General features: G+C 37.5%; 4 protein-coding genes across 6 annotated transcripts; 2 read left to right on the top strand and 2 right to left on the bottom strand.

The window, feature by feature from the left end:
* Positions 1 to 12,928: 12,928 nt before the first annotated feature.
* Positions 12,929 to 14,806, bottom strand: LOC132303689 (acyl-lipid (9-3)-desaturase-like). The gene has a single exon (XM_059801054.1). It carries the CDS (start codon positions 14,646 to 14,648, stop codon positions 13,305 to 13,307), a length of 1,344 nt encoding a protein of 447 aa, XP_059657037.1. The 5' UTR covers positions 14,649 to 14,806; the 3' UTR covers positions 12,929 to 13,304.
* Positions 14,807 to 22,010: 7,204 nt separating this feature from the next.
* LOC132303688 (translation machinery-associated protein 22-like) lies at positions 22,011 to 27,186 on the top strand. Its single transcript, XM_059801053.1, has 7 exons — positions 22,011 to 22,305; positions 22,621 to 22,710; positions 23,190 to 23,251; positions 25,302 to 25,383; positions 25,492 to 25,559; positions 25,645 to 25,728; positions 26,690 to 27,186. The coding sequence occupies exons 1-7, from the start codon at positions 22,158 to 22,160 to the stop codon at positions 26,744 to 26,746; spliced, it is 591 nt and encodes a 196-aa protein (XP_059657036.1). The 5' UTR covers positions 22,011 to 22,157; the 3' UTR covers positions 26,747 to 27,186.
* A 1,906-nt stretch (positions 27,187 to 29,092) lies between these two features.
* LOC132303687 (UDP-sulfoquinovose synthase, chloroplastic) lies at positions 29,093 to 33,434 on the top strand. The gene is made up of 3 exons (XM_059801052.1): positions 29,093 to 29,247; positions 30,776 to 31,862; positions 32,664 to 33,434. Exons 2-3 carry the CDS (start codon positions 30,816 to 30,818, stop codon positions 33,063 to 33,065), a joined length of 1,449 nt encoding a protein of 482 aa, XP_059657035.1. The 5' UTR covers positions 29,093 to 29,247; positions 30,776 to 30,815; the 3' UTR covers positions 33,066 to 33,434.
* Positions 33,435 to 34,738: 1,304 nt separating this feature from the next.
* On the bottom strand, positions 34,739 to 50,470 carry LOC132303686 (ATP-dependent zinc metalloprotease FTSH 4, mitochondrial-like). Of its 3 annotated transcripts, none has more exons than XM_059801050.1 (7): positions 50,072 to 50,470; positions 49,029 to 49,119; positions 39,969 to 40,232; positions 38,721 to 38,957; positions 38,493 to 38,617; positions 37,523 to 37,999; positions 34,739 to 35,978 (listed from the first exon to the last, which is right to left on the bottom strand). In XM_059801050.1, the coding sequence occupies exons 1-7, from the start codon at positions 50,096 to 50,098 to the stop codon at positions 35,049 to 35,051; spliced, it is 2,151 nt and encodes a 716-aa protein (XP_059657033.1). In that variant the 5' UTR covers positions 50,099 to 50,470; the 3' UTR covers positions 34,739 to 35,048. The 3 variants fall into 3 exon arrangements, with proteins under 3 accessions (XP_059657033.1, XP_059657031.1, XP_059657032.1); XM_059801048.1 differs by having other exon boundaries at positions 38,721 to 38,966; positions 50,072 to 50,469; XM_059801049.1 differs by having other exon boundaries at positions 38,721 to 38,966; positions 49,029 to 49,116; positions 50,072 to 50,469.
* Between the last annotated feature and the right edge of the window lie 21,619 nt (positions 50,471 to 72,089).

Genomic DNA, 72,089 nt, shown 5'->3' with positions numbered 1-72,089 from the left:
ATGTGGAAACCACTCAGGGGGGAGATCATTAGCACACAAGGCAATGACTCAAGGGTACTTCTGGCCAAACATGTCGCGAGATTCGGAAGAATTGTCCAGAAGGTGCGATAAGTGCCAAAGGTTCGGACCACTGATTCACCAACCGCCTGAAGACTTGCATGTAATGGCCACACCATGGCCTTTCGCACAATGGGGGATGGATGTAGTTGGTCCTCTACCAACTGCTAGAGCTCAGAACAAGTATATGTTACTGGCTACAGACTACTTTACTAAGTGGGTGGAAGCAGAGCCATATCCAAGCGTTACTCAAACTCATGTGAGACGATTCATTTAGAGTAATATTATTTGCCGGTTTGGTGTTCCGAGGTCAATCGTCATGGATAATGGTACCAACCTTGACAGTAAGCAAGTAAGAGAGCTGTCGGAGGAGTATGGAATTAATCAAAAGCTGGCAGCAGTAAGTCACCCACAGGCCAATGGACAAGCGAAAATTACAAACAGAACAATCTTTACTTGTATCAAGAAAAAACTAGAGGAAAGGAAAGGAGGGTGGTTAGATGAACTGCTGAACGTCTTATGGGCCTACAGAACGACCCCTAGACGACCGACCGGAGAAAGCCCATTCACCATGGAGTATGGAACCGAGGCAGTTATACCAGTCGAGTACTTAGTTCCGACTATTCGAAGCTTGGCATGGAACCGTGAGCATAATGACAGTATGCTAAGGTTTAACCTCGATTTGCTGGAAGAAAAAAGGGACGCAGCAGCAGTAAAGCTCGCATCTTACCAGCAGACGCTTGCGAAAAGCCATAACAGGGAAGTAAAGCACGGAGACTTTAGGCCAGGTGACCTGGTTTTGAAAAAGAAGGTAGAGATAGTCAAAAAGATGATGCCACCATGGGAAGGCCCGTACAGAATTGCAGAGGCCATAGGAAAAGGCGCATATACCTTAGAAACCATGGCCGGAAGGCTGGTTAACAAGCCTTGGAATGCTACTTCTCTAAAGAGGTATTATCAATAAAAAGTTGAGATTCAGTACTGAATTTTGTTTATTTTAAATTGAAAACAGTTGAATGTATAAGTTTCTGAGATTTATAAGGATTGCACTCCTCTTTAAAATCTTAAGCAAATAAGTGGCAGCTGGCACTATGAGCCGAACGCCAAACACTTGCTAAGAAAAATAAAAGGCCAAGTGGCAAGTGGCATTCTAGCCAAGCGCCAGGCACCTAAGCAAATAAGTGGCAGCTGGCACTATGAGCTGAACGCCAAACACTTGCTAAGAAAAATAAAAGGCCAAGTGGCAAGTGGAATTCTAGCCAAGCACCAAGCACCTAAGCAAATAAGTGGCAGCTGGCACTATGAGCCGAACGCCAAACACTTGCTAAGAAAAATAAAAGGCCAAGTGGCATTCTAGCCAAGCGCCAGGCACCTAAGCAAATAAGTGGCAGCTGGTACTATGAGCCGAACGCCAAACACTTGCTAAGAAAAATAGAGGGCCAAGTAGCAAGAGGCATTCCAGCCGAGCGTCAGGCACCTATGCAAAGTAAGTGGCAGCTGGCACTACGAGCCGAACGCCAAACACTTGCTAAAGAAAATTAGAGGGCCAAGTGGCAAGTGGCATTCTAGCCGAACGCCAAGCGCCTGAGCAAAGTAAGTGGCAGTTGGCACAATGAGCCGAACGCCAAACACTTGCCCAAAAAAAAAAAAAAAAAAAAAAAAAAGAAGAAGAAGGAAGTTGGCACAAAAAGTTTAATCAGAAGTCGGCCATCTCATTAATAAGGATCAGAGGGTTACAAAAAATGAGGTGTAAAGATGGCAAATATACCAAAGTCAGTACATTAAAAAAAAAAAAAAAAAAAAAAAAGTTCTAACTAAGAGGTGTTTGCTTCGTCGGCCTCTTGATGATGTTGGGCTACCTCCTCATTGTTGGTGGTGTCGCCATCCTCACGAGGTGGAGAGTCGAGGTGAATGACAGAATCGTTCTGTTAAGTCCTACCCTCAACAGCGTTGGAAGAATCATTCTGCTGAGGGTTATCTTCAGCAGTTACGGCAGATGGAGTCAGAGTGGACAGAGGAAGAATGTCCAAAGTCAGAGCGACAGGAGGAGTAGGAGTGATCCGAGAAGACGCAATCTCCTGACATTCATCAAATATGCCCTCGGCAGCGGTGGAGTCTGGATCGGTATAAACACCAGGAGGAGGTCCTTATCAATATCATCAGGCGTAGAGCCAGTCTGACCCTCATCCGGGACGCGATCGGCGTAACCCTCTCGGAACCCCTGAGCATATCTGAGGGCTCCAACTCTAGAGAACCGAGCATGCAGAGCCAGCATACCACCATTTACCCTGTTGATGGTATCAAGTAAAGCGTTGCGCTCGTCCAGGGCCTTTTTCTCAAAGGCCATCCGAGCGGATTGCTCATCATTCAGAAGGCGTAGCAGTTCTTCCTTCTCGGCCCTAAGGGATTCCCGCTCAGTCTGCCAGACGCTCTTTTCAAGCTGCAGAGCATTCCTCTCATCCTGAAGAGAGTCAGTCTCCTTCCTCAGCGAATCCCTCTCTTTTTCAGTTTTACCAAGTTGAACCATCAACCCGGTCTTCTGAGCAGCTAAATTATCGTTCTCCTTATTCGCTGCGCTAAGGCTGTCAGAAAGCACACAGACCTTGGCATTCACTTGCTCAACTTGCTTCTGCATAGCCATCATCCCGTACAAGGTCTGTAGAGATATACAGGACAACTGGTTAAGCTTAGCAGATGGTTAGAAGAAAATAAGTGTCAAGAGTATGTAAAGATTTATTGACTAAGGGGTAGAAGTTACCTCCATGGCGGACAAGGGGAATCGACTGAACACCTCCCTCTGAGACAGACCTTTGGCTACCTCGATGTCCTTGGGAGTCCACATACTTCTGTAGTAAGCCATTGCGGTCTGACCATCTTTGAACATGGTCTCAGTCGGTTTGACAGATGATCCGTCTGTTTAAATGAAGCGAGGGCTCCATGGCGCCGTTCCTGAAGCGGAGGCATGCCCAGAAGGGGTGGGGGGCCTAGCTTGAGGAGGTCTCGCCAGGGATATCACGTTCGGCCCAGAGGGCCTAACCCTCTGAGACAATGGAACGTCATCTATGCTGAGGGCACTGTCAGGTTGATGCCTCTTTCCTCTGGCCTTTTCCCGTGCGGAAGCAGCAGTAGAACCAGGAGGATTGTTGACTGAGGATGTAACGTTCGGACTGGCAGTCGCCATGTTAGCGACCGGGTCAGTAGCCGTCACGGATGGATCGGTGGAAGGAGTGGTATCAGAAAGGGTAGCGGAGGAAGATGCTGAAGCCAGTGAAGAATTTTATGCAGGGGTAATAGCAGGCCTGGGGGCAGTTTTCTTCCTACCGAAGGAAGAGATCTGAAGTTGACTCATTGTCTTGCCGAGGACTGAGATATCGAGGAGATTATCTGAGGTGAGAAGGTCCGAGCAAGAGGGAACGTTGGTCAGAACGTACCGCTTCAAGTAGTTATCCATATCCCTGCACACACTGTAGCTCAAGTCATCACAAGGAATGCCTAAGGAATGGCACAAGAAAGTACAAAAAGGAGGAATGCAAATCTCGCAAGGATAGTCGCTCTTATGGTTTTTATATTTCTTGTAAAAAGAGACAGAGTACTCTCCGAAAGCGCTCGGGATAGGGAAATCCTCCGCAGCTGGAGAGAACCAGGCTCCCCTAACCCCAATAATGTTTTTCCTCCAACCCTTCTCGGATTTGATCTTATCCGTGCAGATGGACCTCTTCTCAATGGGGAAAAAGTGATAAAATGGTTCGTCAGTTCTGATCTTGCTAACCTTATAGCAGAGGAGAAGATCTACGAGGTCCAGATCTAAACCTCTGTCACGAATCAGGAGTAGCATAACAGATAAAATCCTAAGGAAATTGGGGTTTACTTGTAAAGGGGAAAGATTTAGCTTGTTAAAAACATAGCAAAAGAAAGGATGTAAAGGAAATCTAAGGAGATTGAGGTAGAGGAGTGAAAACAGGGCCTCGCCGGGAAGAAGGCCAGCACCGGTTCTAATATTCACTTCTCGGGGGCAGTTTCTAATTTCTACATCGTCAGGAAGGTGAAGTTTCATGCGAAGGACATCTAGATCTACTGTCATGGTGAAAGTGGATGAGGATTCCGGGGAGGAGAAAGAAATCTTCCAAAAGAAAATTGCAAATGGAACTAACCTTAGAGAGTGCAAACGGTAGGAAGTATTACAAAGCCACTGGAAGGAAGATCTTTCGCAAGAGATCGCCGGAGAGGATTCAAACAGCAAAAGGTGAGATGGAGACAGTAAAGAGGATTGAGGGAGAATCAATGGAGCTTATAAAGACGAGAAGAGCCCAAGGGCCAAGGAGTCAGGAAAGCGATGGGTTATCTTTTTGAATCTCGAAGCGCTGACCCCTGGATCTAACCGTCCATTCTCCCACACGATCTCCTCGAGCCGTCAGGTCATCATTAGCAGCCACTAATAATTACCCCCTAATCAATAAGGGATAATTATGGGGGCAGTTGAGGATGCGGCAAATGGCATGGGCCGGATATGGTTCGCGGGAGTGAGATCGGGTCGAATGATTGAAGTAGGATCCATGACAAAGCGCCCTGGAATGGGCCGAACCTGAGGGATCCACCGAGGAAAGTCAAGCCCATTGGAAGACCAAGCCCAGAAGGAAGAGAGCTTTCGAATATAGGCCCAATGTAATTGGTTAGCAACAATAAGGGTGATGGCCTATAAATAGACTATGACAGGTAGAATGTTATGGAAAAATGCTAGAGAGAGAGAGGGAAAATGAGAAGAACTGAAATCTTGTATCTTCAGGTATGTTTAGGGGGTTTTAATGCACTTTATCCTAAAATAAATAAATAAAACAAAATTGTGACCTAATTACTGGCGTTGTATATGTATGTGTGTGTATGTGTGTGTGTATATATATATATATATATATATATATATATATATATATATATATATATATATATTCTTAAAATTGGATAAGAAGAGACATAGTTACTAGAAGAAAACAGTTACAAGAGATTTGAAACAAATTTATTTACGTATTTGCTGTAATGGTGATCCAGAATTTGGAAGTGTGCCATAAAGATATTGAAATTGGCCATGGTGTTTGCGGCCGTTTCATTGAGGCAGTTGCTGCAGTACTCATCCATCAGAGTTTGTCAACGCATATGAACTAGTTGAGTGGAAAGAAGAGGTGGGATTGTGAGAAATATACTGCAGCGCAAAACCGTAACCAGATGAGAGGATGGCTATGTGGTGCTAACGCGATTACGGTTTCCTTGCATATAAAGGCATGCTGTAATATATATATATATATGAGGGTGATATTGTCATTATAAAAGTTGTACATGTTCAAAAATCCAAAAGCAGCATTTGAAAACCAATTCAAAGAAGTTCTTATCCCTTAGGCTGGAACCAAGAACCAATACGTTCGGTTCTAATAGGTCAGCGCTAGTTAATTTCTAAATGGGCAGAGTTGGACCTATTAGCATGAATTTTTCGGATTAATTTTGATTACAACATTTAGTCTATTGCATTACAACATTTAGTATATTGCATATTAAAATTTAAAGGAGGATTACCTCGCGTACGCATCGAAATTGAATCGCTTTAAGAGTAGAATGATAGATTATATTCCACGTAATATAACTCATTGTTTGATAGGCTTTGATATCGTTTTGTTTGTTCACACAAAAGATGGAATACCCTTTTAGCAAGAATTCTCTTTTTCTCTGTTTTTTCTTCCTCTCTTTATTTCCTTATATAGATCTATATAGTCGCATGTGTAGCATTCTACAAACTACTTAGAACACACATTAACACAAGACATTAACTTCTCTTTAGACATCTAGAATAACAAACATGAATACAAGACTTTAGACTTCCCCAATACATGAATATAGAACATTTTGGAACATAAGACTTTTTGAGAATAAATTAATATAGCAAAATTAAACTTATAAATTTATTGATTTTTTAGAAAAATCTTAAACAAATATATTACAAAGAAACCTGGATTGGATTGTATCTAATGGTATTGTTTGTCCTTCGCCAAGAGAAGGTGAAATTGGCTTGATATCTTCTGAATCATTTCCAAAAGATTGTTTGTCACGCTCCATGTATTAATAATGAGTCATGTATCAAGGAATATTTTTTTGTGTATTGTGTGGTTATATGATGAGATTTAATTGTTTGGCCATATCAAGTTTGCTTGATAAGGTAATATATGTATTGTTGTTTTTGAATATTGTATTGTTGTTTGTTTAATAATTGATGTTATATAGATCATAAAGGTCAAAATAAATAAATAATAAATAAGGTCACTACACATTTTATTTGTAAATTGATTGTTCTTAAACCTTAAATTGATCTTGCGTTTTCTTCCTTTACTAACATAATTGGAGAAGCAACAATGTAAGTGTCTGTTCAATAAACACTAGTGTTTTATTTTGTCAAATGGAAATAAGATTTTTGACCCATCCCTTCTAAATGCCTACTTTTGTTAAAATTACTTATCAAGGTTATAAAAAAGTTAACATATAAAAAGTCCATTTTTGTTCTTTAGGATGCTCTCCCTTTTGAGCACTCTTTAATGACAGACAATTAAAACCATATTGAGAACCAAGAATAACAGTATAGATATCTTTGGCATTGAAAATCACAGAGAAAATAAGAAGGTTAAAAGAAATCATCAAATGCCCTTATTTTAAACACGTATAAAAAAAACATATAGACATTAAAATTCTATGAAGAACATGATACCGCAATCTCCAAATCATATAGGAGCAACACCACGAACGATCCTATTTCCTTGGGGAGAACTTATGCCCCATATCATTGTATGACTCACTTAAGAGTCCAACAAATTTTTTCCCATCAAAAAATCCTTGACCTAAACCAAGCTGGCTTGCATACTGAGAAGATACACCGAAGTTGAGAGAGTGAAGAAGAGTGTGTGTATATATATATACAATGAAAAATATTAATAGAGAAAAATAAATTATAGATAGAGAAAGAAATCGGTGTAATTGTTGGTTCTTATCTTTTCTTTCAATTTTTAATTTGTTTAGTTTGTTAAAATATGAAACACAAATGTATAAAAAAAATAAAGTGTAATTTGTATTAAAACATAGACCGTTTATACCTTTCCAGTTATTCCACGTCATTCAATATACAATTTCAAATTTTAATTCCACATGTACAGCACTCTTTAAGATTTTGTCTCAAAAAGGTGATGGTTTTAGAATCCCATAAAACAATAGACCAAGAGAGAGAGAAAAAGTTCAAAAGATAATTTAAAAGAATAATTTTGTCTCAAAAGGTGATTTTTTTGAATCTCATAAAAATAAAAAAACAATTAATTAATACATTTGAAATTAACTAATACTAACCGCCAATGTGGAGGACAGCTCTTAGTGAATTAAGCTGGGTCACATATCATTTACAAAGAAGCTGATCAATATCAATTTCTACCACCCAATAAAGCGTTTTGAAATTCAAACAATTCACAAAGATGGTGATCAATATCAGTTTTCACCACCCAAGAAAGCGTTTTGCAGTTACGCTATATAGCCAAGAACTTGGAAGTTATGTGTTACAAGTGAAACTTGTCCCACATCGAATTTAGATGGGGATTGAAATGTGTATAAATGGGTGGGTATGCAGCACTACCCAATCATTCGAGTTTTTGAATAAATGGGCAAGCGCCCACCCATTACAGTTGGTATCAGAGCCAAACTCAATCCTTAATCCAGTGTCACGCCAAGTGTCCGGGTCTCCCTTCCGGTAGGCAGGGTGGTCCTTGCATGGGTTCGGGTGGGGGAGAATGTTACAAGTTTGGTACAAGTTTGGATATGCAGCACTACCCAGGGTAAATGGGCGCTTTCAAGAGTATTCCTTTAAAAATCCAGGTTAGCAGGATTATCTCCACTAACTTGTATACACTTTTGAAGCTGAATCGCTTGAAGAGTCAAATGATGCATTAGACTCCACTCGTAATTTGTGGGGTTTTGATCTCATTTTGTTCAAACAAAATGAAGACCATTTTTATACCCACATAAGTAGAATTCTACGAACTCCTTAGAACACACATGTATACAAGACTTCAGACTTCTAAAAAATACATGAACATAGAACACACGAGTAGAAGACTTTGACTTCTAAAAATTACATGAATATAGAACATTTTAGAACATAAAGAGTTTTAGAGAATAGATGAATATAGAAAAAATTAAAATTGTAGATTTATAAATTTTTTAAAGAAATCTTATACTAATATTACAAACAAACCTGGATTGGGTAGAATCTAATGGAATTGTTTCATCAAGAGGAGGTGAAAGTGGCTTGATATCTTCTGATTCATTTACAAAAGGTTGCGCTTACCACGCACCGTGCATTAATATGAAGTCATCAATGAAGATTTTTGTGTGGATCAAGTTTGATTTCGCTTGTGTTGATAATTGGCATCCATCTAATACATGTATACATACATTCAAATTGACATGTAACCACTACTTGTATTGTGTGGTAATATGATGAGATTTAATTGTTTGCCCATGTTAATTTTGCTTGATAAGGTGGTATATGTCACTATCGTCACGTAGTTGGAGGTTCTAATACTAATGATTTCATGTCAAGCATGAGCAAAAAGGTTTGATATGGAGAAGAGTTACAAAGAGATACACTTCATTAGACCCAAATTCCTATTGTATGATAGTAGATATTGGGTGCGTCGTGTTCGCCATGTCGTTACTATATTCACTCAATCAAATATAACATATTATCACATTATTAACATTATTATAAATAAGTGAGCCAACTTTTTTTGAAATGGTGCATTGTGAATGGGTAGGCATCATCATGGCCGACCTTGGGCATAGATGGCACCGTCGGTGACGGCGCATCAGGCTCGTTGGAGCTTCTCGCTAGTGACGTTGGCGCGCACAACATGACCTTCAAGAGTTTTTTTTTGTCAACCATCAATTGTTGTGATGTCCATCGCCGGTGACTCATTTTTTGGGCTCGAAATTACGAATCCATTTTGGCGACTTCCCTTGCCTACATTGTTCCATCGACCGGAGGTTGTTCACTTTGGAGACCTGATGCGGCATTATCAATGGGTAGGTATCATCAGGGCTGGCCTTGGGCATAGACGGCCCAGACGGTCGCCTAGGGCATCCTCTAATTTGAAAGGAGTCAGGTTTCTCATTTGAAAGTTCGCCTAGGATCTCTAAAAATTTTGAAAATATCAAGAGCGGCCCTAGTAGGTATACCAATGACATACATGAATTTTGGGAGTCTCAGGGTCAACCCCGGTAAGTAAACCAATAACGTGACATGTACGAAGCAATTAATATCCACTCCTTGTGTGAAGGGGATTCTGTGGTGTATTCAGTGTATCAAACAGAACAATTTTTTATGAGCCGGTGCAGAGCCCAACTCGAGCTCTATGTTGGCGCATTGGGTTCCGCACCATCTCAAGATATAATCTCTCTTTTCTTGCTTTATTAAATTAGGTTTGCATATTTTTTATTTTTTTAGTTGTAGGAATTGCATATAACATCTGGTAAAACATAGATTAATCATCAAGCAATAATATACTCTCAAATGGTGGGTGATTTCGTTTTATGCCAAAATTCTCACTAAACAACTCAAGAAGTTCTATCATTCAAAACCTTATTAGGAATAACCTTCTCTTTGAATTTATAGACTTCTGTTTCAAGAAATCATGATTTTTATGCAATAGTACTCTAATATCCAAAGCAAACTCAATCATAAATGAAGGATTTGATCACACCGTTTAAGATTTCAAGTTTATCACTTCAACTAATTTCTGAGTTCTAAACTGGTCTGTTGTGCATGTAAAAGCACAGATGATGTCCTGACCCTTCTTTTTGGTGATAAGTAGGAGGATTGTTCTGTTCCAAAAGGCCATAAAGGTCAATGTCCATATCTTAATCTAATTCTAGCCAAATATTCATTTTTTTCCAAAAATGAACTATTTTTGGTCAAGCAATAAAATAGTCCCCAATTATGAATTCCCTCCCTCGTTCACAAGTTTTTCCCACCAACATGTAATTTCTAAACTTTGAAATATTTTTGTCACTGGTCAAAATGTCCATTGGTTTAGTCCATCTTCTATAAATCTGGAGGAGGAGAAAAAGAAATAACCAAACACTACTGAAATATAATTTTCATTGCACTTCTGAATCATAATCTTTTGAAATGTAAAGTTAGTTTATGCATTATCATTTCAACTTGCCACCATTTTTTTCCCCTGAGTAAGGTTGAGATTTTATTGATAAAACGTAAGGTACAAGAATACAACAGTAAGGGCATACCCTCACAGAAGTGAAAGCCAGAGGCTAAAACAAAGCATGATAGGACTCATCCCATCTCTCTTTGTTTAACTGATCTAAGATTTGCTCAGTTTTGTTAACATCAACAAGATAGTTTCGTATGGTTTCAAACACGCTCCTCTATGTAACTCCTTTGTCCTAGTGAATTCTCCAAGCGTCCCGAGCTGAAAAGAAAGTTTCTAAACTGATTAACAGCTACGGTTGAAGGAGGAACAGCATCGTTTGAGCCGAGTTCTACTGGACCTGGGTGTGGAAAGGATTTCTCCAGCAAGCCGGAGAGAATGTTTTAGGGGAAATGGGGTTGCGCGGCTTTCATGGACGGTCATGATACTCGAACCTTGTTCAGAGATGTTTTTTATTGGATCCCATCTCCCATTATCAGTAAGCATAGAAATGGTGGAGTTCTTGGGCAAATTCAGTGAAAAGTTTGAACAGTTGTCCATTGCCCACACTGAAATTAAAGTTTGATCAGGCCACCATTCACTACATTTCGACTGATTTCGTTAATATCAGCGTCCAGAGAGACATAAGAGAGATAACCCTTAGTCACCTACCCATTGAAATCTAATACCCATAAAAAAATTCCTTAACCGAAACCAACATAGAGAGAAAACTGAAATTCCGAGCTGTGTAACCAGAAATGAAGTTGTAGTACAAGGATTGCAGGGTATATACTACGATTTAGGCAACTATTGAGTTTTAAGCTGTAACATAATAACAGCAACACATCCAGGAAGTGACTACTTAACTGTAATAATGTTTACCTCCAAACAACAGAAGTTGGAAAATGCAAACAGAGTTTGAGGAACAATTTTGCAGGACATATACCATAAGTTTACAGAAATAACTCAATTTGTCATGTTCAGACTTCATTACTTTACAAGATAGTTTCGATTCAAGTGATTTCTGTCACCATGGCATGTTTCTATCGAAAGAACTAATGGGTGTGTAGTATACTAATCAAATAACTCAGAAACTAAAACTATATCTGTCAAAGTTGTGAGCTTACGAGTATCACCGCTTCCTAGCACCTACACAATCTGAAAAAAGCGAATTTGCAGTAGCCAACAGAAAGCTGTCGGGTAACAGCTGTATCAAGAATCTAAGGGCTTTGAGATCTACACACAGCTGTGATCATAAAATTGTGGCATGGTCCCAGAATACCTATTCTGAGAGCAGCCAATGTAGAATACCCCCTTTCAACATCTCTCTTCTGGTTTTCTACGTACTCTATGGCTCTGCTGCACCAGAATACTTCCATGATCGAGCCATGAGAGGCACATGTTTAGGTCCATCAAAAAAGCAAACAACTAAGCTATCAGAACACACAGTTGTTTGGTTGAAGTGAGAGGTATACCTGTGAATATTCTCATGCCTGAAAAATAAAATAGAACGATCCATTTCATACTAAGAAGCGGAACCAACACAATCCCGTACTTCAAAATTGTAAATCTTCATGTTCCTAGATATCTGCAAGTTCCTAGATATCTTCCAACCATAGCATTTACACAACCTAGTATTGTGAGGAATATTATGGGCATTATAGTGCCTAGTTATCTTGCCATTCCTAATTATAATAAGTCCAGGCAAAACCTTTTTCTCCAAGAGTGAACAAACAAAGATTTGACCTCTCAGTCTCACAGCCGGGGAGAGAACAATGCCATTACTCAAGACAGACAGCAGCATCTATTAGAATTTACAGTTACATCATATGACTGAATTCTCTGGCAACTCAAAGCAGTTCAACATCAAGATGGTGACAAGTAAAAGTACTCCATTAAATGCCAAAGTGCATGAGAAACACAAGTTCTAACATCAATCAGATTTTCCCTATCCATATGCTTGAAAGATTATACCTACAAATCGGCTCACAGCAAATGAAATTTTATATTTTGATGATTTGGGCTTTGAATATATGAAAATCACGGTGAAACTCCAACAACATTAAATTGAAATCGATTTGTGAGAATGAACAACTTCAATTTCAAACTGTTTCCACCACTAATTGGAGCCATAAATCATCAGAAATCAATATGGCTGCTACGAAAAACCTATAATACTTGGGTTAGCCAAAGATATCCATTCCTGACATGTCACTAAACATCTAGTCCAACCCATTCCTAATCAAAAGATAGCAAACTCTTACGATTGAGGTTTTTATTCATGGATTTTACATATTGAAATCTCCTTATTCTTGAATCGTAAATGAATATCTTAAGAAACAAAACTCCAATCAAGAAACTTGAAGTTTGAAAAACCTACAAACTGGAAATGATGAACCTGCATCCACCAAATAGTTCCATTATTATTATTAGAGTAATTGCCCACAAAGAAAGAATATTCTGTGTTATCCATATGAGCTGCTAGTTAAACAAAAATTAAAGAGTTAATAACCAATCATATAATGAAGCAAGAAAGAGAGATTATATCAAGAAATGAATTATAAAAGCCATAGCTATCTTTGGAGGAATTTTTGAATTTAAAAAAAAAAAAAAAGCATCAAATGTCACAAATGTTTAGCTAACACAAAAAATGGCACTTCAACCCAACTCAAACCTTTTTATATAGGGACCACAGACCTAGAGTTCAGAAATACATAGTGAACTACCAAGCTAACTTGGAATAAAGTCGACCACAATATGTACCTGAACAAGATAACAAATAACTAAAACATACTGGATCAACTAAATAGTTGCCTAATCTGAAAAGGGCAAGGGCCAACCCTGCAAACATGCAAATCAGAAACCAAATCATTGAAGCCTCCAATAATTAACAGACAATATATCTCTCATTGAAGTACCAAGGATGATAACCCTTAAAAAATGAGAGTAAATTTTAATAGCCATAAGTTCGATAACCTTAAATAAGTGCAATAGAATACGAAATACTTCTTCATAAAATTCCCAATCTCATCCGTGAGTGTTAACAGCCTCCCACACTAAATTCTTTGGAACCGGGTTAGTGAGATCCCGAGCTTGCAAAGCCGCAATCCTCAGCGTTCCAACTGTCATAGCATTGGCCTTCAAGAATGACACAGTGTTGTAAGGCAACTTATGCTTCTTGCAAAGCTCCTTCACAAAAGGTGAGACTTTCCTGAGATTGCATCGAGGCAAACGTGGGAACAAATGATGCTCAATCTGAAACTGCAATCCACCATGAAACCAATCCAACCAAGGCGAGCACGTAATGTTAAGTGTTCCATTAGTTTGGCTCCCATACCAATCATTCCCATTAGGCGGTCCAATATAAACAGACGAAGAGAAATGATTCAAGCAAAACTGAACATGTTGAATTCCAGTGACTGAAAAGCTTGTAATGATAAACATTATTCTCTCACCCCAATTGGGCAAGCACGAAACAAGGAGGGGATACCAAATCCAGAACACAGCAATCCCCAACATTTCCGAAACCCTATTTCGTACCCTTCTCTTGGATAACAACAAGAAGAATGATTGTGCAAACAAATTGATACGAGCAACACACATAACAGGATAAAAAGTCCAATGCTGATAACTCACTAAGAACCTAGTAAAGGAATCAAAATTCAACTTTCTGCCATAAAAGCAAGAAGTAATAGAGTTGAAGAATTTGGAAGATACCACAAAGAATGGCATGTGTTGAAGATCAGGATCGTGATCGAGACTATTGCAGGCAATGTGATGGGCATTGTGATTCCACTTCCACCAAGCAATGCTGATCCCTGAAATGCAATTCCCAGCAAGAACCTGTGTGATTCGATTGATCCTCCGAGTCATCATGATCTGATAATGCCCAGAGTCATGACCAATCCACCCACTCTGAATCCACAAACAACCCATCAAAGCACCAGACAAGAGATGAACCCAGAACCCATCACAGCACAGCACACCATAGACACTGGCCCAAAACAGCAATGCCATAGAAACAAATGTGAAGAAAGCCACATGCCCTTTCTTCTCGAAAAAACCCATTTTCGTGAACTCGAAGACGAGCTTTCTGTAATCTTTGGAGACCTCTGAAACAGTGTAGTCTTGGATGTAATACCCATTGAAGAATTTGTCGAGATATTGCCAAGCAGTGCTTGGATGGTAAGCAACGAACGCATCTGTGACGTCTTGGCCGGCGAGATTCAACAGAGGGGTTTCACCACCTGGGTGGTCTTTGGCCCAATCGGAGACATCGTAGACCTTGCCCTGTATGGTGATCCACAGATCTCCTGGTTTGTTGTGACTCTTGAGGTCTTCAGATGTAATGTACTTCTTGGATTCCGCCATGGATTCAAGAATGGATGTGGATCGAGAGATCAGAGAAGGATGGATGCCTTCTCTTTCTCTCTCTAAACTCTCTTTCTATCTAAACTTTCTCAGGTGGGTTGCGAAGAGATTTGGTTCCTACTAGGGAAGATATTTTGTGTGGGTGTTATTTGAAGAAGCGCCACGGAATGATTTCAAAATACAGTAATAATTTTTTAGACCTAGCAATTTAAATGAGCATCTCCAATGCTTAAAAAAACTAAATGGGAATGCCAAATTTATATTTTGACAGTGCTACGTTATCAAAATATTATATTTTAATAATTTTGTTCTAATAATGTATTTTATGTAAAATATTATTTTTTGACACAACTATTTTTACTATTCATATTTGCATATAATATTAATATTAGGCATATTTCAACTCAAGTTGTGGACATCAGAAAGAAATTAAAATTAAAATTAAAAAGAATCAAAATTCTAAAATATCCGGTTAGAAAAGGAAGAAAAAAAAAAGCAAAAGAAAAAAAAAAAAAAAAAAATCAAAAAATCAAAACCCATATCTTTTTATATTATATTATATATATATATATATATATATATATATATATATATATATAGGCAAATCATTTCAGCCTCCCCAATCGCCTCAAATCATTTCAGCCTCCAAATCAACTAATCTATGGCAGGGGCGCCTCTGCTCTCTTCCTTCTTGACATCAAAGGCTGAGAAACTCTTCACCAAACTCATTGGGAAGAGGTTTGATTTTTGTCTAATTTTTTATGATCTTTTATATATATGTATATGTATGCCAAATCTACACCCCCCCCCCCCCCGGCGGGCCTCTCTCTCTCTCTCTTTCCGAAATAGTAGCTATTTCTTGTGCTATAATTAGTAAAATTTTTGGTTAAAAATTGGCAGCCCTTTTAGCGTTGCATTGGAGAGTCCCTTTTGAAGTCCCCTTGCTATATTTTAGAACTAACAGTCCTTTTAGTATTGGATTGGAGATGCTTTTAGATGCTTTAAAATGAGATCTAGGTAAATTATCAACATTTTTCAAAATGTAATTTGGTTTAAAGAGCGTGACTTATGCGCAACAATCCCTTTGAAAATCTATTTGCTAGATTATGATTTAGGCAGGACTTAATCATATGATTCAAATCTAGTTACGTGTACGTGTTTTGTGGTAAATATTTGAATCACCTACATGATCTTACACATTAAAACGGTATCATTTTGATACATAAGTGTAAAGTTCGTTCAATCAAGTAGCACGAAGATTAATATGAAATCCATTTACACAAGCACGATAAGTTTAATACGGCAAGAATCCTCTTCGAGTTCAATAATTTCAAAGTACTTTATCACCGTCTAAATTTAAAATAGGTATAAAATGAATCGGACAAATCATGTCATTGTTATCATTCCACTAATAAAAATTTAACAAATCAAATTGTTAAAATCAATTTTTATTAAATGGTGGGTCTCCTAAATTTGAAGGTTGAAGCAAGATGACATTGTACTATTGTTTTTTTTTTTCCTTTCTAAATTACATTCTGTTTTAAAATAAAAATTCTTAACTCTTAAATAAGAGAACTTTTGTTTTATTTTCTTATTTTGGGAAAATAATAATTAACAATATATATATATATATATATATATATATATATATATAATAAATATTTTAAGCGGCACGCGGTGAGATTGTGTGTGCCAGGGAGACACCGCAACAATTTCCAGTGGTATAGATGGCGACAAAATGTAAGTTGCCAACACCATGTGCGTTGGCGTAAGCTTCCAAAGGACAGCAAGACCATGTCAAGAATGGCACCAGCAGTTATCAATGAGCTCAAAATTTGTCCTTCACGTACAAATTCTGGCATATACTGTATAAATTTAAGGATCCATAACAAACTGATTTAGATTTCCTTGTATACTTTTTAGTGCAAACGCATTAAATCAAATTATATTTTTTCCACATTTTAATATATATATATATATATAGTATATTAGAAAATTACTAACAATCCATCTCACCAGAAAGTCCTTGTTTCAGCTTTTGAATGGTGGTTTACAGAGTTAGTGACAATTGGGATCATTAGATAAGTAAAAAAAATTTAAATATTGATAAATTATTAAATAAACTTGGATCATATATACTATTGCAATCTAATAAAATAAAAATATATATATATATAAGATCCAGAACCATTTTGTGACTAACAAAAGCTTAGTTACACAATTCGTCTAAAGTGGTCTCGCTCTCAAGTTTTACAGGCGAATTTGCAATTTGGGAGCAAATTCGCACAAAATTCGCGAATTCAATTTTCACAATTTGCGAATTATTCACGATCTCCATACTAATTTACTTTATATAGCTAAATTTGTTACACTCCCTGTGATATGGAATACTATATTACCATATATGCATTATTACTTATACTATTACTTAATATATAAATTATGGTAAAGTACATAGACACCCTTGAGGTTTGGGATAAGGACACACAGATGAAACTTAGCCTGTTTTGGAACAAGGATATTCTCTCAAGTTTGATACAGTAACCAAAGACACCCTAATGGTAATGAATTGACATTTTTCCCCTTTGACTTTTATATTGACCCATGTGAATATTGAAATTACCTTTCTAACCTCTATATTTTTAGATATATATATATATATTTATTTATTTATCTCTCAATAATTTGTATATACACATATATACAATCAACGGAGAAGACGGCGCGTCTTTTACCTCGGTGCCGACGGTGGCCTGCTCCTCGCCGGCTCATGATTCTTATACAAAGCTTCGACGAGTCCATGGCAGAGAGTTCCGCCGACAGCCGTGGCCCACTCCTCACCGACACATGATCTTCTACAGAGCTCCGACTATTCCATTGCAGAGAGATTTGTCGACTCTACATCCTTCAAATCCGACGAGGCCGACTCTAAATCCACGGCCCGCCTTCAATTCCATTGACCCATAGAGCCCCATAGTTGCCGATGAGATAAGTGCGGCGATGGTGAATGGATATTGTCGCCGTTGTCACTGCATATTGCCGACCACCATAACGTCGCTGCCGCAAATCGCTGTTAAGCTGCGCTCTCTCTCCCTCGTGGAGGTGACTGCAACAACTAAGTGGTGATTTCGAACTCCAACAAGTCACAAAGCCAACAGAATCCTCATCTCCGTTCCAAAATCAAGCTCTTATCTTCAACGGTGTGCCCTCTGTTTTATTTTGTTATTATTATATATATATATATATATATATATATATATATATATATATATATTGTAATTTTTGTTCTTAGACTGTTCTTAATTTGTATTTTGTCCAATTATTTATTTTGTTAGGTATTAATTTTCAATGATATTGAACTGTGCAGAACGATTCGCCGCCGGTGAGGACAATCTGCAGATCACTACCGGAAAGGACGCGCCGTCTTCTCCGTTGATTATATATATATGTATATACAAATTATTGAGAGATAAATAAATAAATCTAAAAATATAGAGGTTAGAAAGGTAATTTCAATATCCACATAAGTCAATATAAAAGTCAAAAGGAAAAAATGTCAATTAATTACCATTGGGGTATCTTTGGTTACTGTATCAAACTTGAGGGGATATCTTTGTCCCAAAATAGGTTAAGTTTCATCTATCTGTCCTTACCCCAAACCTTAAGGGGTGTCTAATGTCTATGTACTTTAACCTATAAATTAATTACTTAAATTGCACGTATGCCGAGCCTATATATATATATATATATATATTTAAATTGCACGTATGCCGAGCCTATATATATATATATATATATATTATATGTTTGAAAATATACCATTAAAAAAATTTTCAATTGAAGAATATTACAAATAAATCACGCATGCATCTATTAGTGAGAAAAGTTAACTTATTTATTACATATATCAATAATGGAATAAATAATAATGAATATATTTGCATATGGATTTAAATAAATAAATAAATACAAATTATATATGTTATGACCTTATATAATTTTATTTAAACCTAATATACAGACGAATATTACAAATAAATCATGCATCTATTAATGAGAAAAGTTAACTTATTTATTACATATATCATTAATGGAATAAATAATAATTAATATATTTGCATATGGATTTAAATAAATAAAAAAATACAAATTATATATGTTATAACCTTATATAATTTTATTTAAACCTAATATACAGACGAATATTACAAATAAACCATGCATCTATTAGTTAGAAAAATTAGCTTATTTATTACATATATCATTAATGGAATAAATAATAATGATTATATTTGCATATGGATTTAAATAAATAAAAAAATACAAATTATATATGTTATGACCTTATATAATTTTATTTAAACCTAATATACAGACGCTCCTGCTTTCAAAAAATTTAGAATTTGACACTTTCGTGCTCTTACTTTCGCTTCCGCTCTATGTGACTTAGAACATAAATTAAACGGTGATCTTTTAATTTTGAGAATTAGTTACATTACTATCAAGTCTTTGACTTTCATAGTACAATTGTAGGACTCATTTCATCCAACCACATAGGTGTGTTACAAGGGTCTCACATCGAATTTGGATGAATAAATTAATGAACATATATATATATATATATATATGGGTTAAATGTTAGTTCCGTTTAATAACTTAAATTAGAACAAGAATGTTAAGGGTTAGTAATTTCTTATTAGAAGGAAGGGGAGGTTGCTAGGATTGAACAAATAATCTGCAGAGGTAATTCATGAATCGGATCACAGATTGGATTGTTAAAATCAGATCTAATCCGTGAGATATATATATATATATATATATATATATATATATATATATATATTCAAATAATGTAATAGTTAATTTAATTAGTTAATGATCATTTGACGAATTAATGACTCGATCCATTATCCTACGAATTAGTGACGGTGTTAAAAGCGAATCTTAAATTAGAATTGATAACCAATTCCATCCGTAATCCCTCTTAAAAATTACTCGGGGTAAGTCTCAAATAGGGAGTTACCAAACATGAGAGCAAGCCAACGACTTCTACTCCTTCAAATGGGATTTACATGATTGGTAATGCTATTTGACTAGCATAAATCTTTAATTTTACATAAAAATAATCAAGAAGTAGACAGTGCCTCGGACACACCCCGAGTTCAAAACTAATATGCTCCCTTACCTTAGATTGGACCCACTAATTGAGTATCTCTATGTATGTCTATTTATATAGACACACAATATAAGGATTGCAATAATAGGATATACCCCTGGGATATACTTAAATGAGGCCCAAAATATCTTCTAACTTAGATCTAGATAAGGATTAATAGTTAATGCCCATAAGGTATCTCTTTGGCTTTTTCTTTGTTGGTTTCAGCAGCAGCAGAGGACATTGACAAAAGGGGCCTACGCACACGTTACTTCGGTTCTCATTTGAAATCAGTAATTTCCTCCTCGCCTCTTCCTCCTTTTTTTATTTATTATTATTATTATTTAAAAAAAAAAAAAAAAAAAATCACACACTCATGTACTGACTTAAACACTAGACATTTTATTTAGGGGTGGTCGTTAGCTTTTTCTTTGTTGTCTAAAAAAAAAAATACCACTTACCTACCTTCTTTGATAGTAACATCATAGATTTATTGTTAACTAGCCAAAATAATTATTTATTTAAATAAAAAAAAGTGAAAAAAACACTCTTAATATTTTTAAACAAATAACATTTTATTTTATTTATTTATTTATTTTTGTCATTAGCAAGAAACACACACCGCACTCACTTATACACCCACTTTACTACTTTAGAGATTCAAACTCTCATCATCTATTTTAAGAGGTAGAAGAGATACCATTAGACCACAAGACTCTTAGTGAGCAAATAACATTTAACATCCCTATTTTTTATTTTGAATGTATAAGTCCATTAAATTTAAAAAAATGTGACAAAAATGATTAATTTCTACATTCAGTCAAATAAATGACATACAAGAAGTCATTTGTGGGGGAGTGGCAGCCACTTTGCTATTTTAAGTTATAAAGTTTATAAAACACCCTTTTGCCCTCTCCAAAATGCCCCTTATATCATATTATATATAAATCACATTTATCTCTCGTTTTGCAAACCCACCTCCCTCTTTCTTTGGCCTCTCTCTTTCTGCCTCTACTCCCAAATTCTCTCTTACTCTACGGTCTCTCTTACTCAACTCCACTATAAGTTTCTCCCTCCTTCTCTCTCTCTCTCTCTCTCTCTCTATATATATATATAACACCCTTAAGAGAAACACAAAAACACCCTTCAAATGGACACAAAACACCCTTAATGTTTACATTTTGAACAAAAAAACACCCTTATCCTTTATATTTAGGATTAGATATTTTATTCATTTTACATTTATTTAGTTTTTCAACTTATTCTTTTATTCATTTACATAAAGGTACTTTAGTCTTTTAATTGCTACATGGACAATAGCTCATGTTCACATCAAAAATAAAGATTAAGGACTTTTAAAAACCTATAAGGGGGTTATATACTCTATATGCATAGGTATTTATTATTCGCGACCCTTTAAATAATATCAAAGATTAACATGCATCAATGTTTGAAGATATATTTTTGGTTAATTCATAAATTTAAACTACTAGTACATTTTTTTTTTTTCGGAATTTTCATTTTATTTTTACTAAGTTAAAAATAAAGTTGACAGAACTTTTGTTGAAATTAAGACACCATTTATTTGGATGTAAAATATTTTTTAAAAATTATTTTTTATTTTTGGTGTTTGGTTGTCGTAAAATATTTACGAAAACAAATATATTACAATCTAACAAAAAAAAACTTACCCATCAATTTTAGACAAGTTATTTTACACGCTCCGCTCGATTGATTCAACTTCATTCTCGACCTACATCTTTATCAAATGTTGAAAAATTAAAAATAAAAAAATATTTTACCTAAAAAAATAAAAATATTTTAGATGAAAACAAAAGTAGTTTGAATTTAAAGGGAATACATGTTCGAATTTTAATGATGTCCTAGACAAGTTGGGCCCACGTGACGCGTGACATACTCAAAATAGAGTTGTAATGATGTCCTAGGGCCCATTGCTCATTCAATATTTTCTCTTGTTTTGTTTTCGATAAATGAATATTTTTTCTCTTATTAGTCGTAATTTAAGTGACCTCCTAGGCAAGTTTGGGCCTAAGTGGCCCATGCCAGTCAATAAGGCTAGAAACTCAGCATTGGGCCATGTACCAATGTACTACTACTTCTTAACTGGACTCAAACGATCTGAAAATATCAAATAATGGCCCACAAATCACAATTCCATACTTCTTACGACGAATCGAATCCTATTTCAGATTCTCACGCGTACAGAGAAAACCAGAACAGGGGAATTCAATTACCTCCTGCGAATGCTTTTTATTTCCTTCGCTGCTTCAATTCTTTCTACCCAGGACTATAAAACCTAGAGAGAGAAAGTAGAGGAGAGAGAGAGCTTCCACATGGCGGAAAAACCCCAACCAGTTCAAGTCCTGTACTGCCCTGTGTGTTCTCTACCCGCCGAGTACTGTGAATTCGGACCCGATTTCGAAAAATGCAAGCCCTGGTTGATCAACAACGCCCCCGAACTCTACCCCGATCTCCTCAAAGGTATAAACCCTATTCCATTTATATATTTACACACACATATTTAATGGATGTGTTTATGTACATTTTTTTGATTGTATTGTTATTAAACACATACACAAATATATATATATATATATATAATGCATTTGTTAATGTACTTTTTTATTTTATTTAATGGATGCCACATTTTTTTTATTGTATTTAATGGATGTGAGTTTGTGTACTTTTTTATTGTATTGTTATTAAACACACACATACACACAAATGTATATATAAATGGATTTGTTTATGTACATTTTTTTTATTGTATTGTTGTTGTTAATGTTTTGGGCTCAGGGGCAATTGGCAAAGAAGCTGACAAGGTTTCAGAACGGCTAAAATCAGTTGGAATCTCTTCTGTTGGTCGTGATAGAGCAGCTCCTTCTGGTAAACTTTAAATGGTCTGTTTGTTTACTGAGTAAATATTGAAATAATCATAGAAATAAAAAATTTTGTTCTTTTGTGTAAAATACGATAATATCAAATTTGACTGATCCTAATACAATTTTAGTGACATTGTGGAGTAGATTTTGTTTTCTTTTTACCAGCAATGAAATGGCAGGTATATGAAAATTGTTGTGAATATAGAGTATTAAGGATGAAGTCAGTTACTTTTTTAGCTTTGTAAGTCGTTATGATTATAGGTCACCTTATGGTAGATTCAATCCGGAAATCTATTAGATGAATGAAAGTAATCGAAATTGATTTATGGTAAATTAAGAGAATAATGCATGGATACATTGCACTACCCTAAATTGCCTGTCATGCTTTAGAATCTACGAAGCAGGTTGTTGTCGAAGTCTCTCTCCTTGTGGTTTAGGGAAGTGACTTTTGGACTGTATATATATTTTTTTTTTGTTTTTCAGGGGAATCTTCATCTAAGCAAGAAGAAGTGAAACGTCTCCCTGGTGGAAAGGTAAAGAAGAAGGTAAGATATATGTCACTGTCTTTTTTAGGTTTATAAAGTTACGCAAAGAACCTCTTTTGCATGTATGAAATTTTATAGCATCTAGAGATTTGTTGTGTGCAGTATCAGGCTTAATTTATTCATGAAATTATTTTTGGAAATCATATACATTATGGCTAAGGTCCTCATGTTTTCCTCCTCTTCATTTTTATTTATTGTTTTAATTTTCTTTATAAGATCTTGCATGTTCAAATTTGACAGCTCTCTTTCATCAAGTGGGAAAAAGAAACACATGAAGTTCATAACAATGTACTTCTCACCTGAACAAGGGAATGGAGCTGATGGGCATTTGGAAATTTGAAACTTAAATACTTAAGTGTAACTATTCATTTCTCTTATTTAAGAAAAATGTTTGGATATGCTTCTTGATAGAACTAATAAACTCCACCATAGTCAATTACTTTGATGAGTCTAAAATAGTTCACTAAAATTCACTATCTTTGTAGTGATCCATCAGTTGCTTGGCCTTTTGCTGATGTTTATTTGACTTGTGAGAAGTTTTTTATGTTTTGAAACTATGTCTTAGTAGAAGACATGTGCAACAAACTCTTCTATATTTAAAAGTGCAAATTAATTGCCTTTTTTATAATTTAAAAAAATTTGGTATGTCAGTTGGGTATAGAGTAAGGAAAATTACAATATGAACATATATTGACGAGTATAGTTTGTGGAATTTTCCAAACATATAGTGTTATATAGCTCATAAAACTTTTGTACAAAGTTACAAACTTGTAGACTGCCATAAATCCTCTTATATTTCTTTTACACCATGCAGTAATGATATTTTGTAGAAGGTTCCATTATTGAACTTGGGGTGGCTATCTTTAAATGATAGATTTTTCTTCTTTTAAATATGGTTCACTGACCGTGATTGTGTAGAACAATTTTAAGGAAGTTTTCAAGGCTGATTATGGCTGTTGTTGTTGTGTTGGGAGGGTGATGGGGATATGAGGATTTAGGGTATGTAAATTGTGTAAGGAGGAGTTAGCAGTTCATGTCTCCAAGTCCAAGGATCAATAACCTATAAGAAAACTTCGAGGCTGATCAGAAGCTGTGAACAGTAACCATGAACAGTAACTAGGGTGGGTAGTTCTTTTAAGTGTTAGGGTTGGTAAATTAATGGAGTAAGGGGTTTGGGTTTGGGTTTGGGTTTGGGTTTGGGTTTGTGAATGGGGTACAACATATTGTGCTGTGGGGGCTTTAAAGAGTTAAAGAAGTGTAGAAAATGAAGGATAAGAATTAGAAAAGTAGAAAATTTAGGTGAGATTTACCTTATATGGCCTTAAATGATATATTTGCTTAAAAATGTTGTTTAGAATTTGTTGAATCTAAGAGATATCAGTTAATGAAATTGATCAAACATGACCTTCACTCAATAACGTGATAGCCTTTCTCCATGATTTTCCTTTGTTTTCTCAGTTATTGACATAAAGGTAGCCTTTTTGCACGTCAATTGGGGTCATTTGTGAGGCCTGTTTCTTCTCAAGACTTCTTGGCCATTTTGCCACTGCTTCGCTAACAAAATAGCTTTTTTTTCACCTTGATTTCTGATTGAATTACCTTCCATCCCCCGGATTGGCATTATCATCCATTTGAGTTCGGCACACCAAAAAGCTGTGGCACCGTCGATTTCCATGCATGTTTCTTTTCAAGTCAGAAGGGGTCTGGTTTTAAAGAAAACAGTGCCTGTATAGGCTGTATTTGAGAAATTTCTATACCTGATAAATCTACCTTTAATGGAGCATATTTTGATATCATGTGGCAGCTTTTTTTATTCTTCAGTACTCTTGTATCAAACTTGATTTACAGTAATGATAGGAGTGCTGAGAGCTATCTACTTCAGGGGTGGTATAATTTACATTTTTTAGTTCAAAATTGCTTCTTGGTGGCATGTGATCTATGGGATTTTCATCTTATGACTCTAGTTAAAGATAGCTAGATATAAATATTGGAGAATGATATCAGATATAAGAATAGGAAAATAATGTTTGCCCCTTCATATTGTTTGTAGGACAAGCAAGAAGTTGTTATTGAAAAGCTGGTACGTAACAAGCGCAAATGTATCACCACTGTGAAAGGACTAGACCTCTTTGGTGAGCTGAATGCTATTATGACTATGTTGCACTTATAAATTCAGAACGTAGGATAACGTGCAAGTTGTTTAATTACTGCATATCTAAACTTCAGGAATATTGTTTCAGGGATCAAACTTAGTGATGCTTCTAAAAAGCTTGGGAAGAAGTTTGCTTCTGGAGCATCTATTGTTAAGGTGTAGAGGAGTTATATGTTTTATTAAAGAAGACATGGCCTACATATTTTTGTTTCGTAATAATTTAGAAATGGCTTGTTTGCAGGGGCCAACTGAGAAGGAGCAAATCGACGTTCAAGGAGACATTGCCTATGATATCGTGGAGTTCATTACAGAAACCTGGCCCGATGTAATTTACTTAAACCATCTTTTCTTCAATAACGTGTAACAAAAAAATATGTGTTTTAAGAGCAGCTTTAACGAAGAATGGCTTATAAGTCGTTTCATGGCAGTTCCGTCTATCACTTTATTGTGATAGACCAGATTGGCCCGTTCTGCCAAGTACCTCCATATTCTGCTGAGTAGGATTCGACAATGGGTTTGAGTCAGTGATTGGACAACTTCTTTTTCTTTATCTTGAGCCGCGCAGAAATTCCGGAACTATGATACTAGTTAACCAGAGAGACCTGAATTCCCACTGGTAGCATAGAATTACTTAGCTTAGGTACCATATGAACAATATATGTGATGGTTTTTTCTGCACATTTTCTTTAAGAAAAAATTTATGATGGCATATCACAGGTCTCCTTGTGGACAAGTCATACTTTTTTTTTCCCTCTCTCTCATGGAAACAAAGTACCACCAAGGGTTGTAGCCTAGTGGTACTTCCTCACCTTCTAAAGTAAAAGTTCAAGGGTTCAAGTTCCCAGAGGGGTAAAGTTGGGGTGAGTGAGTTTCTTGCCAAGGTAATAACAATAATACCCCTAGCTTTTACATGCTCCTTTCCTTGATCAACCGTGCTCAAGTTTTATTACTGTAATGAGGAAAACAAAATGCTATAGTTATATTATTTGTGGATCCTTTCCTTGTGTTGTCCATAGCATCAAATTATTAAAAGTAGTAGAAGTTTTAAAAGTGGAATGCCGGATTAAAAAAAGTTGCTTAACATTTTAATGATTTGTTGTGGGGTGAATTTTCAATTGCTGCTTTTACCAATCTTCAATTAGTTTGCAAAGGACTAATAAGTAATTGTAGTATTACATCAATTAATCACTTTTTTTTTAGATCAAAATCAAATGCAGTGTCACAGTATTATGTAAGCTAGCTAGAAATCTCTCTCTGCTAAACGTTTCCTCGATTTTCAATTGCAGGTCCCAGAAACTGCTATATACTTTATCGAGGGTGGAAAAAAGGTTCCCGCTGTTTAACGGCTTGCAATATTTTGGTGATGATTTTGAATATATGTCACTCAGTATCAGCACCCAGATGAAGCTATTGCCATGTTGAAAATCATAGAGAGCCTCCTGCTAGCTCCGATGATTCTCGTACCCTAATTACAACTGTTAAAATTTAAAGAAGCCATTATAGTTATTAGGTTTTCAAAGAGTAATCTATAATCAAGTGAGATATCTCTTGCTCTACTGGGCTTATGTTTGGATACAGTATCCTTTTGCAGAGAAAGCTTTATACAGGTTTTTGCTTTCGAACTATTTATTTTAATGCTTTTTGGATGAATTTGTGATTTCACATGAAGACACAGCTTAATCAAGCACCTCAGCTTGCAGATTTTATTTTTCATACAGAAACTGTGATTGATGTACTCTTTTGTGAATCAATTGCTGCTTTGGTTTAGGCCTTTTCAGTGTAATTTTGTGGTTGCCAATTTTCGAAGTGGAAGCGATTGGTGAAAATTGGCAGAAAATTATTCTGGTTTGGTGTAGCATTGATTCCATATATTTTGTTAGTGTTGTGTTTACATTTACAGGGAGGTGTTTGGTGCTGTGGAAAACTCAAACTAAGGAGATGACAGTTTCTCTATTTATTTAGCTATCGTATGGGTTTTAATATTACCAGTTTCCTGGTTGAATTGGACATGTTTTCTATGACAATGAGCAGAAGATTTACCAAATGGGCAATAGCTCAGCGGGTACAAACTCACTTTTCCAAAGGGTTGCTCGGGGTTCGAGGCTACCAATGTATAATTGAAATGTTGTGGAGTAGAAATGTTGAAATGCTTAAAATTAAAAGTTTTAACTTTAAGTTGACCTTGGTTTAGAAAAAATGGACTAATAAGAAAGAAAGATTGATCTTAGATTAGTTTTGCGATATAAAAATTCAAAAAACTTAATATAAATAATATTTAAACAAAAAAAGGTGTAAACATATTCATGTGGAATTCATTTTGCAATTGAGCTTGACTTGAACATTGCTCAACGAAGTCGAAACTACTTTGAAGATTTTGAGTTCAAACTCAAACTAAGTTTTGACACCAAGATCGAAAAAATTATTGAATTTCTAAGCATCCAATCATATTTACAGGCCTTTAACAAGCTAAAGCTTGTTCATAAACACTACTTTATTGTTCCAAAAAAAAGAAAAAAAAACTAATTTATTAATAATTCACGAACATAATAAGTGGTAAACTACAAACTCGGACTCGATTCATTTATATCAAATATTGTCAGAGCAAAACAAAAAGAGCACTATTAATCAACAACTTTCAATACACTCAAAGGTAATAATAAGCTTTATTCATCAAGTAATGAAAATTTCTATTACCAGTTTTGAACACTCATCAAGTTGATTTTAAAGAGTAACCAATCCAAACGAATTAATTCGCTACTATCAAGTAAAATTCAAAGAATATCATTTTTTTCTGCTCATCCTATCAAGTCATTAAAATATTTTTTGCATTTAAAGCTCAATAAAATACTATATCCATTTTTTTTTAAATGTAAGAGCAACTCCAATGCTCTCTCATTTGGGCCTCTCAAACTTAAAATATGAGAGTTAGGTAAAAAAAGTCTTCTTTAATGGGCTCTTATTTAAACTCTCAAAATTTGAGATTCTCAAATTTCTTCTCATATATGGCAGCTGCCAAATTTTTTTGGCAAATCTCTCATTTCCTAAAACGGTGTCGTTTTTCACCAGTCATCACCCACTTACATCTCTATATGTATATTATATTATATATATAATATACATATATATTATATATAATATATATAAATTTCCGAAAAAAAAAATTATATAAAAAAATTAATTCACAAATAGTGGTAAAAAAATTATAGAAAATTAATTTATTTTTGTCCTTTTTTTACCAGATATTTTAGATTTGTATCTTTTTTTTAATTAAGTTTAATTTTAATTTCCTTCTAATGTGTACAACTTGACTTGGAATGTGCCTAATATTAATATTACTGATGCAAATATGAATGATGAGAATGGTAGTTGAAAAAGAATAGTAATTGTGTTAAAAAATAGCATTTTGCGTGAGATGTATCATTGGAGTAGAATTGTTAAAATGTAATATTTTAGTATTATAGCACCTATCAAAATATAAATTTGACATGCGAAAATAGGTTTTAGCATTAGTGATGGTATAAGAGAATTAGTTCCGATAATCATGACTCTGAGAAGTCTTAGTTATAATAAATAAATAAATAAAAGATTATAAGAAGTCAGAGAGCTGTCTCCATATTTTCAATAAGAGTGAGGATAAAATTGTAATTCCATCTCCAAAAATCTAGAGATATAAAGGAATATCCTAACTTGTCACTCTTGATACCTCCAAAGAAAAAGAAAACAGAAGCTCATAGCTTCCCCCAAACCCTCCCAGCACTCTCTCTTTTCTGTATACAATAATAATATCACACATACATACTCTCATCCATCTGGATTGCCTCTCTGATATCATCGCCTTCACAAGGTAATCCTTTGTAGTCAATTGTGCCACCATTTTCGTTGACTAATTTTATGTCTGTTTTATCTTTATTTTCTCTTCACAGTCGGAGCTTATACTTGTATTATTTTCTTTGTAAAAGAAAGAAAAATTCTTGTTATCTTTAGAGATGAAATGGGTATTTGGAAAATCAATGATTCATAAATCTTATGATGTTGTTCTGTGATGCATTTCATTCGACTGTAAAAATGTCCCTGAAAGAAATTTCTGTGAAAACCCAACTTTCTCCTGAGCTAATTGTTAGTATTTAAGTTTTGGGTGTGTGTTTTTTAAAAATTGTCCAGTTAGACTGGAAACTTTTTGTTTGCTTGCTTGCTTCAATTTTAGTGTGTGGAAAGTTAGATTTTTTGTAGTGGTTTGTTCAAACCCGAATGTTAAGAATATATGGGTCACTGATATAATTGTAAAAAAGTATATCAGATAGTGAATTAGGCCCATTTTCGCAATTGGCATGCGGAATTTGTTTCAGTTGTTGAAATCGACACTCAGACTGCTCTCGAGGCAAGTCAACTGGAAAGGATGTGGTGAGGGTGCATTGGTATGAGATTGGAGATTTCCTCTGATCCACACTTGTGGAGAACTATAGTTACATGCCTAAATTGATTTTGTAAAGACACATTAGGTCGCACAAATAAAATTGCAGAGCCAATTCCAGTGAGATTTTAGCTTGTGTGTGGTGCAAAGTTCCAATTTCATTCTCTTCTAACATATCTGCCTGAAAAATACAACTTTTTGGAACTCTGATTGAGGTGTGCAACTGAGCACTACTGTGTTAGTAGTGAACCTATTGGACCATGGATGCTGTCTCTGACGTATTGGACTGGTGTGTGGATATAAACCTTGCTTGAGAGTTGAGATATGTAATTGGTCTGATCAGTAGGAAAGATCGTACTAAGCATATCGAGGGCACTACTGTAGCCTTACTTTTTGAGTAGCATGATCCTTGTGTAATTATCTTTTTTTGGGCATATCATTCCACTAGTTTATGTCTACTACAAATAACTCAATGAGCATGGAATAGAAAAGAATAACCAAAAAAACACACCAGATCATTTTTGAAAACAAGTAATATAAAATAGCAAAATAGAAAGGTGACGAAGAAAATATGACTTGTTCTTGTCACACATGGCAAGCGAAAAAACTGACACACCATCACATCGGTTTTTTTTTTTCCCCCGAAAGTTCAAGCAAATGCATGCACACTGACAAATATTGTGCCTAGCAAGGCTCGAACACTCAACCTCCCCTTTGGGGAGGAGAGCTCATACCATTTGGGTAATGCCTATTGGTCATCACATCGGATCTTGTTTTGCAAAAAATTCATTGAGTCTATGGCCGCGTCTCTCCTTTTTATTGTATGATTTCCCTTTTCTTTTAGTACCCTTATTTAGCCTGGCCAATTTTTAAGGATTTTGTTTTGCAATCTAATTTGTAGAAAGTATAGTTGCAAGGACCTTGAAACTCAAATCTGACCATTTGGATTTTCTTTTTGCAGATATATATACTAAATTTCATAAGAAAAACCAAACAAAAATATGGCACATTTGCTTTCAACCTCTTGTGCTTTAAATAACTCCTCCAGCAGCAAGCTTTCATCCAAACAACCATACCAAGGCTCAGCAGTATTTCCATCATCTGTTACTTTAAGAACTTCTAAGTCCCAAACTAAAAAGCTTGTCTTGCAAGGAAAGAGGTCCCAGAGACTTTGTACTGTCCATGCAACAACACTTTCTGCAAGTCAAGAAGCCAAGACCAAATCGACCTCTGGTTCCCATCAAACCTCTGATGAACCATCAAAGCCAAAGCGGGTCATGGTCATTGGTGGGGATGGTTACTGTGGTTGGGCTACTGCCCTCCACCTATCCAACAAAAATTATGAAGTTGCCATTGTTGACAGCCTTGTCCGTCGTCTTTTTGACCATCAGCTAGGTCTGGACTCTCTGACTCCCATCTCCTCTATCCATAATCGCATCCGTCGTTGGAAATCTGTCACAGGAAAATCCATTCAACTCCACATTGGTGACATCTGTGATTTCGAGTTTTTGTCAGAAACTTTCAAGTCATTTGAACCTGATGCGGTCATCCACTTTGGAGAACAGCGATCTGCTCCCTACTCAATGATCGATAGGTCAAGAGCCGTGTTCACACAGAATAACAACGTGATTGGAACGCTCAATGTTCTGTTTGCCATTAAGGAGTTCAGAGAGGAGTGTCATCTGGTGAAACTTGGTACCATGGGAGAATATGGAACCCCCAACATAGATATCGAGGAGGGTTACATTACAATTACTCACAATGGTAGAACAGATACTTTGCCTTATCCCAAGCAAGCAAGCTCTTTCTACCATCTGAGTAAGGTACATGATTCAAATAATATAGCGTTTACTTGCAAGGCTTGGGGGATCAGAGCCACCGATCTGAATCAAGGTGTTGTCTATGGGCTGAGGACGGATGAGACGGAGATGCATGAAGAGCTCTTCAATAGATTTGATTATGATGGAGTATTTGGAACTGCATTGAATAGGTTTTGTGTTCAAGCCGCTGTGGGTCATCCACTTACTGTTTACGGCAAAGGGGGTCAGGTAAAATTCCTGTACTCAAGTATACCATAATATTTCTATGCCAGATCACACCATTCATTATCTGCTTTTATTGTCCGGTTTGAAACTAGGATGTCCTTGACAATATTTGTAAGTCAGAATGGTTTTGTCTCAAGAACAAGTTCCAGCCATCTATTTTATATACTTGGAATGAATAGTCTTTGAGCCCCTAAATAGAGAAGCTAGCATGTTTTTTTGACCTTAGGCTCCTCTTGCAAGTTGTCTAGTGTCTCTTGAAGATTCTTCTAGGAACAGGTAGTGCCTCTGCTTGATTAAGGAAGTATATAATTTGATGTTTAATTAAAATTAAGAATGAGATGTCTTTTCCTTTATGGTTTAGTAAGGTTGTAATAAGATGTCATTATTCCTTTATACCTGCCATGAGGAACTGGGGAAGAATCTATGTTCCTTACTTTTATTATCCTGCAGAATGTATTGCAAGAGTCAGAACCCCTGCAATTTAATTGGTGGCAATTTTTTTCTGGCCTCCCCAAACTTGGGTGGCCAGCACATTGTCTGAGACTCGCCCAATATTTAACACAGTGCTTCTCTGAATTGGATTTCCATTCCTATGGAAACCGAATATCCAGGTTCAGGGTGTCTGAAATCTAGATACTTCCCTTTATCCCATTCAGCCCCTAACTACCCAATTAAGTGATACAATTTCTACATTTATCTGTTCCTTATGCATAATGTCACATCACATTTTCATTTGATTTTTTTTTTTTTTTAACTCATTTTTTCTTCTCCTCCCTCCTAATGTGTGCCATTTATACGACACAGACCAGAGGATACCTAGACATACGAGACACGGTTCAGTGCGTTGAGCTAGCCATTGCAAACCCAGCACAGCGTGGAGAGTTTCGGGTCTTCAATCAATTCACGGAGCAGTTTTCTGTCAATGAACTAGCAGCACTTGTCACAAAAGCCGGAGAGAAGCTTGGGCTTGATGTGCAAACCATATCCGTGCCAAACCCAAGAGTAGAGGCAGAGGAACATTACTACAATGCCAAGCACACTAAACTCATTGAACTGGGACTCAAACCACACCTTCTTTCGGACTCTCTTCTTGACTCGGTGCTCAACTTTGCCATCAAGTTTAAGGACCGTGTTGATACAAAACAGATAATGCCCAGTGTTTCTTGGAGAAAAATTGGCGCGAAGCCAAAGACTGTTGCAGCTTAGGCGAATAGAAAATATCAAAGTGAGGGCTGTTGTCTTTTTGGTTTTATATTTCTGATATGCAGCGTTGTATCTATGGAAACTTAATAATCGTTGAGGACCAAGTTGTGTCTTGATAAGGTGCTCCATTATAGAAGTAGAAATTCTATCTTGGGGGTCCTCAATTTTAGATGTAGTAGTTGAAATGTGTACTCCTTACAACCCTTGCTTTGGCAATGTAATATATAGCCCGTTAAGATGAATTTGATGGACAGTGAACTCTCTCAATCTTTCATCTTCCAAATCATTTTATTGACTCCATTGTGCTTTGTTGGATTCAATTCGGTCGTTACTCCAAGGGATAAATGAAGATGAGCTAGGTGTTATATTGGACTTTGGAGTTGGTTGATCATGTCTCGTGTTATTAATTGTTTTTTGGTGTATGTATTCGTCTACTTTGTATATATCATACTATGTATGTGAATTCTGATCATACAAACTCTATTTTCAGCATTTTGTTTAAAAATTTATATGCACATATAACAATTCATTCGATCCATAACATGCTAACCACATGAATTATGAAAACAAATAGATGAGAATGTTTCTGCTTTAGTTAAAAAGGGGTAGAATGGTTAGCATGAATTATGAAAACAAATAGATGAGAATGTTTCTGCTTTAGTTAAAAAGGGGGTAGAATGTAAAATTTTGTAACAGTTTTAAGAATGAAAAATTGTTTTTGTTACACCGTCGAGATGTTGGAGGAAATTAATCACAATAAGTTAGGTTGGCATTGGCCCCGTACCACATTACTGTTCGATCAAAATTGAGCTGAACTTCAAAAAAATTAGAAAAGTAAACCCTAGTCATTTTAAAAATTTGTACAAGCCTACTCTTTCAACACCGCAATGCGTAAATTGTTATTCCGTTATTGTTTCAATCTTGGACATTCAGATCAAGTCAAAGTTACATCCATGTAATGATTTACACATCATTCAATACTGATAAGCTTAGAACTTGCAGAAAAAAATTAAGTAAAGAAGATGAAATGAAATTCAATCGAGATGATTTAAACAAAACTACAGCTGCTATGGTCATATCAAATATATCCAAATGTAAAGCAGTTTCAGAGAATCCACATAACAGTGGCCAGCACAAAAAACCTTGAGAGCTTAAGAAATTTCACAAAGTGGATTCCTCCAAAATTCTACAAACACTGGTAAATGAAATAATTCTAAACAATAAGGTTAGATGTAATTGAACAAACGACTCAAAGGGAAACAAATCTTTGTACATCAGAGCACCAAAAAAGACCAATGAAAATATCTACTGATACTATCTAGGGTTTACGTTGTAGCCTCAAGTCCTAAGAGTGCCTGATTAGTACATTTCCTTGTCACCAATATATATATATATATATATATAGACACTAAATTACAGGTCTGGATTCCATTGTAACATTCAAGCCAAGCCAAGGGTTAACCCCCCAAAACACCTAATTGAGGGTACAAATTATAAGTTATAATTCATCCAAGACAAACCGCTTGCATAGAAAATTAATTTCCTTAAAAGTCTGCAAGACTTTAGCACCTGCAAAGCAAATTGTAAACAAAACTAGGACCTCTTGAATTACAAACTTTACAATTCATCTCATAGTGAGCATACAGACTCAGCTCAATAAAAAGAAGAACACGACAAAAGGAAAAAGGAAGGAAAAATTCATAATGAAATTTGTGTCAACCGTATAGCCAAAGAAAACTAAAAGGTACATAAATAATGCCCAATGACTGAAATACAACTGCAACACTTGACATAGTGGCATTACTGCCATTAGCTTCTAAAGCTTTCATTCACTTCCAAATGATGGTAAACAATTAGAACCTCATCTGCCGCAATGGAAGTACAGCAACTCTTAAAGCCAACAGGCTTGCATGTAAATAACTATATGCACAATGGATTCGATAAATAAAAAGACAATTGCCATGGATCAAATCCGCATCTTTCATGCTAAGATCCCACCGGAGCAACACCTTTTGTCTTGGCTGCAGCAGTTGCAGCTGCTGCCGCAGCTGCTGCAACGGCAGCGGCAGATGCTGCTGCATTGGGTGTTGAAGGAGGCACCTGACTGGACTGTGAAGTGCTCTGTGGCGCAACTATCTGTTGCTGCTGTTGCTGTTGTTGCTGAGAATTGACCTGAGCAAGCAGGGCATTGATTTGACTTCCGGTAAGTGTCTCATTCTCAAGCAAAGCATTAGCGAGTGCATGAAGCTCCTTGCTATGGGTGATGAGAATGGTTTTTGCATTGTTGTAAGCCCTTTCCAAGAATTCCTTCACTTCCTCCTCAATGAGCAGCCTAGTCTCAGTGCTCATGCTCTTTCCATTGTCATCATAATTGTGAGTAACCAGCCCAACTTGTTTGCTCATACCATACTTAGTAACCATAGCTCTGGCAATTTTAGTTGCGTTCTGGATATCAGAAGATGCACCTGAAGTAACTTCATTTTCTCCAAAGATGAGCTCTTCTGCAACTCGGCCCCCCATGCAAACATCAAGTCTAGCAAGCATCTGTTTACGAGATACGCTCGTCTCATCCTTGTCAGGCAATTGGGCAACCATGCCAAGAGACATCCCTCGTGGAACAATTGTTGCCTTGTGCACTGGATAAGCCCCATCTGTATGGATAGCCACAATGGCATGGCCACCTTCATGAAAAGCTGTCAGCCTTCTTGACTCTTCAGATATAACAGCTGATTTGCGCTCACTTCCCATCATGATCTTGTCCTTTGCATACTCTAGATCAGCCATGCTCACTGCCTTGGCACCGTCCATTGCAGCCTTGAGAGCAGCAATGTTGACTAAGTTTGCAAGATCAGCACCTGAGAACCCAGGAGTTCCTCGGGCAATGATCATCAGATCAACATCGTTTTCCTTCAGAACCTGTCAAACGGTATTTGTATTGCAATTTGGAAGTTACGCTTCAAAAAACTTAGAGAAAACAAAAACAATCAAACAAAAGGTAATTGCATAACGGTATATGAGGTATTTTATTAAATAAATGCAAACAAGGGTCTACAACGAATTTCATGGTTGTAAGATAAAGAGGATTGGGCCGCCTTTCAACTGGTGTTGCCATATTGGCCAGTATAACTTGCATTACTTCGAAATTTGACAAAACAAATTCAACTACTGGAACTATTACATGCATATACACATACATTCATACACATTAAGAGAAAAATTCTACAAATACTTGAACCTATTCCTCTTGCAGTGAAAGAAATAGAAAATAGAAATATAGAACGAATTAAAATACCAGTAAGTATATTCACTTCATATCATAGGAGGGCCCAGCAATGTGCCAAGATCTAGTCAGGGTGACCCAGGCCCAACACCATAAGCATGCACGCTGGAACATATTGCACATGCCATAAAAACCCAGTTACTTCTTCTATTTTGGACATGAAGGCAACCCCTTCAGAGACTGGGTTTGTCTTCTTTTTAAGGGCAATTTAATACCGCAGTTGATGGTAAAAAAGTTTTCCAATGGGTAGCGTTGACTTTAAACAATAATAAATGTAAAAAAAATTCAACTAAAATAATATCATATTAAAAATTATAGATTGATAATATTTTTAGTAAAATACATTCACAATTGTCCTTAACTAGTTTCATGTTTAAAAAATATTGCAACACTACTAAATATACCACCAAGGATAGTAACTCAATGGTATCTCCCCTACCTCTCAAAGTGAAAGGTTCTAAGTTCAAGTTCCCATAAGGGTAAAATGTGTACATATGTTATTTTTAGAAGGAGAAAAACCAACATTGCCAAATTTTTATTTCTCAATCTCCGTGTGACAGTCATAACTAGTATTATCAATGGCAAGGTCACACGCAAATATATTAATACATATATTCTATCTTTTTTCATCTCAACCATAAATTAATTAGGACTTTTCTCACTATCTTAGGACCTACACTTAATGAAGAGATCGATTGCCAACGAAAAGAATAGAAAGAAAATTATTTATTTAGTTATTCAAAGAGAGGGCCGCGGATGATGAAAGGAAAGATAGTTGAGATGGAGACCAGAGATAATAGAGTTCTTGGCTACTGTTTATGTGTATGGGCACGAGTGTGAGAAGAAAAAAAGCAATGGGGTAAAAGATTAAAGTTATGGGGGCATTTATGAAATTAATAAATAAAAAAAATTATAGATAAAAATATGATTTTTTAGACATCCAACGGGGGCAAGTGCCCCCACTAGGCCTCACATAGGTCCATCCCTTCACATACTGGTAGCAATTACATCATCAAGCCAGCACTAAGAAAGAGGATATAAGGTCTACCATGAACATAGGCCAGGCCAAAGCCCTTTCAAGTATCATGACTGGAATTCTGCCAAGGGACATTAACACATTGCAAAACCTAGCCTAGTCTTCTACACGAATCATAAATTTCTTCTCAAAAAGTAACAATACCTTCGACATGTGGGATTCCATAATCTGCCTCCGCCCTTCCACGTCTGGATTTGGAACAACAATGTGACGGTCAAACCGTCCAGGTCTCACCAGTGCCTTATCCAACGATTCTGGGAAATTAGTAGCGGCAATAACAATAATTCCTTCATTTTGTTTGAATCCATCCAATTCAACAAGCAACTGATTCAATGTCATTTTCATGTACTGCTGGTCCTTCGGATTACGGCTTCCTCCTATGGCATCTATCTCGTCAATGAATATGATACATGGTGACCGCTTTTTTCCAGCAGAAAAGAGATCTCTCACCCTCCGAGCTCCAACACCAACAAACATTTCTTCAAACTCACTGCCACTACATGAAAAGAAAGGCACCCCAGCTTCTCCTGCTATAGCCCTTGCTAACATAGTCTTGCCAGTGCCAGGTGGACCAACAAGTAAAACACCTTTTGGGAGCTTGCCACCAAGGCGAGTGAAGCGCTATAACAATTGAAAACAAGGGAATTTAAACATCTTTATACAATTAAGAAACAGATTATCTATGTTAACTGAAGATTAGATCAACTGCTTTCAGTTCAATGCAATGTTTGGCATCCCAAGAAAGAATTTCCACAACAAAATTACTTGGTAGATTTGGGAGAAAAATGGTAACATATAAATGAATATGTTGTGCATATTGTTAGATTCGCTATGCATGGATAAGCATGCCCAGGAAGTAGCTTTAAAATTTTAAAAAATAAAAAAAGGCAAAGTAGTGGTTACATGATTAAAAAGTGATTATATTTTCATTTACCCCCACCCCAACACACACACACACACACACACAAAAAAAAAATAAAAAAATAAAAAAAAATAAGGGCAAAGTACACGTTGTTACATGATTAAAAAGTGATTATATTTTCATTTAACCCCCCCCCCAAAAAAAAAAAAAAAATCACCAAACATACAGACCACAAGGTCCAGGGGCATATACCTTGGGGTCTCGAAGATAGTGAACAATTTCTTCTAGCTCAGCTTTTGCCTCATCAACACCCTTTACATCATTAAATTTCGTGTTAGATTCCAAGGTGGGTTGCACCTCTTCATTTAGACCAAGTCCTGAAAAGCCAACAGCAATAGAAAAAAAAAAAACACTTACTCAATTATAAATGAATATGAATCAAATAATAGAGGTACCTGCAATATCATGAGATATTAATACCTTTACTGATTCCTCTGTCCTCAATGAGTGCTCCTACACCTGAAATTAAGAGAAAGGCCATACCCAAAGCACGGAATGTACGCCACAACTGTTCTTTGAAATGCCCTCCTTCTGTAGCCACCATATGTATAGGTGCACTGGAAGTTCCAAGGACACCATCTTTTGTAGGTTTTCCCACATTCCTAAAAGCTGAAAGACCAGCTAAGCTTTCTTCCTCAAATGATGATTTAGCAGCACCTGCAATTCCTATAAAGAACTCACATTTACTCCAATTGAAATTTAAAATGCAGGGGAGGGGGTAGGTCTATGTTCTTAAAAATCAAATACATGTAAATTTGAGTGGTCCACAGTATATCAAGTTGAATATTTTAGTCATTCCATTTGTCTTCTATTTTCATGACCACAACCTATGAGTTAAGCATGTCATGTTCACTCCTGCTTTGTTGCCTTGCAAAACTTAATTATAAACTGATAATATAATTTTTGCTTCCATATTGCTACAGCATCACCATTGCAACCAAGATTATTGATTAAGACTAGTGCAGAAATTTCACCATTATGAAACACGAAAGTAATTTTAAAACACGAAAGTGTTTCAATGTTCGGCACAAAACAGAAACATTTTAAACAAGCAATGTCATCATACTTCTTATAACTACAAAAAAGGTTCACCAGAAAAATACTAAAGGAAAGAATATAAAATCATAAACATCAAATTGGAAAGAGCAGAACATATGAAATCCGCACACAGGTTCTCAATAAAAGAGATTTTTGACATTTAAGAGTAACGTTTTTTATTTACCTTTTTAAGTTAAATGCCCAAAACTATACCATATATAGTCATTCACATTCCAAGCGAAGGAAAACTGACGCAGAAAGAAAAAATCTATCCTTATCCATTTACTGATCCTTGTTCTTATAATTTAGTTTCGAAATAAAGGCAAAATTAATTAGAAATACATCCAACCCAGGTGACCAAGACTCCAAGCGTACCCACCAAACAGAAATTCCCAAGGGTCAATAAATTTCTTCCTGGGGAAGCAAAAACCTACTCAAAGGGGGGAAAAAGGACTAAATCCGATTGGCAATCAAGGTAGGAGGAATGTAAAGGCCTTCTTGTCTTTACACAAATGAATGGGGTTAGCTAGTTCCCAAAACAGCATAACAAGGCATAAGAACGATATGGTATAATGGTTAAGAAAAAAAAAAACATCTGAAGCCAAAAGAGTAATTTCATCCCACACCCACCTCGCTGCAACGTCTTCAGCAACTCACTCTCATCCAGCTTATCAACTTTAACTAATGCTTTAACATATTCTGAAAGTGCTGACGGGTTAGAATGTAATGAAGGTTGACTTTCAAAGAGCCTTATCACTGCTTCAGGATCATTTCGATGATAAAGCTCTTTAAGATATGCAGCATCACTTGATCTATCTGCATCCCGTACTCTGCGAGCTAAACTGCCAACATAACTTGACTGAAACCTTTCTTGAGCACTTTGAAGCCTACTCCCTACACAGAGAGGAAGAAAATCAATAAATTATTATTTGTAGAAGATATATGATTTCAATTCACATAATGCCTGGTCAGTGGATTCCCAAGAAAAAGTTACAGAACTTTGCTTTACATAAGTTGAACTAAAAATTGCATACAGCATTACACAGCAGAAAGATTCAATTATACACCCTAGCACAACTATCAAGGAAATTTGAAAATCAACTTCATATTTGATGTCAGAATTGTATTCCTTCTTTTGTAAACTCACCTCTACTAATGAGAGGCATGAAAGAATTTTTTTTTTCACCATTAGGAATTAATTTAGTGTAAAAATTAGAGCAGCTTTCATCTTTCTGATTGTCCATGGTTTTCTCTGTGCTATGTAAAGTTTTCAAGCGAGAAATAAGTAAATTTATTATTAAAGCTCCAAATCTTTATCAAATACAGAATTTTTTTTTTTGATAAGTAACAATAACATAAAAAAAGGCGTTCAAAAGGAGAACGCGTCCCTTATATAGAAATGGAACCGGGACTAAGGCCCCAAAGAATCCAGAAAAATAATTAAATCTTCAGAAGAAGAGCAAGAGCTCCTCTTCACATAATTGAAAAGAAAACAAAGAATTTAAAGTTTCACCATTGCCGTAGACGACTCTTTCTCTTTGAACATTCTACTATTTCTCTCCTTCCAAATGCACCACCATACACAATATGGGACAATTCTCCAGAAATCGCGTACATCCCTTCTCACCCGACATCCTCTCCAAACATGAATCAATTCCTTAGTAGATCGTGGCATTACCCAACACATGCCAAACAACCCAAAAATAAGATTCCAATAGTCGTTCGCCACAAGGCAATGCATAAAGAGGTGATCAACAGACTCCCCATCTTTCTTGCATAGACAGCACCAATTAACAATACAATTGCCCCGTTTCCTCAAATTATCAATTGTCAAAATCTTTCCCCAAAGGTCTAGACAAAGAAAGCCACCCTAGTTGGAGCCATGAACTGCCAAATAGTTTTCCATAGGAAGTCACGATTAACAAAATTAGACAGACATTAGAACAAGGATCTTACTTCGAAACGACCGTGGGAAGAAGGAACCCAAATCAAATCGTCATTATCTCTGCCAACACCCTCCTGTCGATACAGAAGAGCCAAAAAAACACATACCTCATCCATCTCCCAGTCCTGTAAAGAGCGCCGAAAGTGCACATCCCACGTAATCCTACTGCTACCAAGATGATAATAATCAGCTACATAGGCGTGTTTATCAACTGCAATACTGAATAATCTAGGAAATGTACGAGATAGTGGTTGATCACCACACCAAAGATCTTCCCAAAACCGAACATGACGTCCATCACGAACTTTGAATCTGATATGAGCAGAAAAGGCGTCCCAACCCTTCCGAATAGACTTCCACATCCCTACTCCTCCCACAAGAGTAACCGGACGTGTAGACCAACCACCATCCTCTTCCCCAAACCGACAGGAGACTAACCTGCGCAAAGGACGGTGTCTTTCCCTCCTATATCTCCATAACCATTTACCCAGAGGGGCTTGATTGAAAGGAACTAATCGTCTTATGCCAAGTCCACCCAATTTCACAGGCTTGCAAAATTGCTCCCATCTGACAAGGTGATACTTGAACTCATCACCCCTTCCTCCCCATAGGAAATCCCGTTGAATTTTTTCAATCCTATCCGCAACGGAACAAGGAATTTGGAACATAGAAAGAAAATAAGTGCGAAGGCTCGATAACATACTCTTAATAAGAGTAACTTTATCCCCCTTAGACATGTATTGCTTTTTCCATCCTGCCAATCTCTTCACATACCTGTCAATCACTAAATCCCAACTCCCCACTATCTTTAAAAAGACCCCTAGGGGCAATCCCAAATAAGGAATAGGGAAAGAACCCACCTGCATTTAAGAACTGCAGCTAAAGAGGAGATATCCTGAACATTCCCTACTAGGACAAGCACACTCTTAGCCACATTGACCTTTAGCCCAGAAACCGCCTGAAAACAAGTCAGGATGCACCTTAGATAACGAAGTTGAGACACATCAGCATCATAGAAAACCAGGGTATCATCAATGAAAAGTAAATGAGAAATCTCCATCTGATGGACTAAATCTCTACCCACTCTGAATCCCTTAATAAAACCAAAGTCCTCTGCGTTGTGCATAAGTCTGCTTAAACCCTCCATAACAAGAAGAAAAAGGAAAGATGACAAAGGATCACCTTGTCTTATACCTCGGGTGCAACCAAAGAAACCAGCGGGAGAACCATTCACAAGAATTGAAAACTTGAAAGACGAAAGACAAGTCTCAATCCACTTCCTCCATTTACTTCCAAACCCCATTCTTTGTAACAGATAGAGTAGGAAATTTCAGTTCACATGATCGTATGCTTTCTTAATATCAAGTTTGCATAAAACTCCAGGAAAACCACTTCGCAATCTGGAATCCACACATTCGCCTGCAATAAGAACTGAATCAAGAATTTGTCGTCCTCCAACAAAAGCGTTCTAGGAATCCGAAATAATCTCATCCATTACTTCCCTCATCCTTAGAGCGAGCACCTTAGCAATAAGTTTGTAGATACAACCCACCAAACTAATTGGACGAAAATCCTTTATGTCAGAAGCACCTCCCTTCTTAAGGATAAGGGCAATAAATGAAGCATTAAGCGACTTCTCAAAGACGCCAGAAGAATGAAACTCCTGAAAAGTACCCATTACCTCATTTTTTACTATCGCCCAACTTTCCATCAAGAAGCGCATAGTAAAACCATTAGGCCCCGGAGCTTTGTCCCCATTACAACTTGATAAAGCCTTTAGAACTTCTTCTTCAATAAAAGGATTCTCAATCCTATCTCTATCCACCTCAAAAATAGCCTCAAAATGGAGACCATCAAGTTTGGGTCTCCAAACTAATGGCTCGGTATAAAGCTCCTAATAAAAAGAAGCAATCCCGTTATGCACCTCCTCCTCTCTCCATAGCTCCACACCTTCCACCCGAATTCTTCCGATATGATTACTCCTCCTATGAGCGTTAGCTAATCTGTGGAAGAATTTTGTGTTCCTATCTCCTTCTTTTAGCCAAAGAGCCTGAGATTTTTGTCTCCACGAGATCTCCTTCATACTAGCAATCTCAGCAAGAATCGCCTGACAGGAGACTCTACTAGAACGTAGAGACTCCACATCCCTTCCCGCCTCCTCAAGACGATCAATCTCGGAAAAATCAGCAAGGACTCTGTTCTTCCTCCATTCCAAATTCTCGAAAACATCCTTGTTCCACTGCTTAAGAGCGAATTTGAGAGCTCTTAACTTCTTTGTTATTATGAAACTGGGCGAACCTGAAACAATGACTCCCTCCCGCCAAGATCTGACTTGCCCTTGGAAATCCTTCGCTCACAACCACATATTCTCAAATCTAAACGGGGATCTTCGAGAACACAAACCCCAACAATCCAAGACCAAAGAAACAAAATCAGAGGTGACCCTTGCTAACACCGCCTGAATAACATCCGGGAATTTCTTTTCCCACTCCCAGAGATTAAAAATCTATCCAGTCTTGAAAGAGTGATTGGATCCCTGCCATTTGACCAAGTATAGGCTGCACCTTTCATTGGTAAGTCAACTAGAAGATGCTCATCAATAAAATAAAAAAATTGATCCATTTCCAAGGACCTTCTTCCCCTAGTAGACCTCTCTGATAGGGACCTGACAGAGTTGAAACCCCTCCCAAGCACCAAGGGAGAGACCACAATCCTTGGACATGGCTAAGCTCCTCCAAGAAGATGGGTCGCTCATCATCCACAACCGGCCCATAGAGTCCAATAAAAACCCATTTGAAATTGTCCTCTTCCATATTGAACATACAAGACATAGAAAATATCCCCATCCACACGTTCGTTTGAGATAACCATCTACTGTCCCACATGGTTAAAATCTCACCCGAAGTACCTATAGCATTCAAGGCCTCCCATTCCACAAACCTTCCTCCCCCACAAACTCCTAACCACCCCATCAGAAATGGATGCCATTTCTTGTAAGCAAACAACCTGGGCACCCCACTTCCTTAAAGCTACCTTCACCACCCTTCTCTTATTCGGATCATTGAGACCACGAAAATTCCATGTAATGATTCGTAGGTTTATTAAAAACCTAATAAAATCATCTCCCCTCCACCCTTCCTAAGACTCCTACTCCTGGTCCTTCCCCTTTCATTCATCTATCCTCTTTTCCCTTCGTACTTGACTTCAGATATAAGATTCTTCATATCCTGTGCCCCTTTCCAAGACGATAAAGGCTTCGTGTTCATAACTTCATTGGACACTGCAACCCCTCTGCCTTCCACAATTGCTTGAAGGATGGATAACGTCTGATCGTCATTACCTTCTGAAGAGACTCCCAACAGCTCACTAGTGACTCCAATATTGTCAACTACCCAATCTTTCCCATGTCAGCAACCTCTTCATCAAGTCGCACCATAGCTAGTGGAGGAACCACTAGGATTTCAGAACCATTCTCCATCTAGGGTGCAAGCTCACTAGAACAAACCTGTTGGATAGATCCCGAATCATCAACTGCCTCCTCTTCAAACTCTCTTGTCATTCTCATAAAAAGAATCTGATTCTGTAGCAAAATCGTCTAACCCAACGAATCTTCCACTCATTCTCCTCAGCCGCTGCAGAAGGCATGCAGTTAAGGCCTTTCAAAGCTGCACTTAATCGAAGCTCTTTGAACAGAGCTACAGCCTCATCATTAGATAACTGAAAATGCAAATCTCTTCCCACACAGACTGTAACCCCTTCATAAAATTTCTTGACTGCACAGTCAGTGATTTCCATCTGCTTAGAAACACCAGAATCACTATCTTCCTTTCCTTCTATATTCAGCCCATGCATAAGGTCATTTCCAATGTCCGTTACTGACAGCCCACGCCTCTTTTCCAATTCTGTCACAACGCCGGCACTCCTCAACACCTCACAAGAAGGGATAGAAAAGGAGGATGGAATATTAAAGCTCTGAGGATGTGAAACTGAGGGCATACCTGGAACGAAAGAAGAAGTCCATTTCTGCTTTTCTTTTCGGGACCATCTAACTCCACTGTGAAAGTACTGAGACGAAGATCTGAAAATTCGTCCCTTCGGCTCTGTAGAATCAGAGAGGGATGAAGTTGAGATACCTACGCAACACTAAGAGTGACACGAACCCTTCTTGACAGGACCTCCACCAACTGCGGCAGCAGATAAATTCATCCATCTCTTCTTCTCCGGTGAATTCCAAAAAGTTGCAGAGGTGTCATTAGAATGACGGCTCTATGAATGGCTTATTTTTGTAGAAGTAGGTGGGCTGGGCTTGGAGTTAATAAAAGAGACTGAGATTTTATTATTGGGCCCCGTAAAACCTCTCTCTTCAAATTGCTTATAGAATGTGGGCTGGTCTCGTTTTGAAAGGAAACAGCCCCGTTAAGCAGCCCTCTTAATCTCCTGTGGGCCGTGATGAACTAGCGGCCCACTTGTAATGTTAGGCCCATAGCCCTTTGTAGATCCACGCTTAGGCCCAACAGAACCCGCTGCATAAAAATCTTCTTTAATGCCACGATCATGGCCACGTGGTTGCTATCCGTTAGCGTGGATATTACGAGGGAACGAAAGGCGATGACTGAGGGCATGATTAACACAAGTCTTGGATCTGCCTCGTCTACGCGCTTCTGGCGCGTGAAAAGGCAGTCGCCTCTTTCCTTCAACGCCTTGGTGGTTCTGTGCATTCCGGCGACTACCTTCAGTTGCAACAGCCAAGATGTGTGGGCTCTCTCCAAGACCATAGTAGGATTTCGAAAGGATGCGAGGTGTGTTTTCCTCTATTAGATTAACCCTGAAAGCCACTCGTTGGTCCTCAACAAAAACATACTCAGTTATCACTTTTCCGACGGAAACATAGAGGAGGATTCTCTATCCATTCACCAAAACGTCTGCCTCGACACCTCGAAATCCACCACATAGGTTCCCAATTGCTTCAAATAGCTTGTTACACAATAGATGGAGGGGCAAACCAAACAAGATCACCCTTCGTATTATTCTCTCTTTTACAGCAAAACAACCAGCCGCGAAGTACCAAATGTGGATGGATAATAAGGTTTCGCCCCATCTCTTCCTCCCTTCATCCAAAACCCTTAAGGCCTCAACTTCTGATGGAAACCTGAACAATAGCAGATCGTCGGGTAAAGGAGAAACTTTCACCCCACTTGAAACCTTCCAAGTTTTCGACGCCCATGATTCAATCCCGTCAGTACTCCCCACATCTCTGTCAAAGCGACCTACCAGACATGATCGCAAGGCAGATTCTCGTTCCTTGATGCTTTGATGATCAACCCTAAAAACCAAATCATTGCCTATAAAGCAGCTTTTGATTTCTCCATGGAGGTTGAGATGTGGTAAGGTCGCAACACTGAGATCGGATCGATGCATATCATGGTTCCTTACCACCAAATCGGAGATCCAATAGCTCAAACTCGAACATAAACGGCTGACGCCGGAGTGAGACTCCGTCATCAAAAAGAGAAAAAAGAGGAGAGAGAAGAAAGAAAAGTCAAACATAGTCAACTCTTGTCTGGAAAAACCCTTTTCCTTTATCAAATACAGAATTATTGTGATGATGACACACAATCCTTGGAAGGTATTGGCCTGGCCTACTATGCAATTTCACTTTGCCAGTACTATCTAATGGGTCCTTCAAATGGTCCAAGCAGTTCATTACGATAAGCAAAACATTTACTACCTGGGACACTAGATTCACTACAAATCTTGAAGAACTCAAAACTAATTATCAACATTTCAAGTGATCTATACGGCCTAACATGTAGCAGAATGGTTAAGGATTTATACAGTGAACCCAACAGTTCTCAAAGAAGCTCTCCTGGGTCAAGAACAGTTTATGATCCAGGAATTCAAGGATGGATCCCACCATTCAAACTAAAAGCTAAAATTTTCTCGGTATCGTTTCAATGCAATGGTTATACTCTTTTTTTTTTTTTGATAAGTAATGCAATATTTATACTCTGACTTTCAAATAAAGAAGGATTTAGTTAATTGAGGATCTAAAATAAGCACCACCATCACCATCACCATCACCCTCCCCCAAAAAAAAGAAGTATAATCCTCTGCATTCACACTGATTAATTACAAACATTTCCTTTATTCAAACTAAAAAACTATAAACATTTATTTAATTTATCTCTTGCTTATAGTCTAGCAGACCACCTTCTTTGCTTTTGTTTCCGGCACGAAGTGTGATTAGAGACTAGAGATAACAATGGTCACCTAAAACATATAACTGCATGAATTGGTATTGAATTAATTGTGTTCGTGTCTTGCATTTTACTAAGCAGGCAGAGATCCAAGGTAAGGCAATAAAGCTTTATTTGATCAAACATGAAAAGCACTAAAATGGAATTGTGGACAGAAGCTTTAAAAGGGGAAAATAAAAAACTAAAGTAAGTTTGACTACGATAGTCAATATCGAGATGAATCTTGCTAAAACTTTATTCAACATTGAATAATACGGGGTAATTGAATATGCCATTGCCACAGTCATATTAATGCAGGATAAATAAAAAGATAGATGCATGTCAAAAATGTTTTGTTACTGGCACACACTTGTCATATTAAAGGGGCTTCTTTGTAAAACAGAAATATGATCAGCCAAGTATTTTGTATGAAGTAATTCTATGTAAGCCAATAAGAAATGCTCTATATAGAAAAAAAGAGAATGTAGAGAGATGCCTCTGGCAAGACAAACATGGATAAAAAGTGCCAAGAAAAGTGACGACAAAATCCCACAATTCCACACACTGATATTTCATCTTTGGAATCTTCCTATCTTCTTTCGTCCAATAAGTATCATCAAGATCCTAATGTTCAAGTCTCCTTGGTTGGAGAAGAAGATTTGGCTAGTCCGAAAGATTGTGATGCTACGATCTGAAGACTTTCCCATTGCTGAATTCTTTCTAACATAACTTCAAAAAACCTAAAAACAGTGCTTTTTGGATAAACATTCTACTGGAGTTGAAAGATAATCCAATGGATAAGTTTCCACCTAAATAGTACAAGATAAAATTAAGGTCTTGATGGTAGACAGGATCCAGCACGTGCAGGCCTCTTATTATGCTAGACAAAAATGCAGACAGTGAGTCTCTAACAACAAATGAGAAAACTCCATTGCACCGATTTATAAGACTATGGAGAAGGTTGCAAGTTGCAACTGGCATGGAGAAAGTCACATCAGTAAACTGTGCAATTAAACTTGGATATATTCAATCATAACAATCAAATAAATCAAGACACCAGCCTTACTGCTAATTGAAAGTACTTGATCTTGAGTAGCGAACAATTACTTTGCTGGATACATGATATACCAGTTACTGACAGGCTGCTTATCTGTGTCAGTTGACAACAATCCCCATGCTTTTATTTAAATTCAAGTGGGAAAAGCATAAACAAGCATAAACTCGTGAGTCTAATTAAATCATTAAAAACGTTTGCAGAAGAAATTTTAAGAACTGATAAGCAAACGATCAATGTTTACAACAACCACAATTTGTACTTGTCAGATTTCATTTAACATTGCGTATTACAATTTTAATTAGTACAAAAGTCGTCCAGGTTCTCAAATATAATACTTTGTTGCAAATATATCTAGTCCACAGAAGTGAACAAAACTAATTGTATATCATCAACTTGGAAAACAAATAGCAAATGAACAGTAGCATAAAAAATGATTTCAATAAAATACATACATCTGCTGCCTCCGAACTTTGGAAATGTCCAATAAGATCTAGCAAAATGATTGTTTAGTAGCTGCAACTGTGATTGCTTCCTTAAAACCTGCTGCAACAAAAATGCAAAGTATTAAGAGAGTAAAGGAAGATAACAAACACCAATATCGATACAAAGTACTGGTCAAGTATAAAAAGGCAAGAAATGCAAGCATTCAAACAACAAAATACCCACATTTTTTCATGGTACGACACCTTCATCAAACAAACAAAAGAAGCACAATAAAACACACATGCCAAAATAGTACAGAACAAGTAGTACTAGCAAAAGATAGATATAGAAGCTAGTTGTGGAAAAAAACTGTGCTTTCACAAATGGTCAGGTTCTGACTGAACCAGGTTTCCGTAATCAAATACACATAAAAATGCAATTTTCTCCAATGAAACCCTCAGCTTTGAAACCAAAAAAATACACTTCAACCATTATTGGCAAATCGACTTCAATTTGTGTATAATCATCTCTTCTGCTTCTATTGTAACAAAATGTTCCATCTTTATGTGGAAAAAAGTAACTGTGTCACTGCACATGTATAACAGCACAACCCACACCCACCAAGACTACAAATTGATTAGACCACCAAAACTACAAATACCCTTCAACTATTATTAGCAAATCGACTTCGATTCATGAATAACCACCTCTCTTCTGCTTCTATTGTAACAAAAGACTCCATTTTTTATGTGGAAAAAACACTCTCTTCGACTGTATGGTACTGGACAAATACAACAGCACAACCCAAACCCACCAAGACTACAAATTGATTAGACCACCAAGACTGCAAATAACCTTCCAACTATTATTATCAAATCCACTTATATTCGTGAATAATCCACATCTCTTCTGATTCTATTATTAGGTTTTCAGACACCACAGCCAATTGCAAAAAAAAAAAAAAAAAAATCATGAACACTCGAAGAGGGTTGTTGAAATGTTCATTAAGAAAAAAGGAAAATAGCATATACAAATCTATGATATGCGATTTGTAAAGAAAGATTGAACTGACCTGTGTGAGAAAGCGCCTCGAAGCCATCTTCCTTGTGAGAGCTCGACAAAGTCCTATCACTCTCTCTCTCTAACCTTCCTTCCTCTAGAACTATCTTCTTATATATATTTATCTGAATATGTATTATGTGTTCTGTATATGTTACCGAAATGATTTTAGAGAGAGAAGATGTGGAGAGTTCGGGAGAGGAGAGGAGAGATTTTTCATGGGCTGAAGGAGAGAGGTCACACTAAAAAAACCCATAAATTTTCTTCCATATTCTTGACTTTCTTTCTCTCTCCTCTTTCTCATTTCAATGGAATTTAAATGGAAAGTGATTTTTTTTTTTTTTTTTTTTTGTTATCCTGATAAACTAGAGAAAGAGAGATTGGATACACAGTTAAAGTCGAGCAGTATATGGACTACACCATTAGATAATGTCCAAATGAAGAGTGTCTTGTATAGTTGTATTGTATGATTAATCGAAGATTGTTGGGATTAATTTGATAATTGATTGTCACCATTAGATTTTTTTGTTTGTCCCCATTAGATAAAGCTATCAACTTTAAATCATGGACCGCGAATTGACACGTATTAATCACTGTCTTTGATTAGTGCACCAATAAGATTATCTTAATTTGAGTCTCACCTATTGTTAGTTGTTAGATTGATTAGAGGAGTACCGGTTGAACTAAACAAGGTGTTGGTTCGCTTTAGTGGCATTGTAATGCATTATGGTATTTTTTATTAAAAGAAATATAAAAAAGATCCTAATTTTACTTACTGTGTCATTCATGTAAATAAGTCATTACTACTTCTTGAATTGACCCAATTGTCATCAACGCTTAGATGTATTTTGTTTCACATGAAACGGTGGAATGTATATTAATGGCTAGTTTGGTGTGGTGGAATGAATTAGAATGGAATGAGAATGGAATGATCATTCCTTTTATTTGAAGGTGGAATGATTTTATCCTATGTTTAGTGTGCAGGGATGAAACAGAATGGAATGCCCATTCCGGTCATTCATTTGTCTGGTATGTAACTTAAAGTGCGAATTGCCATTCTTGGGAATGAAAATCCATTCCACAACTAAACCTGTTGAATGGTCATTCTATTCCCAAGTAATTTATTTTAAAAAATTGACTTCCCAAAACACCCTCATATTCCAAATCCAAAAACCACCATTACCTTCCACCACAATCATCTCTGCCTTTCACCACCACCACTGACTTTCACCATTGTCCACCATTTTCCACCACCACCACTGCCACCGCCTTTCACCACCGCTACCGCCACCGTTTGATGCAACCACCACCGTCGCCTTTCACCACCGCTACCGCCACCACTACCGCCACCACCACCACGGCTACCGCCTTTCACCACCGCTACCGCCGCCACTACCGCCACCACCACCACGGCTACCGCCTTTCACCACCGCTACCACCACCACCACCACTACCACCATCGTCGTCTTCCACCACTGCCGCCTTTCACCACCGCTACAGCCACCACTACAGCCACAACCACCACCGCTACCGCCTTTCACCACCGTTACCACCACCGTCGCCTTTCACCACCTTTCACCACCACCACTACCGTCGCCTACCACCACCACCACTATCGTTAATTTAATTTAATTTATTTGTTACTAAGAGAGATATTTTGGAGAATTCAATTAGAAATTTATTCCAATCTAAATTTTAAATTGGTCCAACCAAACACTAGAATAGTTATTATCATTCCATTCCTACATATTTCATATTTACAACCAAATAATAGAATGTGAATGACCATTCCCTTCCATTCCATTCCCATTCTCATTCCATTTCCACTTGCATTCTATTCCATTCCTACACACCAAATGTAGCATTAATGGAATGACCATTCTCCATGGGGAATGATAATTTCAACTTTAAAATTGGTACCATGATAATAGGAAAAAAACCATTCCATTCTACTTTCTTTTATTTCATTCCATCACACCAAACTAGCCCATATAGAAAACCCGATATATGACTAGTCCTTTTGAGCGTGAAAATGACCGGCTATGGTGCCAATCATTAGGAAAACTATTTTGCAAATTCGATATGTTTTGTATTTTTTCTTTTCCTTTTATTTCTCTTTATCAATCTCAAAATGTTTGGTTAAAAAAATAATAATAAATAATAAATCTCTAAATGTTAACTTAAGGTTCAAATGTTTCACTAGGGCAAAGGGTGAGCAGACCATCAAACCAGTAACGGTCCCAATTTTATTTAAAAATTGGTTGGGACTCGAACAAATGGGGGGTAAAGGGGAGGTGACCTTTGGGACAAAAGTTATCTTTTGTGGCAATTTCTATGGAATGACAACCAAACAAGGTAATTATGTAGAAAATTGTTTATACCCTTTGTGGTAAGTGCTGAGGTTTTACAAAACACTTTTGGTTATACACCAGACTTCATCAACTTTAATTGTTCCAATTATGTAGAAAATTACATCCAAATATTTTGTTACTTCGATAATTCTAAGCCCATTGCTCTAAAAAATTTATATTAGTATTTTTTTTTTTTTCTTTTGACTTGGCAATGGTTAGTGGAGTTAGGGAATTAGGCGTTAAAAGGGGAGGGGAAATGTTGTTCTTAAATTTCGAAAATGGGTCAAAGCCCCCCAAGCAGCACACGCCCTACAGCTAGACTAGCACCGCAATTGCTAAAAATTCAAATTGGTCATCAATTGAGTTGAGCTTTAATTTTATTGTTCAATGGAATTGATATATAAATATATAGGTTAAGTGCAAAAAAAACCCCCGGATATATAAACTTTGTGTAAAACTAGTCCCTACTTTTTGAAAATGTGCATGCAAGTCCACAAAATTTAAAAAACGTGCAGAACTAGTCCCTCTGACCACCTTTAAAACTGAAAACCCCATTTTACCCTTTTGTTTCCCATTTTACCCCTCATCTATTTGTGCATATAACCCCCTCTAAACCCAATTTGGTTTTCTCTCTATATTGTTATATTATACAATATATACACACATACATATATATCTTCTCCGGTGGCCACCTGCCCCAAGAAGAAAGGGTGGAAAAGTTTGTGTCAATTGTTGAGAAGTTTTTAGAAAGAGTTTTTGGTGGCTTGGAGGAGCAATGTCTGCAAGCAGCAACTTGAGATCTGTATCAATCTTGATATACAACTTGCTGATGTTAATTTGCAGATTGCTGGGTAGAACCTGATGCAAAGACTAGAGTTTTACAGCAAAATATTCTCAAACAACAGAAGAATTTATTGTAAAAAGAAAATCTATGATTTAAAAAATGAGTGTTTTTGAAAAATTTCATTCGGATTTACCAAATAAATAAATAAATAAATAAGCAACTTAAATTAGGAATTATTTTAGTTCTTGATTTTGCCTTCTTGAAAAATGAAATGATATGTTACTTTTAAATTTAATCATATTTATTACAAGATATGCAAATAGGTACCGTTTTCTGAAAATGGTTTCTTATCATTTCTTAGATTTTAGTCGGTTGATGTTTTTCCTCTCCCGGCAGCCATAGCTACGTGAATCCGACGCCGCCTTGAGTTGTGCACAATTATTGGGTTTGAATATTTGGGCAAAAAAGCTTTGTTTGGGTAATTGGAGGTGATGATGGGTTGGTGTGGCTTAGAAAAAGTAACAAAGCAGCTTTGGTTTTCAATTAGAGGTGATAATGGCCAAAGAAGATTAACTCTCTCTCTATATATATAGTATATACACATACAGATATGCATATCCATCTCTAGCACACATCAACAAAGCTCCAAACATAGCTCATAGAGGATCTCCCACCTTCCTCTCAACTATTATCCTCTTTCTCATCCTCTACGACCTCTCCTATGGCTGATTCATCACCGGCCGTCCATCCTTGGCGCTCTACCAAATGCTATGCTCATTCTCGGTACGGGATCTTATTTCGATCTCAATTTGTTTAATTTTGATTCGATTTTGATTCTATTTGGTGGTGGCGAACAGTGGGTCTGGGGTTTGAATTGATGCTCCGATCAGTTTGTTGCAGAGGGTGATTGTGGTTGCACTAGGCGGTGATGGGTGGTGGTAATGGAGGTTGGGGAATATTTGGTTTTAGTTTTAATTATATTCAGGTTTAGGTTATCCCTATTTTATACAATTTGAGGTTTATTTTATCCTTCTACCAAACAAACATAATTTTACATAAATTTGGACAAAAGGGTCATTTTACATGACCGGTATTTATAATCATTAATTTATTCAACTGAAGTGAGGGTATTATCGTCATTTTACACCACACAGGGACCTATTTGCACCAAATTAATAATATAGGGGGGTTTTTTACCACACAGGAATTGATATGCACTATATCGATAGTAGAGAGGGGTTTTTTGCTCTTTAAAACAGTAAGCCGTCTCTCTCTCTGTTCTTCATCGTTTTCAATTCCGGTGAGTTTCTGATGAACTGACCTTCATACCTAGGGTTCCTAAGTGTTTAAATCAGGTTCTAACTTATACCAGAATCCACTAAATTCATTGTTCAGTTACTAAAATTAATTAAAACATGAATTTTGCATCAAGAGTTTAATACGAGCAGTTTAAGCATTCCGGAGCATCGACTATTGTAGCAAATCAAACTTGCAACCTAAATTAATTCTAGTGCTTCCCAACATGTTATAGAACTAATTAAAATCATTACTCATCAGTTTACACGAATTAAACAGAGGTTACACAAGGAAGAAATTAAAACAAACAATACACACGTTTCAACTACAATCAGTTTTAAAACAACAGAGGTACAAGAAACCCAGTTTAATTTTAATCTTTAACAGTTCCATGGAGTTGTGTTAGACATGCAAAGAACACGAGGCAACGGGAAGGAGTGAGGATTAGAACTTGCCTTTAGGTCTCAGTTTGAAACCTTGCACCGTTGCTTCCTAAATTCTCCGGCGAACTCTGACTACTGTAAGCCTTCCTCTGTTCTCTCTCTCTGCCTCCACCGACGTGTTTAAGTTCTAAAACCCTAGGTAAACCTTAATGTATATATTTATAGGATTAAGGTTACCCTAATTCTAGTCCTAATACTAGACAGGCAACTAAGTTGGCTAAAGAAAAATAAAACAAAACCCTAAGTTCAATTAACGAAAAATAGAAAAAAAATAAAATACAATTTAATAACTAATTAATTAATTCACAAACCACCACTAAATAAATAAAAACTAATTAATTAATTCACAAACCACCACGAAATAAATAAAAACAAATAAAGTCACACTTAATCAACAAATTCACAACTAAATAAATAAAAACACAATTTAAATAATTAAATAAATTCTAGAACTATCCTTGTTAAATTAGGGGTATTACATTCTTCCCCCCTAACAACAGGAATTCCGTCCTCAGAATTCGCTCTTACCTTATTCCCAAAATTTAGGAAACTGCGAGCGAATGACATCCTCCCGTTCCCAAGTAGACTTAGCCTCTTTGTGATGACTCCACTGAACAAGAACCAAAGGGATAACCTTGTTACGAAGGATTTGATCCCGACGGGCGATAAAACGACACGGTGACTCCAAATAAGTTGCATCTGACTGCAACTCAATCTCTTCAACATCGATATGCTGATACCTATCTTCATCGCGCAGAAATTTCTGCAACATGGAAACATGAAAACATTGTGTACACGATCCAAAGTATTCGGAAGTGCCAACCAATAAGCAACAGCTCCAACTCGATCCGTAACCATGAATGGACCGACAAATCGCGGTGACAACTTCTCTTTCTTCCCAAAGCGCATAACACCTTTCATAGATGACACTTTGAGTAGAACCTAATCTCCAACCCTAAACTCCAAAACACGAGTACGACGATCGGCATAACTCTTTTGCCTACTCTGAGCAGTACGCATGCGGTCTCGAATAAGAGCAATCTTCTCAGAAGTATCCTTAATAGACTCAGGACCCAAGAATCTGCTCTCACCAACCTCCATCCAACAAACAGGCGATCGACACGGGTAGCCGTATAACGCCTTAAATGGTGCCACCCCAATAGTCTTTTAAAAACTATTGTTATAAGCAAACTCCACCAGCGGTAAGTAACCCTCCCAGTGGCCCTTGAAATCAAGAACACATGACCAAAGCGTATCCTCCATTATCTGATTCACCCTCTCAGTCTATCCATCAGTCTGAGGATGATAAGCAGTACCAAGGTGTAATTCAAAACCCAAAGCCTGCTGAAAACTCTTCCAGAATCCGGATGCAAAACTCGAATCCCTGTCTGATATAATAGACAATGGAATGCCATGCAACTTCACAACCTCTAAAATGCAAAGTCTCACCACTGCTCCGAAGTGAAGTCAGTGCAAAAAGGTAAGAAATGAGCGGATTTCGTTAGTCTGTCCACGATAACCCAATGGAATTGTGATCCTTGAAGGAATTTGGCAATCCTTCCACAAAATCCATAGAAATGCTCTCCCATTTCCACTTCGGAATTGGTAATGGCTGTAGAGCTCCTGGCGGCCTCTGATGATCAATCTTAACCATCTGACAAGTACTACACTGAGAAACAAAAAGAGCAATGTCCCTCTTCATACCTGCCCACCAAAACTGCCACTTCATATCTTGATACATCTTATTGCCTCCTGGATGAACAAAGAACTCAGAGTGGTGAGTCTCAGTCATCACATCCTTCCTCAAAGTATCAGCAGAAGGTACACCCAACGTCTCTTGTACCGTAAGCCTCCGTCAGCCCCAATATAGTAAATTGGAACCTCCCTAGAAGCTATCCCTAAAATTTTGTCAATACACTGCTGATCCGTGAGTTGTGCTTGCAAAACCTTGCGAATGATAGTATGTGTAACCACTAAGCAAGCTATAAAAGCATCCGATAACTCATCCACAATCCTCAAAGCGTTCCACTCAGTGGTGAATAAAGTAGAAAGGCTACCAACAGGTAGGCGACTGAGCGCATCTGCCACCACATTCGCTTTTCCTAGATGATACTGTATAGAAAAGTGATAGTCTTTTACAGACTCCCACCATCTCTACTGTCTCACATTCAACTCCCACTGAGTGAATAAATACTGCAGACTCTTGTGATCATTGAATAATCTGAAGGACTCACCCAACAGATAACGCCTACCTATGCATAAGGCGAAGACCACAGCTGCCAATTCCAAATCATGTGTTGGATAATTAAGCTTATGAGGCTTAAGCTTTCGAGATCCATATAAAATCGACCGCTCCTCCTGCATCAAAACACATCCAAGACCCTGCAAAGAAGCATCTGTATAGACTAGATACTCTATCCCACTCTGTAGAGTAGCCAGAACCGGTGCAGAAGTCAACGTAGTCTTCAGCTCAACAAAAGCTCGCTGACAGTGTTCATCCCACACGAACTGTACACCCTTTTTAGTTAGGTACGTGAGTGGTCCAGCTATCTTAGAGAACCCCTGGATGAACCTCTATTAATATCCCGCCAACCCGAGGAAACTTTGAATCTGGGTAGGTGAAGTAGGCTGTCCCCACTCAACCACGGCTAAAACTTTGGCTGGATCTACTGCTATTCCCCTTTCGGACACCACGTGACCCAGAAACTTCACTTCCCGCTTCCAAAATTCACACTTCTAGAACTTGACAAATACCTAATGTTCATAAAGCGTCTGCAATAATATACGAAGATGTCTCGCATGATCGTCCTCCGACCGAGAATGGATCAAGATATCATCAATAAAGATAATAACAAACTGATCCCAATAAGCCCTGAAAACTCTATTCATTAAGTCCATGAACACTGCTGGTGCGTTAGTCAACCCGAACGGCATCACACGAAACTCATAAGATCCATATCTAGTGAGAAACGTTGTTCTCGGAACATCCAGCTCCCGAACTCGAAGCTGATGATACCTAGACCACAGATCAATCTTAGAGAAGTACGTAGTTCCCTTTAACTGATCAAAAAGATCATCAATCCTGGGTAACGGATACTTGTTACGAATAGTAACCTTGTTCAATTCCCTGAAATCTATACACAGCCCAAGTAAACCATCCTTCTTCTTCACAAATAGAATTGATGCTCCCCAGGGTGAAGTATTCCTACCAATAAAACCCTGGCTAAGTAATTGCTAAATCTAATCCCTCAGCCCTCGCATCTCCACTGGTGCCATCCTATACAGTGCTCTAGCAATAGGCGTAGTGCCTAGATCTAAGTCATTCACGAAGTAAATCTCGCGACTAGGCGGCAACCCTGGAACCTCCTGAAAAACATCCGAAAAATTCTTGTACAATTGGTATACGATCCAAAGATACAGTAACCTCCTCCTCCGTTTCCTCCTCCACATGGAACAAATAAGTGCTAATGACCACGTTAGACCGTGGCATAGTGACAACATACATAACCTAACCAGGTATGGTGAAAGCAACAGACCGATCACAACCATTAACTTGAGCATGGTAGTATGATAACCAATCCATCCCAAGTAACACCGTATAAGTGTACCTGTCCTGAACTACTAAATTGGCTAGGAATCTGAGCCTGTAAATATCTAGTGTCCCAACTAAACTATCCAAACCAAAATGCTAAATACTTCGTAGAGCAAAACACAGAAGGTACACGAAGTACTCCGAAGTCAACTCATAGTTAGAACATTACTCTATCCTGAGAATTCTTTCTTTACTATCAAACTTGTTGTATTAATGTACACAAGTTCTTATCCAAACTAAACACTTCACTGTGATAGTCATCTATTATTGTAACATACGCATTCCATTATAGTTTAAAAACATATGTGTATAAATCCAATAATACCATCATAAACCACAAAAGAGATAGCCAAAACTGATAGTTTACTTTATTAAAAACTTCTTTAAATCGTAAACTTCCAAAAGAATAATCATAAAATATTCTTTAAAAACTACTAATGTACCCGATTAAATTCGTACTACACTTTTACTACTCCCTCCAATGTTACTAGTAATTAATATTACTCTTAAAAGTACCATCCTCCCTGTGATTCGGTACTCTCTTGCTTGGACAGCCCGGTATTCCTACGTTTAGGACACTGATTGAAAGTGTGGCCAATCTCCCCACAAGTATAGCAAGTACCCCTAAAAGTACCGAACGGTCTACTCTGCTGATTAGCCTCTGCCTGATCCCATCCTGCATGTGGTCCCTCATTACGCTGTCGCTGAGCGAACCTAGGACATTGTCTGGCTGTATGCCCATAATCTCCGCAGGCATAACAATGTCCTTTAAACATATTCTGCACCACCGGTACTGCTTCTAGTGTTTACTGAACGTGTAGCTGATTCTGAAGTGCAGTTGTTATGCCCTCTGCTACAGCTTGAACAATGGTGTAAACTAACTGAGGAGAAAACTCTAGTTTCCTGTCTTGATTGTAGCCCCAATCCTGAGACTCTTGAGTCAGCTGTACATTCTCCTGCTCGATATGCAACTGACCCTCACCATTCTGAAATGCAGGCATTTGCTGCTCTTACCCAAACTGCTGACGCCATAGGAAAAACTGTTGTTGCCTACGTGCCGCTCTCTTTTGCCTGCTGTTCTATCCTCCTCTCTTACCGTTAACCATCTGTTAATATGGAAAGACAGACATCAATACGATTTTTAAATGGACCGTAAAGGATTTCAACGAATCCTACACTTAAGCTCTAATCAAGAGAAAATGCTACGCGGAAGACTTAATATGAAACACCCTAGAGACACTTGAACCTGGAGTGCTCTGATACCAACTGTGATACCCCTCGGATCCGAGACATGGGTTGATCAGGCCCAAGCCCAAACCCGAGGGAAATATCAAACAATTAATATGTAATACGAACACAGATGACAAAATGAATTTGATAAATAAAGTTTAAGCTGGAAGAAAACTAAATATAAAAACCTTTAATATTAAATATACTTAAATCCCAATAATCCAAAACCTCCATAAGTTAACAACTCGGGAATCCATCTCCAGTGGACCCCTAAAACCAAACTGAATAACAGTAAATTGAAGATAAAATCCAAATCAAATATCTGGAAAGAAGTCCTACATCGTCGGTAGAATGGAAGATCTTCTCTGCCCAGCACGAACAAGCTCAAGCCTGGAACTGACGTACACCTGGAAAATAGGAGTGGGTCAGGCCCACGAACAAGTTCTAATCTACTACAATCCAAGCAGAGACTCGATACGCATATACACTCTAACCAACTCAACAATAACTATATAAGTCGTGTATATATATATATATCCATACTAAGGGACATTCACTGGACTACAGTAGGGATCTCAACCTGAATAGAAGGCAACATGCGAAAACTCACCCAAAGGTGGGCATAAGTACCTAGACCTAACAGGGTACACCTCAATCTACTATAGCCAACTACGCATCCACTGCATATACGCACCCTAATCAACGAGTCTGAGACTCAAGCTCCTCTCGTGGTACCATAAACATATATTTAAAATCCGTTCATAACAATCCATAATAAATCTAGTAAGTCGTTCAGCTTATTCAACTGCACAGACTTAGCATAGATAACCAGTAATCCAGCTAGTCATTCAGCTTGTGCAGCTTCTTTGACTTAGCCTAAATATAAGTAGGATTTATTTTTAATCCATTCCCTTATTCCGTATAGGTAGGATATAGCAATTTTGAGCCAAATCCAAACCTAGTATGTCACCGTCCCATACCGGTGCATATAATCTAATCCATCCGGCAGTTAATAGAATAAATAAAAATATAACTATCAACCAATCCATACATTCCACAATTGACAATAAAACACTAAGTACAAATATCAATTGTTCCATATTAAGCATGATAAAATAATTGTCAATTAACAAGCTTAATCCATACTACTCTGCAAGGTCCACTAATTGATATTACAGTTTATACATGTAACCCAATTAATTCTAATCAACCATAATAGAATATAAATGTTCACAGGTTTATTTTTAGTAATTTTGGAACATGACTAACTGTAAATCATCACTAAGAATTTTAATACCAAAGCTTAAACCTCTTGCAGTTCCTCCCATCCAAACCGTAAACCAACTTAGGCCCAAATAAGCAAACTAAACCATTTAAATCCACATGCTTATTTTATAACATTGGGATAGGTTTAATTGAGAATTCTATTGCTAAGAATTGCTATTTTAAGTGTTAAGCAATTCTGCATCCTTTCATAACAAAAACCCAGTAAACTGATTAATTAAGCATTGTCCACTGTCGCATTAAAATAAAGTTGTTTTATTTTGCATAAATCTTCTCTCAAGGATTTTAATCAAGCTTAGACCACCTCTAAACACCTCAGTATAGCTTCCAACAGAAACTAAAAAACCCAAAATCCAAGTTCTGTAGCCCACACAGTCGCAGAAAAATTAAAAAACGCACACCCGAGGGAAGAGCCTGCTCCACCAAAAGAAGAGCCTGCTCTTCCCATCTTGGAGCTGGCTCTACTAGAAGAAGAGCTTGCTCCAAGACCCCTAGAGCCGGCTCTACTTAAAAGTAGAGCCTGCTCTTCGTCCGGAAGAGCCTGCTCTTTAAAACAGTAAGCCGTCTCTCTCTCTGTTCTTCATCGTTTTCAATTCCGGTGAGTTTCTGATGAACTGACCTTCATACCTAGGGTTCCTAAGTGTTTAAATCAGGTTCCAACTTATACCAGAATCCACTAAATTCATTGTTCAGTTACTAAAATTAATTAAAACATGAATTTTGCATCAAGAGTTTAATACGAGCAATTTAAGCATTCCGGAGCATCTACTGTTGTAGCAAATCAAACTTGCAACCTAAATTAATTCTAGTGCTTTCCAACATGTTATAGAACTAATTAAAATCATTACTCATCAGTTTACACGAATTAAACAGAGGTTACACAAGGAAGAAATTAAAACAAATAATACACACGTTTCAACTGCAATCAGTTTTAAAACAACAGAGGTACAAGAAATCCAGTTTAATTTTAATCCTTAACAGTTCCCTGGAGTTATGTTAGACATGCAATGAACACGAGGCAACGGGAAGGAGTGAGGATTAGAACTTGCCTTTAGGTCTCAGTTTGAAACCTTGCACCGTTGCTTCCTAAATTCTCCGGCGAACTCCGACTACTGTAAGCCTTCCTCTGTTCTCTCTCTCTGCCTCCACCGACGTGTTTAAGTTCTAAAACCCTAGGTAAACCTTAATGTATATATTTATAGGATTAAGGTTACCCTAATTCTAGTCCTAATACTAGACAAGCAACTAAGTCGGCTAAAGAAAAATAAAACAAAACCCTAAGTTCAATTAACGAAAAATAGAAAAAAAATAAAATACAATTTAATAACTAATTAATTAATTCACAAACCACCACTAAATAAATAAAAACTAATTAATTAATTCACAAACCACCACGAAATAAATAAAAACAAATAAAGTCACACTTAATCAACAAATTCACAACTAAATAAATAAAAACACAATTTAAATAATTAAATAAATTCTAGAACTATCCTTGTTAAATTAGGGGTATTACAGAGATCCAGAGTATCCTCCTCACATCAACGACCTCATTGCTCAGGCTATAGAAGTTGGGGTAACAGCTGCATTTCAGAATCAGCCTCAGGTACAGCTGGCACCATTACCAGCACCGGTTGTTCAGACTGATACTTGGGAGAAGGCAAGGAGTTCTTTCACAAAGGGGAGCCTACCTGAGTTCACAGGCTCCACCGATGTGAGAGCAACTCACCAGTGGAAACAAGACATCGAGCAACATCTTCGCTTAGTTCAGTGCACGGAGGTTCAAAAGCAGATGCTTGCTTCCTTCAAGCTAGTTGGGGATGCACTACAGTGGTGGGAGTCAGTTACCACCACAGAAGAAAGGATGACATTGATATATGATGAGTTTAGTGCACACTTTGAAGAAAAATATTTCCCTTATGCAGTCAGGGCAGTCATGAAGACTGAGTTTCTTAATTTGCAGCAGGGGAACATGACAGTAGCGGAGTATGAGCAGCAGTTCACGCGCTTATCTATTTTTGCACCGGAAGAGGTGGATACAGAGGAGAAGAAGCGCAACAGTTTCATTAAGGGACTGATGTGGTCTATCAAGAGAGCTATCACAGGTAGTCCAGCTTATATTACCTATGCTCAGGTGGTAGACGCCGCTCTACAGCAATATCAGTTGACAGTGGACTTTAGACAGGCCAAGGGTGAGAAGTGGGGTGATAGAGACTCTGCGAATCATTCAGCTGAGAAAGGGAATGGGAATGGTCACCGACAAAACGATAAGGGCAAATTCCAGGGACAATAGCCTTGGAAGAAGCACAAGGGTGGTTCAGATGCTCCCAGAGATGTGGCACCTATTCAGCGACAGCAGAATGGGGAACCACAGGCAGGACAGGGTCAGCCACAGGCTAATTGACATAGAAGGCCATTTGGTACTTTCCAGGGTAGTTGTTATACTTGTGGAGAGTATGGTCACACTTCTAGGCAGTGTCCTACAGCCAGACAGGGACAGGGACAGCATATGCAGCAAGGGCAGACGGCGCTAATGCCTTTACCAACTCCACAGGTTCCACGGATTCAGGGACAAACATATCCAGCTTTACCAGCGCCATCGCAGTCTCAGGGACAGGCACCGCAACAGCTACATTATGGCAGGGTATACAACCCTATGCCATAGGATATGCATGCACCTCAAGCTGTTGAGGGTAAGTTTCCTATTCATGGTTTACATGGACGTGTATTATTTGATACGGGTGCTACACACTCATTTGTAACTAGATCTTTTGTTGTTTTATCTAGGATGACGACTCGGGTGTGCAGTAAACCTCATGGTATTTCTACACTGTTAGGCAATACAGCCATTCTTCATAAGAGTGATAGGCCTGTGACACTAGATATTGGTAGACTCAGATTTCTAGCCAATCTTTTGGTCCTGGACATGCACACTTATGATGTGATACTTGGGATGGATTGGTTATCGCATTACCATGCCCAAGTTGATTGTTATGATAGGTCAGTTGTCATCACCATACCTGGTCAGGACATGTACGTCGTTACTATGCCGCGTTCTAACGGGGTTACTAGCGCCTATTTGTTTCATATAGAGGAGGGGGCTACTGTATCATTGGATGACATACCAATAGTACAGGATTTCCCGGATGTATTTCAGGAGATTCTAGGGTTGCCGCCTAGTTGAGAGATTGACTTTGTGATAGATTTAGCTCCAGGCACTACGCCTATTGCTAAGGCACCGTATAGGATGGCACTAGTGGAGATGTGAAAGCTGAGGGATCAGATTCAGCAGTTACTCAGCTAGGGTTTTATACGCAGGACTACATCACCCTAGGGAGCACCGGTTTTATTTGTGAAGAAGAAGGATGGTTCACTTCGGCTGTGTATAGATTACAGGGAGTTGAACAAGGTTACGATTCGTAACAAGTATCCTTTGCCCAGGATTGATGACTTGTTTGATCAGTTGAAGGGAGCTACCTACTTCTCTAAGATTGATCTATAGTCTGGATATCATCAACTTCGGGTTAGGGAGTAGGATGTTTCGAGGACAGCGTTTCTCACTAGATATGGAACTTATGAGTTTCGGGTGATGCCGTTCAGGTTGACTAATACACCAGCGGTTTTCATGAACTTAATGAATAGAGTCTTTAGGGCTTATTTGGATCAATTTGTCATTGTCTTCATAGATGACATTTTGATTTACTCAAGGTCTGAGGACGATCATGCTAGATATCTTCGGATAGTCTTACAGACGCTTCGTGAGCACCAGTTGTATGCCAAGTTCGAGAAATGTGAATTTTGGCATGAAATTTCTGGGTCACGTGGTGTCAGAAAGGGGAATAGTTGTGGATCCGACCAAGGTTTCAGCAATGGTTGAATGGGGACAGCCTACTTTACTTACCGAGATTCAGAGTTTCCTCGGATTGGCAGGATATTACAGGAGGTTTATCCAGGGGTTCTCAAAGATAGCGAGACCACTCACTCATAGGGTGTACGGTTTGTGTGGGATGAACATTGTCAAAAAGCTTTTGATGAGTTGAAGACTAAGTTAACTTATGCACCGGTTTTGTCTTCCCCACAGAGCGGGATAGAGTATATGGTCTACACGGATGCTTCTTTGTAGGGTCTTGGATGTGTTTTGATGTAGAAGGAGCGACCGATTTCGTATGGATCTCGAAAGCTTAAGCCTCACGAGCTTAATTATCCAACACATGATTTGGAATTGGCAGCCGTGGTCTTTGCCTTGCGTATTTGGAGGCATTATCTGTTGGGTGAGTCCTTTAGATTATTCAGTGATTACAAGAGTTTGCAGTATTTGTTCACTCAGCGGGAGTTGAATATGAGACAGCGCAAGTGGTTGGAGTTTGTGAAAGACTATCACTTTTCTATACAATACCATCCAGGGAAAGCGAATGTGGTGGCGGATGCACTCAGTCGCCGACCTGTTGGTAGTCTTTCCGCTCTATTCACTACTGAGTGGAATGCATTGAAGAAGGTGGATGAATTGTCAGATGCTTTCATGGCTTGCATAGTAGTTACACCTTCTATCATTCATAAGGTTTTAAGGGCACAACTCACGGATCAGCAGTGCATTGACAAAGTTACAGAGGTAGCTTCCGGAGAGGTTCCATTTTACTATGTTAGGGCTGATGATGGTTTGCGGTACAAGGGACGGTTAGTGGTACCTTCTGCTGATGGGTTGAGGAAGGATGTGATGACTGAGACTCACTACTCTGAGTTCTCTGTTCATCTAGGAGGGGACAAGATGTATAAGGATATAAAGCGGCAGTTTTGGTGGACAGGTATGAAGAGAGACATTACTCTTTTTGTTTCTTAATGTAGTACTTTTCAGATGGTCAAGATCGATCATCAGAGGCCGCCAGTAGTTCTGCAGCCACTGCTGTAATGACCCGGTCATTTTCCTTCATTTCCTTTCCTCTGATTTTTTACGGATATTTTTTTTTTTTTTTCCTTTGATCTTTCTATCTGGGTTCGGCTTCTCGTCACTTAGTGTCATCTTGAGTGCTCGGGAATGGTTTCTGATACTCTTTCCTTTGGTTTGACGACTTTCTTTGAGGACCGAGTCATTTTCACGTTTTCACTTTTGTGGCACTATTCACTTTTCGTCTTTTTCTCGGTTGTCACTTTGTTGGAATAACCTTATTTTTCTTGTTCGGATTTGATTTCAGTTTTGCATGCATCCGCGATATTTAAATTCCATACTATGTGTATTTTTACTTTTGTAGAAAAGTGTGCTAATTGTGGTCTTTCTTCTTTAGGGGTGTGGATGCACACTTCTTTGTAATTTCTCTTTCTTTTGGGGTCATTTGTGTAATTACTGTAAAGTAATTATTTTTCGTCTTAGGGACCATTTTGTAATTTAATTTGGAAGATATTTTCAAAAAGGACCTTTTTGCAATTTTTGAAAAGTGTGACAAGTGTCACACTCTCATTGGTCCACTTGTTGACATTTGTGTGGAAACACTTTGATGCCTTGGATGATGACATGTGGAGGGTGGAGATTAAACCACTTGTTGGCTTAGGATTGGTGCACTTGTTGGCTTGGATGGTTGACAAGTGTAGGCTTGAGATTAAGCCTAGGATGGAGTCTTGGATGAGTGACAAGTGTATGCTCCAAATTAAGTCTTGCAATTAATTTTTGGGCTACTTTGGAATTATGTTATTAAGAGGGGTTTTTGTGCAATTGACCAAAACTTGTGTGTGTTGACCTTGGTGTAAGACCACATAGTGAGTGGAGGATTTCTATTTCCTCCACTCACATTCTTTCACACTTAATTTCTATCTCTTCCCTCTCTTGTAAAGAAAACCCTAGCCTCAATGGATGGAGCTTGAAACCTTAGACCTTGACCTTGATTTTTGATGGCCTTCCGTTCACCTTAGACCTTGAAGCTTGGAACACTTTTTGTTCCCTTCATCCTCCTCTACATAACCCTAGAAGGGTTTGCCATTTTGTGTTGATTTGCCTTGGATTCTAGAGAGACTTTTCTCTAGTAAGGTAGGGGATGTTATAGGGTTATATTTTTGTTTCTTGCATGCTATTGATACTTTTATAAGTTGTATGCATATCTTTTGTTCATTTAAGAAATTAGTGATTTATCATATCTTGCATATAACTCATTTTAGACTTGGTAAATGGCATGGTCATGAGTTGATCTTTGATATATATTAATTTGGGATGATTTAGATGAATTTTCAAATCTAGAGATTAAATGGATTTAATTTGATTTAAATTCTAGTAAATTGTATTTTACTTGTATTCCATTTTAGACTTGAGATATGGTATGACCATGATTTAGTGCTTAATATATATTAATTAGGGATCATTTGAATAACTTTTGAAATCTAGAGATTTGATTAATTTAAATTAATTAAATTCTATATGATGTTATCTTGCTTATTTGACACTTTTGATTTGATATATGTAATGAGCATGCTATATTGTTTAACATATATTAATTTGAGGTTATTCGAATTTGATTTGAAATCTAGGGAATTTGATTATCTTGTTTAATTAAATTCTATCTAATGGCTCCATGGATCTATTGGTATTTTAGAAGTTGTTTCTATATTCAAATCATGAACTTGAACTTGTTATGTATTCACTTTGTTGTGTTTTGAGCATTGGACAACTTTGTTGTTATATTTATATTCATGAGAATATGTTTTCTTTATGGAATATATTGATGCCATGTGTAATGAATTGCACACTTTGTAATTGACATTATATATGCCATTTTAGAATTGAAACTCTAAGGCATGGATTGTGTGGTTTCAAACTACTTGTGCATGGAAGGTGGTTTTTGTGCATTATATAAATCACGTATAAGTTGTGAACTTATTTTATTATTTTGGAGTCTTGGGACATTGTTACAAGTGACATGGCTAGAGTTTGGCTCTAGTGCGGGAGGTATGAGTTCTCCCCAATTGAGATAGTGCGCATTAGGGTGGTCTTCCTAGTGGGTTAATGCCCGAAATAACCATTTAGTTCTCGGCGGAAATCCGAGACGTGATGTCCAAGTCTTCCGCTATTTAATTTCACATTCAATTCCAAGTTGACAATCATGTTTAATTGTGACTTGTGGTTTTGACTATTAGCGATTGATGTTGTTAAGTACATCCATACTAAATTGTTATATTTAGTTGTTTTCACACTTTTAGATTTCAAGTTGATAACTTAGAGAATCTATGTCTTGATGTGTGGTATTTGAAATTCTAATTGTACTAAATTGTTATATTTAGTTGTTATTGCATTTTAGATTTCAAGATGGTAACCTTGAGAATCTATATCGTGATACTTGTGTAGCATGCTTCTATGTTGGTTAATTGCGTAGATATTATGATTTGTGCTTTGTTGTTCAAATGTGACTTTGGAATGATCCTATAGATTCATTTAGAACATAGACTTTAGGTGGCATGATCCACTATGATTGTTTTAGCATTTTAGATTTCAAGTTAGTGACCTTGAGAATCTACATCTTGTTGCTTTGTAAAACATGCTCCCATGTTACTTGAATTGCACGAATGATGTGATTTGTACTAAAAATGATCTTAGGTAGCTTAGGATGCTCCCTGAGTCACACTTCGACATAGACGTTAAGTGGCATGAGCCTCTTTAACATGTTTCACCTTAAGGTGATAAAATTGTAAAAAGTTAGGTCGATGCATGCTCATCTCCTACGATTAGCTTTATGTTACTCACCCACGTTGTGGGGACATTTTTTCAGGTACAGGAATTAAAGTTGAGACTCTCATTATGCTTGGATGGTTTGTGGACTTAGAGGTTTCCATCTTTGTGAAGGTTGGCTTGGAATGTCATTTGTAACCTTATTTGTCAAAATGTGTATATTTGATTCCATATATGTAGTGTGTACATGAGTGCACTCCTTACAATGTGTTCAACATGTATAAGATGAGGCCGGAGGCCAATGTCATGTATTTTGTATCCTATGTAATTTTTGACTTCATGAGATTTTGTGAAAATATTGAAAAATCACAAGTTATTGTTTCACCATGGTGCATCGGGTGTAGGAATTCCTTTTTCATTCTTTCATATGGTCTTATTAATCATGTATGAAGTGTGGCCAAGGGCCAAACGGTCATTTGAAGTCATTTGTTGATTTTGGTTTTCAAAGTTTCCATTTTTAGTTCATTTTCACCTTTTTGGCTGTCGGGGGGTCGGATTTTGACTCGGCCATTTCCGGGAGCCGCGGACCATTCCCGCGCACTCGAAATCACTATTTACGTTTACCTGAATGATTGTTTTCATGAAAATCCCTTTCGTTTGTGTTTTGAGCCTCCTATGGACTCATTTCACCTTTTTGTTGAAAAAATCAGCTTAAAGGTATTTAGTGAATTTTCTTTGAGAAATAAATTCCATTCTCGACTCTGTCACATAGAAAACGTGATTTTAGAGGGAGTTTCTTCACGATATTTTTTCAAAAAATGTCATCTTAACCTTGAAAACCGTGTCGCAAACTCATTTTCTGCTAAAACACTGTTTCTGCTGCATTTTGGGTGTAGAATGTTGAACCGGTTCAAGTCTTCCAGAGTTTTCAGTTTTGGACTTCCAACTTCAAACTGATGTAACTTCTTTGTTTTAATTCCGAATTGGTCCATTCTTGAGTCTAAAATGACCGCATCGAAATAAGCTTTCCAATTGTATGAAATTTAGTTTCAGATTCTTTTCCTAACTCATGATATCCTTATTTTAGTGAGAGGGTGTCGGATTTGGTTCGAACCGGGATAGGGTTCTTCTGGGATTTCATTTCCTTTGGCCTTGAGACTTCATGTGAAGTTACCAATGGATGTTTTTGGATGTTTTTGATCTCATTTGACTTGTTGGGATTCAAATTCCTTCCTCTTAGAGTAAAATGACCATTTTACCCTTGGTCCTTCTTTTGGTAGGGTTTTGATACCCTTGTCTTCATTTTGCTTCCGTTGAGTCTCGAAATTCCTTGAAGGGTCATTTTTGTGTCTTAAGGATGATGTACATCTCTAAGGACTTGGTTTCGTTTTGCTTCCGCATTTTGGATCCGTTTCAGGTCATCACATGACACATTGGGTTAAAATATTCAGGGTCTTCACAACTGCCGATGCTAGAGTGGAAATGGGAGAGCATTTCTATGGATTTCGTGGAGGGACTGCCTAATTCCTTTGAGGATCACAATTCCATTTGGGTCATTGTGGACAGATTGACGAAATCGGCTCATTTCTTGCCTATTCGCACTCACTTTACTTCGGAGTAGTTGGCGAGACTTTACATATCAGAGATTGTAAAGCTGCATGGAATTTCATTGTCTATTATATCGGACAGGGATTCGAGCTTTTTGTTAGGGTTTTGGAAGAGTTTTCAGCAGGCTTTGGGTACGTAATTACACCTTAGTACTGCTTATCATCCTCAGACTGATGGACAGACTGAGAGGGTGAATCAGATTATGGAGGATATGCTTCGGTCTTATGTTTTTGATTTTAAGGGCCACTGGGAGGATTACTTACCACTTGTGGAGTTTGCTTATAATAATAGTTTCCAGAAGACTATTGGGATGGCACCATTTGAGGCGTTATACGGCCGACTGTGTCGATCGCCTATTTGTTGGATAGAGGTTAGCGAGGGCAGATTCTTGGGTCCTGAGTTCATCAAGGATACTTTCGAGAGGATTGCTCTTATTAGGGATCGCATGCGCACTGCCCAGAGTAGGCAGAATAGTTATGCGGATCGTCGCACACGTGCTTTAGAGTTTCAGGTTGGGGATCAGGTTATACTCAATGTGTCGCCTATGAAGGGTATAATGCGCTCTGGGAAGAAAGGGAAGTTGTCACTGCGGTTTGTCGGTCCATTCATGATTACGGATCGAGTTGGAGCTGTCGCTTATCGGTTGGCACTTCCAGATAATTTGGATCGTGTACACAACGTATTCTATGTTGAGGAAATTTCTGCGAGATTAGGATCGGTATCAGCATATCGATGTTGGGGAGATTGAGTTGCAGCCGGATGCAACTTATTTAGAGCCGCCGTGTTGTATTGTAGACCGACAGGATCAGATTCTTCGTAACAAAGTTATCCCTTTAGTTCGTGTCCAGTGGAGTCATCACAATGAGGCTGAGTCTACTTGGGAACGGGAGGACGCAATTTGCTCGCAATTTCCTGAAATTTTGAAAGAAGGTAAGAGTAAATTCCGAAGACAGAATTCTTTTTGTTAGGGGGGAAGAATGTAATACCCCTAATTTTAAAAAGGATAGTCCTGGTATTTATTTTATTGTTTAAATTGCATTTTTAATTGTTGACGTGCATATGTGTTAATTGAATTGATTTAATTGCATTTGGTAGTTTAATTGTTTTAATTGAATTGATTTAATTGCTTTACTTGTTTAATTGTTTCACTTTAGTTATTTTAATTGTTTTAATATAATTATTTAAATTGAGTTGTTTTAATTACATTCAATTATGTTTTTAATGTAACTGTATGGAAGGTGGCACACATATGGTTATATTAGGTTTTCAGTTCAGCCGACGTTGGAATATAACCTAGGTTGTTCTATGGGCCTAGTAAATCAGATTAGGGTTTAGTTGAGCCTAGGATTAATGTGGCCTATAAATATTCACCTAGGATGTCGGCCTAGGGTTTTAGAACAATACTACGACATAGTAAGGTTGAGGGAAGTTTTGGAGACGGTTGGGAAGAAAACAGAGAGTTGGCCGGAGACTTTAGGACGACGTCGGTGTAAGGCAAGTTCTATTCCTAACTCTATCCCTTAGAATTGTGTTCTTTATATCTCTAATACAATTCCAGGAGTAGATAAATGTTGAAAGTAAACTGGTTCGCATGTTTGAATTGTTCTAAACTGTACGTTTATATAAACTGTTATTTTTCGGTGTTAATTCTTCTTTGCATCTTTCTTGGGTTAGTTGAAGTTAATTACTGAGGAATGATTTTAAAACTCTCTGAAACACTAGAACCTAATTTTAAATCAGTAGATACCTTGTCAACGGAGGATGGAAGTGATGGAAACTGCCGGAGATCAAACTGTGG

The sequence above is a fragment of the Cornus florida genome, unplaced genomic scaffold, assembly GCF_030987335.1.
Source record: "Cornus florida cultivar Cherokee Brave unplaced genomic scaffold, ASM3098733v1 CherokeeBrave_3.0.0_Hap2_Chr04, whole genome shotgun sequence".
In the NCBI taxonomy this organism is placed as follows: Eukaryota; Viridiplantae; Streptophyta; class Magnoliopsida; order Cornales; family Cornaceae; genus Cornus; species Cornus florida.
Note: the sequence above shows the minus strand (reverse complement) of the source record. Positions and strands in the feature narration are given on the sequence as shown.

What these genes read in the sequence shown, in the direction of transcription:
- LOC132303689 (XM_059801054.1), bottom strand. Translation starts at nt 14,648, where the DNA reads ATGGCGGAATCCAAGAAGTACATTACATCTGAAGACCTCAAGAGTCAC.
- LOC132303688 (XM_059801053.1), top strand. Translation starts at nt 22,158, where the DNA reads ATGGCGGAAAAACCCCAACCAGTTCAAGTCCTGTACTGCCCTGTGTGT. An exon ending in GAAAGGACTAGACCTCTTTG is followed by an intron (nt 25,384 to 25,491) that starts GTGAGCTGAATG and finishes ATATTGTTTCAG; the next exon opens with GGATCAAACTTAGTGATGCT. An exon ending in TTACAGAAACCTGGCCCGAT is followed by an intron (nt 25,729 to 26,689) that starts GTAATTTACTTA and finishes TTTCAATTGCAG; the next exon opens with GTCCCAGAAACTGCTATATA.
- LOC132303687 (XM_059801052.1), top strand. Translation starts at nt 30,816, where the DNA reads ATGGCACATTTGCTTTCAACCTCTTGTGCTTTAAATAACTCCTCCAGC. An exon ending in TTTACGGCAAAGGGGGTCAG is followed by an intron (nt 31,863 to 32,663) that starts GTAAAATTCCTG and finishes TATACGACACAG; the next exon opens with ACCAGAGGATACCTAGACAT.
- LOC132303686 (XM_059801048.1), bottom strand. Translation starts at nt 50,098, where the DNA reads ATGGCTTCGAGGCGCTTTCTCACACAG. An exon ending in CGAGGCGCTTTCTCACACAG is followed by an intron (nt 49,120 to 50,071) that starts GTCAGTTCAATC and finishes TTTTTGTTGCAG; the next exon opens with CAGGTTTTAAGGAAGCAATC. An exon ending in ACTATCTTCGAGACCCCAAG is followed by an intron (nt 38,000 to 38,492) that starts GTATATGCCCCT and finishes CAATTGTTATAG; the next exon opens with CGCTTCACTCGCCTTGGTGG.